The sequence below is a fragment of the Capra hircus genome, chromosome 5, assembly GCF_001704415.2.
Source record: "Capra hircus breed San Clemente chromosome 5, ASM170441v1, whole genome shotgun sequence".
NCBI lineage: Eukaryota > Metazoa > Chordata > Mammalia > Artiodactyla > Bovidae > Capra > Capra hircus.
The window spans coordinates 91,442,567-91,514,655 of record NC_030812.1 but is presented as its reverse complement, the minus strand read 5'-3'; positions in this window follow the sequence as shown (position 1 = coordinate 91,514,655).

Here is a 72,089-nt window from a genome sequence, read left to right as displayed (position 1 = left end):
TGGACAAAGGAGCCTGGCAGGCTACAGTCCTTCAGGTCACAAGGAGTCAGACATGACTTAGCGACTGAGCACAAGGGGACTAAAAATTGCAAATGAGAGCAATTGCGAAGATAAGAGTATCAGCAGTGCATGATGTTGCAGAAATGCAAGCAAAAGGATTGCAAGAAGGAAAATTTGAACAGTATTGATAAATGCTTGAGATACAATCTCCAGAATCAATATATTTGGCAATATATATCCTTACTTATTTAATGAGTTGACATTTTGGACTATGTACTAGGTATTTAATGAGGCATTTGGCTAGAGACTGGTGCTATAATGTTATACAAGACAGACATGATTCCTGCCCCCGAAGATTTTACAATCTAGTGAAAAAGAGATAAAACAAGTACAGAAATGTGTGAATGACATTGTTTTATCAAAAAAAAACCTTATTATGATATAATATATTTTCTTTAGAAAAGATAGGAGATTATAATAGAGTTATGAAGGAATTAAGAGGTCATGTATATCATATAGAGTAAAAAAATTTTCTCCAGGGAGGTAGCCTTCAAGCTGGGAGCTAAAGCATAAGAAAGAGCCAGCCATGCAAAGATCAGATAGAAGAATGTTCTGAGTTGAGGGAAAATCAGCACAAATACTCCAAGGCAAGAGTGTGCTTGGTGAGTTCTAGAAAATGAAAATTCGATGTTGCTGGAGCATTGTAGGCAAGGGAGCAAGTGCAGGGAGATGAGGTCAGAGACAGGTGGGGGTTTTGCCCTGTAAGGATTGATATGTCAGGTTAAAATGTGTTTTGTTCCAAGTGCAAGAAGACCCCATCATTTTATAACATTTAAAAAACAATCACTAGGCTGCTGTGAGGAAGAAGGCTTAAAAAGAGACAAGATTGGAAGTGGGAAGAGTGTTTAGAAAATGGTGGCCATTGTCTACATGAAATCATGGTAACTTGGACTAAAGTGGTCCTGGTGAGGAAAGAAAGGATAGATTTGAGTTCTGCTGTGGAGTAGACCTCAAAAGATGGATAAACACTGACAGAGAGCTAGACTCAGTTAAAGCAATTGGCCAGGTTTTGCAAATGCCTGATTTAAAAAACCTTAGAACAGTCAATAAATACAGAGTGAATGACTGTACTGGACAAGTGGTTCAGGACTGAGACCAGAGCAACTCAATGGAGGCCATCGATGGTGAGAGGTGAACCAACTGCTTCCAAGAGGCAGGCTAAACTGGGTCACCCTCACAAATGACTGAATAGATGACTACCTCCTCACTCCCTTGGAGAAGGAAATGGCAACCCACTCCAGTACTCTTGCTTGGAGAATCCCATGGAGGGAGGAGCCTGGTGGGCTACAGTCCATGGGGTTGCAAAGAGTCGGACACGACTGAGCAACTTCACTTTCACTTTCAATTTCCTCACCTCCTTGGGCAGCAAATTTTAGCATATAATAAGCAATCTAATAGACTTTTCTTGACTTTATTCTCAACTGTGTGAAGTCTTTTGGATAATACTGTATTGCCTACCCACTTATGAATACTGCAAATCTATGCTTTGAAAAATCTGTTTGACCTCCTTGTCTGCTCACCAGTGTTCTACCCTATCAGTTCCTTTTCTCATTTCCTTCAAAGATTACTCCAAACATTTTTCCTCTCTTCCTAATGTCACTACCCAGATTTCTTGCCTCTCTTTGTGGGCGTTCCATACCCAAGGACTTCAGGTATGGTGCTGATCAATTTCTTATCTCATTAACTGTAAAATCATATGTACCACATCTGTTCTCTTATCCTTCCCTATAGTCTTAGAGGCTGATATATTCATCTTCCTACTCAAGACCAACAACATCCCCTTTGCCCTTAAGTCAATTACTTTATGATCCCTTAGAGATCTGGAGAAAGAAATGGCAACCCACTCTAATATTTTTACCTGGACAATTCCATGGACAAATGAGCCTGGCAGGCTACAGTCCATGGGGTCACTAAGAGTAGGACATGACTGAGGATGCACACACACTACATTCTACCCTTAGGCATATTGTTCCAATGGTTATCTCTTCTCTTTTCTATCTTTCAGTGCCATACTCTACCAGGCCCCAAACAATAATCAACTCAAGTCTCTCACCACCGACAACTACCTTCTCTCTTGTGTGTGTGTATGTTAGTCACTCAGTTGTGTCAGACTGTTTGTGATCCAATCAACTGTGGTCTGCCAGGTTCCTCTGTCCATGGGATTCTCCAGGCAAGAATGCTGAAGTGGGTTGCCATTTCCTTCTCCAGGCTTCTTTCTTAATTCCAAGTAAATTATTAATTCCTTCAACATTATACATCCAAAATTTTTGAGAAACATATCTAGGCACGTATTTATATGTATTCTTGCATAGCCTGTTGCTATATACTTCCTGCTGATACCCAGTGCTCACATCCCATCTTCCTGCTGTCAGTAAGGGTTCCCAACTGTCAAATGTAGTAAGTGGTTTGTGACCTTTATTTTATCTGTTTTTTGTTTGTTTGTCTGTTTTGTTTTTGCTATAAATTCTCCACTCTGTAGATTACTTCCTTTCTCTTTGAAACTGTTGCAGTCCTTGTATTCTATTATACCAGTACCAGATTTTTCATTCTCCTCCTTAATCACCTCATTTTTGATATGTCCTTTAAATGATAATGCTCCTAAACTTGAACCATGACCTGTTTTATTTTATACACTCTCTTTAGGTTACTTTATATAGTCTCAGAGTTCCAATTATCACCTACACAATTGACCCCCAAATTATATATAATCTGTTCCTTAAGCTTTAGATTTCCAATAGACCTCACTATCTTAGCATATCTTAATGACATATTTGCCACATCTGAGCTTAATATTGTGTTGACCAAGAAGTTTGTTTGGGTTTTTCCATGAGATGCTATGGGAAAAGCCAAACAACCTTTTGGTCAACCCAGCATCTCCCCTAAACCTGCTTTCTCCTTTATGTAGATATTATACTAGCTGATGGCCTGTCCACTGACCAAGGTTCAAGACTCAAGTGTAACTGGTGATGTCTCTTTCATCCTTATTATTAAATACATGTGGGAATTTCTACTACGTATATCTTGGCTCTATTGCCCCTTACCCTCACCATGGCCACAACTCTAGGCCTGGCCTCCATTACCTCTGAACCTCCATTACCTTCCAACCATGACTCTTGTCTCTAGTCTTTCCCACTTTCTTCCTTTTCCTGGACTGTTCATTCTTCTACCAGCTCCCACCATCACCTAGAGCACACTCACTCCACAGCTCACCAACAGAGCATCTAAGGCTCTCTGTGATTGTACAGGGGCCTTCAACTCTCATCCTTTGCTACTCTCTGCCTTCCTCCTTATGTTGCTATAACCTAAATTGCTTATGTTGCTCAAGAAGATGATCTCCAGCTGTGGCTTATGGTTTCCCTCTGCTTGTAAAAACCACTTCCTACTCTTCATAGAGGTCAGAATGCAGGTATCATATCCAAGGCAATTTTCTAACCCTTTTCATTACATCCTACGTTTCTTTTTTTAAAGTTTTAAAAATATTTGCATTTTTTTAGTGGAGTATAATTGCTTTACAGTGTTGTGTTGGTTTCTGCTACACAAGACGAATCAGCTATGTGTATACGTATATCCCTGCCTCCTTGAACCTCCCTCCCACTCCCTCCATCCCTTCTGTCTAGGTTATCACAGAGCACTGAGCTGGGCTCCCTGTGCTAGACATGGAAAGTTAGCCATGAAACTGGATTATTTGTAGTCATGTGGATGTCCCAGCTTTCTTGGTATTCTTTCTCTGTAGTCCCTGTAACACTTGCTGTAGAACCATATTTCTTTATTCACCACACTAAAATACGCAATATACACACAAACACACATCTTTACCAATTAAAATATAAGGACCTTGAGGGTAAGAGTTGTGCATTTTCCCCAGAAATTTACAAATTGCCTAAGATATGATGAAGTCTCTAAAACATTAATTGATTTTATTTATTTAATTTTTATTTTGTACTGGACTATAGATGATTTTCAATGTTGTGTTAGTTTTAGGTGAACAGCAAAGTGATTCAGTTATATGTATACATGTATCTATTCTTTTTCAAACTCTTTTCCCATTTAGATGATAATAGAATATTGAGCAGCCTTCTCTGTGCTATACAGTAGAAAAAATATTAATTGAATAAACACATGAATAAATGAATCTGTTGTTGCTAAGACTCTGGGAAAATACTTTGCTAAAAATACCAATAAAACAAAAAACTCTCTGAGTACACTCTGATTGATGCCTTTTCACAATTAGAAGCATTCCTTTAGCTTATTCTTTCATTTCATATTAAAAGCCTCATACTGTTTTCATACTGTTCATAGGGTTCTCGAGGCAAGAATACTGAAGTGGTTTGCCATTCCCTTCTCCAGTGGACCACATTCTGTCAGACCTCTCCACCATGACCCATCCATCTTGGGTGGCCCCACATGGCATGGCTTAGTTTCATTGAGTTAGGCAAGGCTGTGGTCCATGTGATCATATTGGCTAGTTGTCTTTGCAGAGTACATCATGAGAAACGCTGGGCTGGAGGAAGCACAAGCTGAGAATCAAGATTGCCAGGAGAAATATCAATAACCTCAGATAGGCAGATGACACCACCCTTATGGCAGAAAGTGAAGAAGAACTAAAGAGCCTCTTGATGAAAGTGAAAGAAGAGAGTGAAAAAGTTGGCTTAAAGCTCAACATTCAGAAAACGAAGATCACGGCATCTGATCCCGTCACTTCATGGCAAATAATGGGGAGACAGTGGAAATAGTGTCAGACTTTACTTTTTTGGGCTCCAAAACCACTGCTGATGGTGATTGCAGCCATGAAATTAAGACGCTTGCTCCTTGGAAGGAAAGTTATGACCAACCTAGATAACATATTAAAAAGCAGAGACATTAGTTTGCCAACAAAGGTCCATCTAGTCAAGGCTATGGTTTTTCCAGTAGTCATGTATGGATGTGAGAGTTGGACTATAAAGAAAGCTGAGCACAAATGAATTGCTGCTTTTGAACTGTGGTGTTGGAGAAAACTCTTGAGAGTCCCTTGGACTGCAAGGAGATACAACCAGTCTATCCTAAAGGAGATCAGTCCTAGGTGTTCATTGGAGGGACTGATGCTGAAGCTGAAACTCCAATACTTTGGGAGAGCTGACTCATTTGAAAAGACCCTGATGCTGGGAAAGATTGAGGGCAGGAGGAGAAGGGGATGGCAGAGGATGAGATGATTGGATGGCATCACCGACACAATGAACATGGGTTTGGGTGGACTCCAGGAGTTGGTGATGGACAGGGAGGCCTGGTGTACTGCGGTTCATGGGGTCGCAGCCGGATATGACTGAGCGACTGAACTGAGTCTGACTGAAAAGCCTCATGGGTGTAGGAGGTACTTAAGATTAGAAGGAAGAGCAGCTAGGAAAAAGAGATGTTTGTGTGGAGAGTTCAGACTCTTAAGGAAGTGTGTTAGCTCTCATAGCAGCAGCACTGAAGGAAGGAAATGTTTGTGAAATCCTCATGTATGTGGAAGGGTGTTGTGTGCATGTGTGCTAAGTTGCTTCAGTCATATCTGACTTTTTGCAACCCTATAGGCCATAGCCCACCAGGCTCCTCTGTCCATGGGATTCTACAGGCAAGAATACTGGGTTGGATTGCCATAACTCCTCCAGGGGAATTTTCCCAACCCACTAATTGAACCTGCATCTCCTGCATTGCAGGCAGGTTCTTTACCACTGAGCTACCAGGGAAGCCCAGGAAATGTGTGAGGTAATGCATTTTTAACCAGGTAAATTGAGAGATTGCAGGATCACAATCACACTCCACCTAGACTACAGCCTTCCTATTTATCCAGGCACACAAGTTTCAAGGATATTATTTGTTTCCCCTTGATTGTTAGCCCTGGACATTAAATTTTAAGCAGCCCAAAAGAAATGTAGTGCCCTACTTCTTTTGTCCCTTTTTTGTAGGGCTTTGATTCAAGGATAGGCCAATGAAAAGATGGGTCACAGACAGACACAGACTGGCTTATAGACCAGCTGCCCACAGGACTGACCAGCCTATGTAAGTTTGAAGGGGAGGAGTAAGAAGGTAGGAAATGGAGAAGAATTCAAGAAGCTAAGTGCCTAAGAAATATATGCATATGTATCTGGCATGAGAAAGGTCCTCAGTGCTGAAAATATTTAGTCTTTAGTGTCTACATAAATCAATAAAAAATATGTAGGGCTCTGCTGACGTCTACATGGAGACTCCAGTGCCCCTCCCTTCCTGAGTCTCAGACCCCACCCTCAATGATACTAATGTCTGGTATTCTGTCTATTAAATTTAGAAAAAAAAATTACTCTGTCTACCTGCATGAAAAATTCATTGCTCCCTGAATTGGAAGCAGTTTTGTATTTAATACAGGTATATCTTACTTGTCAAATTGCTTTTTGGGTTAAGAATTTTTTTTTTTAATTCCCCGCTTTTATTTATTATCTTATTACATTTTTAACTGTTGATGTTTATTTTGTATTTGACATTCAGTGGATTTTCTCTGGGCCTGCCTTTTTTAGTACTGGCCGATGTTTTATCACATATTGATTCCCAATATTTTAAACTGACCCACTGTTGATATGAGGATCATACTTGGAAGTAAGATGTTTACATCTCGCTATGAATAGCAGGTAAATGAAATAATAAAGGTTGTCAAAAGCTGAGGAATAAAGTAAGCCAGTTTTTGTTTGCTCTCAAGGATATATTGCTGTGAAGCTTAGAACCAGCTAACTTCATAATACACAGAGTGAAGTCATTCTGGGCAGAAGGCTACTTACTATTTTAGACATTTGAGATCTTGAAGGAAAATTTTGAAAAGAGTAAGTTTCAAAAGATAACGCTTAATATTGGTCTATCATAAAGCACTTTATTGAAAATAAAAACCTTCCCTTATTGAGCTCTGGGGTGAGACTAGTTAAGGTCATATTCTCTCTCTGTCTTCTAATTCTGTGACTTGACCTTGAACAAGACAGGTAGCCTATTAGTGTCTTGAGTTCCTCATATATAAAATGTAAATAGTAAAACAATACATCTATGATTGTTACGAGGAACAATACAGTTCATACAATTAAGCACTTTTAACATTGCTTGGTGCATAATAAGTGTGTAATAAATGTTAGCTCTTGCTGTTATTATTATAATTAGTCATAAGGGAGTTGCCCCAACCAAAATTCCATAAGTATAGGCATATTTTTTAACCTTCTTTCCATACTTTTCTTTTGAAATAGGCACCTTATTTAATCCATAGGATACAATCAATTGTCTATTTCTGATTCAAGAAATAACATAAACAATTTTTTCAAACTAGCCTCCCATTTTCCAGGTAGAGTTGAACTCCCTTCTCTGGTCTTTCAAAGAACTTCCCTTATACTCTATTGTGGCACTAACCATGATGTATTATAGTTATCTGCTCACTTATCTATTTCCCCAAATTAGATGTTGATCCCTTAAGGATCTAGGCAATATATTATTTTTATTTTTACCTCCAGGATTAAGAAGAAGGCTTGGCAAACAGTGGTCATTCATAATACATTAGCTCAATAACAGATAACTGCCCCTAGATGAAATGAGTTCTAATATTATCCTTACTTGGATTGCCCTTTATCCTGACCCCTTATCTCTATTAGGTATTAATTTCAAGCACTCTCTGTTAACAGGTGCTCATTTTTTAACATTTGGTTTAATAAGATAAAATTTAAGATAAAAAAGATGATTGCATAGGTATATTCTGTAACTCAAAACACATGCTGATTGTGACCCAATCTTGGCTTCAACTGTGTAATCTTATTATCAAAGATCTTGTATTCTGTTCTTTACAGTAAATCTATGTTTGTACCCTTCAAAATAGTAGTGAACTTCACAGTAAAAGCAGGGACAAATAATCTAACATGGCTTTTACTTCTCTAGATCCACAGGTGAAAGAGAATTTTTGCTTCTAAATATTCTTCTCATTTTAATATCCGGACAGCGTAGTGGTCAGTGAGAAACTTGTCTGAAGTGCAGGTCATTCCCAAGGTATGGAAGATGTCAAATGAGAGGGCCAGAGAAAACAAGTGACCCTCCTAAGCAAATACTAAAGGACAATTTCAGCTGGAGAACACTGTATGCCATGATGAAACAGAACCACTATGAATATGAGCATAGCTGTTTTTCAGTCGTTCAGTTGTCTCCGACTGTTTGCAACCCCATGGACTGCAGCACACCAGGCTTCCCCATCCATTACCAACTGCTGGAGCTTGCTCAAACTCATGTCCATCGAGTCAGTGATACCAGCCAACCATCTCATCTTCTGTCCTCCCTTTCTCCTCCTACCTTCAATCTTTCCCAGTATCAGGGTCTTTTCCAGTGAGTCAGTTCTTTGTATCAGATAGCCAAAGCATGGAGTTTCAGCTACAGCATCACTCCTTCAATGAATATTCAGGACTGATTTTCCTTAGGATTGACTGGTTTTATCTCCTTGCAGTGCAAGAGACTCTCAAGAGTCTTCTCCAACACCACAGTTCAAAAGCATCAATTCTTCGGCGCTCAGCCTTCTTCATGGTCCAACTCTCACATCCATACGTGACCACAGGAAAAACCATAGCCTTGACTAGACGGACCTCTGTTGGCAAAGTAATGTCTCTGCTTTTTAATACGCTGTCTACATTTGTCATAGCTTTTCTTCCAAGGAGCAAGTGTCTTTTAATTTTGTGGCTGCATTAAGGTTTGAGCATAACCTTAGCAATTAACTAGGTTCAGTGGGTATTTTTTCCTTATGACATTCGCTTAAAGCTCAAATACCCACTTTCTATTTTGAAGGTGTTGGTGGCTCCACATTCCTACATTCAAGGAAAAAAATATCCATTATAGCTCTCCTTAAATTTTTTCTTGGAGCCTGTTTTTGGCAAAGGCATACGTTAAAACTTACCTCACTTTCAAAGTGAAATGCTTCGCCCAGCAGATATACCATTTATCTACATATTTATAATGCCCAGGTTTTAATGAGACTTGATCTTCCAAAAGAGGCAAGCTATGCTTATTATGTTTAGTTGAATTTAATATGCTATAAAGCAATAATAAAAGTATCTTTGAGGTAAAATAGGAAATTCGTACACATACATCAATACCAACAATGTCTTGCTAAGATATATATAGATGTACATAATATGTAAGTATGCTATAAATTGAGGTTGATAGCTAGTTGAATTCATATTTGGCCTTATTCATTGTATGGCTGCCATCAGCTTTTCTTTTGTACATTGTGATTAACTTCATTGTCACTAGATTTTATGTTTCTGAAAGAGTCTTTGAACCTAGTTAGAAAACAGGAAGGAGACTAGGAGTCCAAGTTGTTGGAACAGCATCTATTGTAAGCTAAGCTACTCACTAAAGTTTTATGGTCAGATAAAAAACTTGAAAGAAGAGTAAAAATAATGACAGCATTTTTTTTTTTTTTGCTTTTTAAATGAAACTCTTACAACAGTGTTGCAGTTTTTGAAATATTTTTATTTGTTCTGTTTTAATATACATTTCCAAGCTCTTAAACTTCTGAGGAAGTGAATTAAGAAAGATATGCTTTCTTGATTGGTATGTGAGAAACCCCATGGAATGTGTAATACAAAAAGCTACATAGGCAAAATGTTTTATAAGCATGTTTAAAAGGGGAATCTATCAAGCCATTTCTATATGCTCCTGATTGCTGGCTTGTGTGCTGTGAAGAACAAAACTTCAACTCAAAATGCAAATCATACAGGAATCATAAAAAGGCACAACCCAAGCCTGCTATCACAGTAATTAAGATTTTCAAAGTAAAATTATTTTCTTCTTTTTTCCCCTTCTCTCTCTCTAAAAGAAAAGAGGCAGTTTAATGGGCTTAACAATTTGGGGATGCTTTTAGTTAAGGATGTTACAGGTAAAAATTTATACCACACTTGTCAAAAAAAAAAAATTCCCCTTTTTGGTACATATTAAGTCCCTCCCTTAATTAAGCCTTCTGGGGTTTGGATGTGTTAATCTCATTTTAAACCAAGCTCAGCACAATTAGACACACTGAGGAGATGGGAGATAAGCAGTGTATACAAAAACATTTCAGACACAAATGTTTCATCCTGCAAGGCCCTGATTTTCTCTTCCCATTTAAAAAATCTAGGCTCAAATAAAGAAAAGAAAAATTGATTATTTTCAGCTTGTCATACATCTCATTTGGAGTGGGTCAGACCTCCCCATTCACAATTACCACTAGTTAATCTTATCAGAGAAAAATTCAATTACATTTATCAAGGTTATTCCATAGACTCGAGCTATTGCTTCAAAAAAGAAATGGATTTTAGGACTAAGAATGTTAGTATTGTGTGTTCCCTCAACTTTAAAATAAAAATAAAAAAAATAAATCATTAACACTTGCTTTTATACCCATGTTATTAATGGAATCTTGTAATAAAGGAATATCTGACAGCTTTGTAGAAAGGATTATTAATACATAGATTATGGAAGTTTAGGAGGGAGACTCATAACTGTTAATAGACTTCAATTCTCAGCCTACTCTGACATTTTAAAAAATCTAGTTTCAAATTTGATAACAGATTACCAGCTAGGCTGGAAGCCAACCACCTGATTAAGGCAATTTAAATGCTTGCAAAGTGGTGAGATTAAAATCAAATAAGTGCCGATTTTTTTTCCTGCTTCACTTATCTTTCCCTGGATTCGTTCCTTAACTACCAGGTGGTGGAGGACTCTGGGTAATTTTCCTCTGTGCCAATTACCCCAGGATGGTTTTTAGGGTGAAGCAGAATAATTACTGCACTATCAATCCAAAATGGGCTGCTTAATGTGTTTAAGAGAGATTTTGAGCCTTAGCGGGGAAGCTGCCTGAAGCGTGCTCCGCTCATGGTGCCAAAGCCCGCTCGGCCCACTCGGATAGTTAACCGTTCAGTGAGAAGGCAGCATACACCCAAGGTGGAAAGAAAACAAGGAAAACTCCCGGGAAGCTGTGGGAAAGTTAATGAGCTGCTTCCAACGTGTGGCAGGCTGCAGTCGCAGGTGGCTGACAAAGCCAGGCAGGTTAAGAAAATAATATTTATCATCCAGCTGCCAGGACTGTCTTTATCAAAACTCTTTCTAAAATCTATACAAGAAGAAGAAAAACGGTCTTGAAAAAAATTTTTTTGAAGAGAAACAAAAACAAAAAGCCCAAAGCAGCTGGGATTCAAATGCTTTTTCCTCGCTGATGTGTTAGAAAGAAAGCGGGAGACAGCGATTGAATCTGACAGCAATTTTTAAACATTTTCCTGCAAATAAAATGGAAAAAACAAACACCAGAATCAGATTATTTACTTAAAAATGAAAATTAAGTTGCAACTTTGAAATGACACTCCTCAATTCTATTTTGTAGCAACCTCAAATGAGGTAGCGTCTTCCATCTGTTGAGTGCATTCTTAATTTCCTTAATTATCATTATTTGAATGTAAATTTTGAGTGTTAGCCAGTTTGTCCAAAGAAGCACAGAGCTACTTTCAAAGAAAAATAAAGAAATCTTTATTTGTCAGGGACCTGAGGCTGTTTCGTCCATTTAGTTATTTCTTTAAACTGGTCTTTATATGATCTGTACCTTCTCCATTTTTAGTGTGCTAAGGGTTTTTTTTTTTTATTATTTAATCAAAGACTGATTTATGATTTAGCTTAACAGATGGTTTGTGATAATGTGAGTCAAAGTGTTTTCAGAGAAATTCAGCATCTGAAATTGTGAGTGTGTTTGTCTGTGTGTGTATGTGTGTGTATATATGAGAGGGAGATAGAAAGGGAGAGACAGTGGTTCTGTTTTTATGGATTTGCATTCCTATCTGTGTGTGTATCTGGAAGTCAGAGCTTCATAATGCTAACCCAATAGGGTACTATGCCATAAGAAAATGATTTCTTAGTGCAACCATTCCTGGTTTCTGACTTCAGTAATCAATTTCATCTGAGAAGAAAAAAAGATAAATAAGGATTGAGGGAAATGCAAACTACCCTCTGTTCTAAGTACACGTGTTCTAAGTACACATTGGAAAGAATATCATGAACTTCCTACTGGTAGAAAATGAATTTCCATCCATTCTGACAGATATTCTGTTTTAGACAGAAAAGTGTTTTGTAAGGCTCACACAAAATCCATTTAAGATTATCACATTAAACCATATTTACTTCAGAGGTCTGTAATAATTACATGTGCACTTGAAAATCCCCAGGACTTTGGCTGCTGTGTCACAGATTTATACTCAAACATTTTCATTTGATGTGCAAAGTGAGAAGTACTCTTTAGTGGCAAGACAATTATCTGATTCTACTAATAAATGACTGCACTAGTAGTCATTTTTAATTGAACAATTATAGGATATTGCACTGTCAGTTGATTATAGAAGTCATTTCATAAATGTCAAAAATCTCTTTAAATGAATTATGAAGCTCCAAAATAACTCCGGCAATCAGCCAGCAATAACACAATAATCTGTTTACCCTGTTGTCAGATGAACTCTTACCATTTTGTTGAGGGGAGGATGCTAGGAGGAGAAGCAGAGCACAGTGTGGGGAGCCTTTTCTTAAAGATTAGGCTGAGCTTGAGCTGAAACAACCACCTTGGCTTTGATTTATAGAGATTTGGAGTGTTCTGAAGAGCTTGTCTCTGTATAAAGAGTACCATGAAATTAAAGCTATCCCACCAGTGCAGACATTATAGACATTTATGTATCTTCCTTTCATGAAAAATAATCAAGGTAAGTTGGTCCATGGGCACTGTGTTAGAGACTCTAGGCTTATTGGTCCATCAAGATTCTTCCCCTCATATTCCTTAGCCTTGTTCTTTTGCCACCTCAGTTCTTTCTGCCAATTATACTTGAGTTGAGAACAGGTATTATTCTTGATATCATGTAACAGATAAGATGTTGCCCTGCTGTTTCCGGTTTCTCATGCTTTACTGTTGGCATGGAATGGGCAATCGCATCTGGGTATAACAGCACATCTTTAGCTGGTAAAAGAGAAGCCAGTTGTTGTTTAGTCGCTAAGTAGTGTCCGACTCTTTTGCAGCCCACCAGGCTCCTCTATCCAAGGGATTTCCCAGGCAAGAATACTGGAGTGGGTTGCCATTTCCTGCTCCAAGAATGAAGTCAGAGGTGAATTAATTTTCACTTAAAGAGAAATTGCACTGACAAAAGAATACAAATTTCAAGACTTACTATGTGATTTTATTGTAAAATAAATACTTTTATATTGCATGGAATATATTTCCACAAAAAGTACACTCTAATTTTTTGCAAACCAAATTTTAGCTACTTATTTTTTTCATATGTATGGCTTTTCTATTAACAGCGCTTTTTGATATATTTGTGTGTGCATGGTCAGTCATGTCCATCTCTTTGCAACCCATGGACTGTATCCTGTCAGGCTTCTGTGGTCCATGAAATTTTCCAGGTAAGAATACTCTGTGGGTTGACATTTCCTACTCCAGGGCATCTTCCCAACACAGGGATCGAACCCACGTCTCCTGCATCTCCTGCACTGGCAGGCAGATTTTTACCCCTGTGTCACCTGGAAAGCCTTTTGATATATTAGCAATACATCTCTTTTTCTACAAAATTTTGATAATGTGACTTAGAAGCAAAACTATCAAGGCTTGTTTTCAGATAAAGATATCATTTATAAAGTTCTTCGTGGAACAAAATTTTCCAAAGCAAGAAATAAAACTTTGATTTGTTTTTCATCAGTTTGGGATATTTTCCTTCAAGCTCTTTTGAATGGAATTCCCTCTCAAATTTTAATTTAGAGGCATCTGAGTAATCAGAATTTTCTTTCCTTCATTTGATATATATGGAAGAGACGAGTTAATGCCTCATATGTTCTTTTCAAGTTGCACATTCAACAACAATAACAGACAAATTTCTTGGTCCTTGAAATATTCTTTGGAGCTGCTTTCCCTACCTCCCTTAGCAGGTCTCAAGATTATGCCATGAATATTCCCAAATATCTAATTGAGATCAATTTGATTCTACCAAAAACTAAATTGTAATACCTAGAGAAAACCCTAAGAACACAGAAAGGAAAATTACTCAAAAGCCTAGAAAACTTATCTACACTATGTATTTGTGGGTAGGACTGAATGACATTCTTATTTCTAACAAGACTAGACCAACTACCTGTGCTCTTATATTTTTCTTATCATAGTTACTGCTGGCAGCGTAAGCAGAGAAAAATCAAAGGAGCAAAGAAAAACCTTTATAAAACCCACATGGTATCTAAAGAAAGCTGAAAGAAAAAGAAAAACAAAAATACATGTGGGTGTACGGTGGTTAGGACTGAGTCAAAACTGGCTAAATGGCTTTGCTGGTGACATGGGTCATGATCTTAGAGGACTTGTTATTCACCTGACCTTTTCCTGCATTTTTACCTAATGTTATATGAAATGACTGTTGCCTTGGCAAAATCTTTTGAAATTAATTACTTAAATGCAAGATTCAGACAAACTAATGAAAAGAGTCACACCTAAAGTACAGTCCTATTTACTGATAATGAAAGAGTGATATTCTGTTAACTATTACTATACCATATTGTTTTCCCTATATTCAAAAATATGAAATATACTAATATAGCATTCTTTTTAATTTGATGTCATTTTTAGATACTCTATTATTTTATATATCACTAAGGAAAAAAAATGTTGATAGTTGATTACGTCAATTGTAACACACATCTCCCTATAGATGTTAGAATCTGAATTTTAAAAGTATGCTTTAGCTTCACTAAAATAAAGCAGCATAATTGTAACATGATCTTTAATGGCTTAAAAGAAATTTCAGTTTTCTGGAATGTGTTAAAATTACTATTACCACCAAAAAAATTCTATTGCAAAGTAGAGTGAAAAAAAGCACTGCTTGTATATATTTTTTGCAATAAGTAATAGTTTACCAATAATAAAATTGGATATATCACAATTTATGTTTCTAGTCTGAAATGATAAATTTTATTTTTCTTATTGCCATTGGACAGCTGAACAAACACACACACATATATACATAAATAATGTATGTATATAATACTGATATACATATACAAATATATTCTTTATCACAGATTTTTCATAAATTTTAATGTAGTAAATTAAAAAGACTTCAATAAACTTCTGCTGATAAATAAGCTATAGAAATAAAAATAAAAAGTAATCAAAAAATTGAATTTTTATTCTACTTAATATCTGTCTGCTTTTCTCCTTTATAAGATTTCATTTCTTTGGTGTTCCCCTCTCCACAGAGTAACCTAAAATAAAGGTCAAATATATGCTTATTTATATTAATATAATATTTCTTTCATGCCTATGAAGAAAGCATTTTAAGGCCTGGAGAATAGAAATAATTTTTTTTTTTTACAAGATACAATCACAGAGTATTGTCTTATAATTTGAGTATTAAAATCTCAGTTAGGGACTTAGGAAACAGAAACAGACTGATACAATCAAATAGCTACTCTCTAAGCCTTTCCCTAATTTTAAGGGATAAATAAAATGCATATATAGAAAAAGTTATGAAGAAAATGTCTAGGATGGTTGGGATTTTAAAGCATTTGTAAGGAGCTAAAATACAAAGAATTGTGTATTATGGGCAATGTTTGGAGAGCCTTTTACATTCTTTAAAGCTACCAAGAACATTTGCTTTCTAAAAGTCCATCTTTTAGTATTTTAGTCATAAAATGAAAGAATAATGAAGAGACTTGGGCTTGTTGGTTTTCAATTTCTGAACGTTTAATTGAAACTCATGTTGTCATTCAAAGACTTTTTAAAAGGGCATGCGTACGTGCTCAGTCACTAAGTGGTGTCTGACTTTTTGCCACCCCATGGACTGTAGCCCACCGGGCTCCTCTGTCCGTGGGATTCTCCAGGCAAGGATACTGGAGTGGGCTGACATTTCCTTCCCCAGGGGATCTTCCCAACCCAGTGATCAAACCTGTGTCTCCTATATCTCCTGCTATCACAGACAGATTCTTTACCATTGTGTCACCTGGGAAACCCCTTTAAAAGGAGCAATGATTAAATTGAAAACAAAACATATAACATGAGAATACTTGCTACCTTCAGAGAACTGGTTCAAACTGGGAAATAAGTAGGCTGTTCCTCTTTACTTTTCTCTGACCTTCTTCCTTATTTTCCTGGTCATTTTCCCTTTCCTGACTATCCTCCTCCTCTCTGTTTTGGTGTGCTACCATACTCACATATCCTAATAGTATCTCTTGTTTCTTTTTCTCTTTGTCTGTCATATTGTATTCCCTAGAACTTTTGGTTTTAAAGCCTTCTTTAACTAAAATGTAGCAGTAAAATAATTCAAGATAATATAGTGGTGTGAATCAATGTTTCATATGTTACTCTTCCAACAGCTTAGTATTGAAATTTGTTGTTGTTGTTTCACAATGTATTGGAATATAGTTGATTCATAATGTTGTATTAGTTTCAGGTATATAGATAGCAAAGTGATTCAGTTAAACGTATATGGATTAGAATTTTGACAGAAGATTTGTTAAGAATATTGCTCTATCTCAAAAAATAAATATGTAACTTAGATTATTCAGAAACAGGATAAATCTAGTAGTTGGTTAAGTTTGTCCTCAAGTTCGTTCTATATTTCTCAATTTGTAGATATGTTTCCTTTTTCTTGTTTCTACTTTAAGCTCCACTCTAGTATTTCCAACTATCTCTTGGACATTTTTGTTGGTCATCTTGATTGTCTGGAAGGCGTTTCAAGTTTAATATAGTCCCGAAGAAGTTCTGTCTCTTACCCTCTGAAACCTTTTCTTCCTTTTGTGGAAGGTTAATTTCTTGGTTAATAGCACCATTGCCTTATTGTTAGCTTTGCTAGACCCATCATATTTATCCCCCTACTTTTCTTCCTGTCCTCTGGTCCTGACCCACTTTGAGTCAAGTAGATCACAAGTCCTGTAGATTTATCTCAGAATTAGCTCTTGAGTCTGACCATCTGCTCCTACTGACATGCCGCTGCTGCTGCTAAGTCACTTCAGTCGTGTCTGACCCTGTGTGACCCCATAGACAGCAGCCCATCAGGCTCCCCATAGTTTAAAAAAGAAATTTTTCTTATTAGAATTGTTGTAATAGAATCTTAAAATGTGTCTGTAAGAATGTTTTTTCCCTTGTTTATAATGTGTGTACTCTTTAATCTGCCACTATAAACATCTTTTATAAATGTCAATCATATGTTTCTCTTTTGTTTGAAAATTAGACTCCTCATTATTTTTATTGTAAAATCTAATCACACAACATGGAGTTTAAAAAAAATAGGAACAGACTTCCACATCTAGGCTTAAATTTTCTTTTCTGCCTACGTTTTTGTAAATAGCCCACCTAACCCTTACTCCAACCTAATGAAAGTGAAGTGAAAGTGAAGTCGCTCAGCCGTGTTTGACTCTTTGCGACCCCTTGAACTTCTCCATCCATGGGATTTTCCAGGCAAGAATACTGGAGTGGGTTGCCATTTCCTTCTCCAGGAGATCCCGACCCAGGGGTTGAACCCGGATCTCCCGCTTTGCAGGCAGACGCTTTACCGTCTGAGCCACTAGGGAAGTCCTAATGAAGTGTTTGCCATTTTCCAAAAAATAAATTATCCTTTCTTTCATCCTAGTCTTGAGGTGGGCTACTTCCTTGCCTAGAATGTATCACACTTACTGACAATGATCATTTCTTCCTTATCTCTAAGCTTTATTTCAGATATCACATCCTCTGCAAAGGCTTTCCTTACCCTCCCAAGTGGTTGACTTCTCTAACTTAGGCATTATTTATGATTATATTGGCTAGGGCAGTATGTTTCATTGCAACCAAATCCCAACCACCAGGACAGACACTGGATTTTCCCTTTAAGACTATAATGACACCTCTTGGTACCAAAACCTCAGTCAGTGGTTGGGAGTTATCAGAGTCCTGAATCATTGAAACATTGAGGTTATCCACTCAAAACAGTTTGGATGGGGCTCAGTTGCCTCAAATCTTAGATCATAATAAAGACCATATCTTTTACCTGGAGAAATAATGAGTGACACACAGGCAATTGTTGGTGGAATCTTTACTAACATTCATGAGGAACATGGGCTAAGATCCTGAATTATGACTGCGGACAAAGAGAAGAGGAGAAGACAAATATGAACTTGATAATCAGTATCATGTGAGGGAAGGAAAGAGCAAAATATAGAATTACTTCCAGGTTTCTAGTTTTGCCAAATATAGATTCCCAATAAGAGAAATAGTGGATAAAAGGGGAGGATCAGCTTTGAATATTTGGATTTAGCTGCTTTTATCATAAAAACTTGTATTTCCTTTAAATAATTAGATATGTTAATACTGATATCTTATAGGGTAGATCAGATGTTGACTTTCTTTGGGAAGGGGCCAACCAGTAAGTATTTTTAGCTTTGAGTGCAGCTATTTAAATTTGCCTTTTCAGGGTGAAAGCAGACATAGACAAAATGAATAAACATGGCTGTGTTCCAATAAAACTTTACTTACAAAAACAAGTGGCAAGCCAAATCCAGCCTATAGGAGACAGTTTGCTGACCCTTGATCTAGAAAATTGAGGCTGTCTGTGAATAGGAGGATGAATGCCATCAATAAACATGAGATTACTCAAGAAAGTATCTAAAAAGAGATCAATGTGTCATTGGATCAGAAGTGTAGGACCCAGAAGAAATCAGGATAAAATGATCAGATGCCAGAAATATTGGGAAACAAGAAAGATTGTTACAGAAGTGGGAAAAGGGATTTTTTAAGAAGGTCAACTGTTAGTGCTGCTGAGCTTTGGTTTAATATTGGCAAAAAGAGAAAGAAAAAAAGATCACTGCCTTGATTTTGTAATGAAGCAATCACTAGTGATTTGAGGGACAGATATTTCAAGAGTGTGGGGGCAAATGTCATTTTGCAGCAGGAGAGGTCAATGAAAATATAAAAGGGAAACTGATGAATATCCATTACTATCTCAAGAAGGTTGACTCAAGTAAAAGACTGACAAACTAGTGTAAGGGAGGGAGTTCTTTTTGGTCTCAGTTTTGCATTATCCTCAGGCCGTCTGTATAGATTTAGACAAGGTACGAATTGTATATTAATAATTTTGCATTGTTGCTGTTGTTAAGATCTTTAAAATTTCTGATAGTGTGTAATGCTTGGCATACAGGCAAATTAATGTTTTGGAATTTTAAAAGTATTTCACTCTACAGCCGAAACTGACACAATATTGTAAAGTAACTATACTCCAGTAAAAAAGTGCAGCAACATATTTTTGCTGTTGTTGCTGTTTAGTCACTAAGTTGTGTTTGACTCTTTTGAGTCAATGAACCATAGCTCACCAGGCTTCTCCGTCCGCTGGATTTCCCAGGCAAGAACACTGGAGTGGGTTGCCATTTCCTCCTCCAGGGTATCTTACTGACCCAAGGATAGAACCCGTGTCTCCTGTACTGGCAAGTGGATTCTTTGCCACTGAGCCACCTGGAAAGCCCATAAAAATATTTCAGTAGATAAATAATACAAGAGAATATTAACAATTGTTACATCTAACTGATGGGATACAGTTTTCATCGTTATTTCAACTTTTCTTTGTGTTTGAAATTTTCATATAAAATAGTGGAAAATACTAATTAAAAAACCAAATTTCTAAAAAAATTAAAAAATAAAATTACTCATTAAGCATTATTTGTTCAAGCTTGCTGTCTGCCAGCTTTCATTCTTCTTTCTTGGTTTCCCTGAGCCTGTCAGTATCTCTTTAAGCACACCTGATACTCTTCATTAAAGCTTTCCTTCTGTATTCTCCCAGAATTGACATGACTCCTTTTCTCCATGATATCCTCTGCTAGATCTGCCACTGTCCCTGTATTTGCTTCAGTTATGTTCATGATGGATCATATAGGTTCCATATCTGAAAAGTCAGTCTCTTAAACTTCGATACTTGACAAAAGGACTATTAATATATTTACCTAAGAGACTTAGGCCACATGCACATAATCAAAATAAATGTGAACTTCTATGTATCCTAATCTCAAAAATGGACCAGATTTCTGTGAAAAAAGTTTCAAAACATTAAAATAATCTAGAAGAAAGTGATTATGTATTTAATATTCAAAATATACTAAGTGATTATGTATATAATACTCACAATATACTAATGTTCTCTTTATTTCATCATCCCAATTCTGTCCAAGCATGAATTGAGGTTCAGAGAAGTTGCATGTTGGAGATTATAGTGTGGTACCAACACTTATTCTATGCCCATCCCATAGGGAGATAATATACATTATCATTGAATTATTCATTGTCTATGAATGAAGAAAATTGTGATGAGCATTCTTTGTCGCAGAATTAATTCTGTGCCAGACCCTTTTATAAGCACACAATGGGTGTTGACTTTCTTAATCTTTATAATAGACCTAAGAGGTAGTTAGCTATTTCTGTCTCCATTATGTTAATAGATGGAAAAAACTGAGGTTCAGAGAGGTAATTGGCCCCAGGTTACATGACGGGAAAGTAGTGGCACAAGGATGTGAATTCAGAAAGATGCTTCTAGAGCCTTATCTCTTGATCATGAAGATGATGTGGTTGTGTTAAATTGCAAATGACAGAGGTCAGTTTCCACTGGAATATTAATTCATTTGAGAAAAAGAATCAAATATGATTTTATTTTTCAATAACATAATATTTCCTTTTTAAAAACTTAATTTATTTATTTTAATTGGAGGCTAATTACTTTACAATATTGTAGTGGCTTTTGCCATACATTGGCATGAATCAGCTGTGGGTGTACATGTGTTCCCCATCCTGAACCCCCCTATCACCTCCCCTCGCCCCGTTTCATCCCTCAGGGTCATCCCAGTGCACCAGCCCTGAGCACCCTGTCTCATGCACTGAACCTGGACTGGCAATCTATTTCACATATGATAATATACATGTTTCAATGCCATTCTTTCAAATCATCCCACCCTCGCCTTTTCCCACAGAGTCCAAAAGTCTGTTCTTTACTTCTGTGCCTCTTTTGCTGTCTTGCATATATGTGTTAATATCTGGTATTGGTGTTTTTATTTCTGGCTTACTTCACTCTGTATAATAGGCTCCAGTTTCATCCACTTCATTAGAACTGATTCAAATGTATTCTTTTTAATGGCTTAGTAATACTCCATTGTGTATATGTACCACAGCCTTCTTATCCATTCATCTGCTGATGGACATCTAGGTTGCTTCCATGTCCTGGCTATTATAAACAGTGCTGCGATGAACATTGGGGTACACGTGTCTTTTCCAATTCTGGTTTCTTTGGTGTGTATGCCCAGCAGTGGGATTGCTGGGTCATATGGCAGTTCTATTTCCAGTTTTTAAAGGAATCTTCACACTGTTCTCCATAGTGGCTGTACTAGTTTGCATTCCCACCAACAGTGTAAGAGGGTTCCCCTTTCTCTACACCCTCTCCAGCATTTATTGCTTGTAAACTTTTGGATAGCAGCCATTCTGACTGGCATGAGAATGTACCTCATTGTGGTTTTGATTTGCATTTCTCTGATAATGAGTGATGTTGAACATCTTTTCATGTGTTTGGGAGCCATCTGTATGTCTTCTTTGGAGAAATGTCTGTTTAGTTCTTTGGCCCATTTTTTGATTGGGTTGTTATTTTTCTGGAATTGAGCTAATATTTTCTTATAGTAATAAAGATCCAAACCATTCCTTTCATCTCCTCCTGAGTCTCTAAGACAATATCCCTATAAGCCTATTCAGTATTGTTATCATATTGATGAAACAAGAGGCTTTCAAGGTTTCTCAATCACACTTGAATCAGAATTCTTGTTAGAAAGCACCACCAACAATGCTCCAGGGCATTGAAACCCCAGTGAGAATTTTCTGGCTCCCCAAACCTCAGAATAAATAGATTCCATTTGAGAATTATAGAGAAAGTGTGAAAAAGTGATCTCATCACAGTCCCCACTCTTTTAGTCTTTTTCTTGCTAACCCACTTCAGTTTCTGCTTTTTCCATAAATAATTCTAAAACATTGTCTCACCTATAGTACAGGAAATTGTGAAGAAGTTTAAAGGAAGCATTAACTGAAAGAGCTCAAGAATGTAGAAGAATGGACCAAGTGTCAAGGTGATTCTGGTGAGATGTCCGTTAAAGGGAATATGGGGTAAATGCTGTTCCCCCAGAGCCTGAAAGGTACATCTTCTAGGCTTCATCTTGCTGTCTCTTGTTCATTGATGCAAATGAGAAAATAACAACACTTCATGTCTCCCCCATGTTTTTCTCTTTCTCATCAGCAAGTATATACTCATAGGTACATACACTATGTTACATTCTGTTGAGATTTCACATAGATGACAGCCTCCGAGCTATGACCGATTAATTCATTCACCGAAAAATTTTATGATACGTTTGTCAGAGTACATCTAAACTACGACTCATATAATGTCATTCTAGTGTAAATACACTCAGTTCAGTTCAGTCACTCAGTCGTGTCCGACTCTTTGCTACCCCGTGATTTGCAGCACTCCAGGCCTCCCTGTCTATCACCAAATCCTGGAGTTCACCCAAACTTATGTCTATCGAATCAGTGATGCCATCCAGCCATCTCATCCTCTGTCATCCCCTTCTCCTCCTGCCCTCAATCCCTCCCAGCATCAGAGTCTTTTCCAATGAGTCAACTCTTTTCATGAGGTGGCCAGAGTACTGGAGATTCAGCTTCAGCATCAGTCCTTCAAAAGAACACCCAGGACTGATCTCCTTTAGGATGGACTTGTTGGATGTACTTGCAGTCCAAGGGACTTTCAAGAGTCTTCTCCAACATCACATTTCAAAAGCATCAATTCTTTGGTGTTCAGTTTTCTTCACAGTCCAACTCTCACATCCATACATGACCACAGGCAAAACCATAGCCTTGACTAGACGGACTTTAGTTGGCAAACTAATGTCTCTGCTTTTAAATACGCTATCTAGGTTGGTCATAACTTTCCTTCCAAAGAGTAAGTGTCTTTTAATTTCATGGCTGCAATCACCATCTGCAGTGATTTTGGAGCCCCCAAAAATAAAGCCTGACACTGTTTCCACTGTTTCCCCATCAATTTCCCATGAAATGATGGGACCAGATGCCATGATCTTAGTTTTCTGAATGTTGAGCTTTAAGTCAACTTTTTCATTCTCCTCTTTCACTTTCATCAAGAGGCTTTTTAGTTCCTCTTCTCTTTCTGCCATAAGGGTGTTGTCATCTGCATATCTGAGGTTATTGATATTTCTCCCAGCAATCTTGCTTCCAGCTTGCGCTTCTTACAGCCCCGCATTTCTCATAATGTACTCTGCATAGAAGTTAAATAAGCAGGGTGACAATATACAGCCTTGACACACTCCTTTTCCTATTTGGAACCAGTCTGTTGTTCCATGTCCAGTTCTAACTGTTGCTTCCTGACCTGCCTACAGGTTTCTCAAGAGGCAGGCCAGGTGGTCTGGTATTCCCATCTCTTTCAGAATTTTCCACAGTTTATTGTGATCCACACAGTCAAAGGCTTTGGCATAGTCAATAAAGCAGAAATAGAAGCTTTTTCTGGAACTCTCTTGCTTTTTCCATGATCCAGCAGATGTTGGCAATTTGATCTCTGGTTCCACCGCTTTTTCTAAAACCAGCTTGAACTTCTGGAAGTTCGTGGTTCACATATTGCTGAAGCCTGACTAGGAGAATTTTGAGCATTACTTTACTAGCATGTGAGATGAGTGCAATTGTGCAGTAGTTTGAGCATTCTTTGGCATTGCCTTTCTTTGGAATTGAAATGAAAACTGACCTTTTCCAGTCCTGTGGCTACTGCTGAGTTTTCCAAATTTGCTGGCATATTGAGTGCAGCACTTTTACAGCATCATCTTTCAGGATTTGAAATAACTCAACTGGAATTCCATCACCTCCACTAGCTTTGTTCATAGTGATGCTTTCTAAGGCCCACTTGACTTCACATTCCAGGATGTCTGGCTCTAGGTGAGTGATCACACCATCGTGATTATCTTGGTCATGAAGATTTTTTTGTATAGTTCTTCTGTGTATTCCTGCCACCTCTTCTTAATATCTTCTGCTTCTGTTAGGTCCATACCATTTCTGTCCTTTATCGAGCCAATCTTTGCATGAAATATTCCCTTGGTAGCTCTAACTTTCTTGAGGAGATCTTTAGTCTTTCCCATTCTGTTGTTTTCCTCTATTTCTTTGCATTGATCGCTGAGGAAGGCTTTCATATCTCTCCTTGCTATTCTTTGAAACTCTACATTCAGATGCTTGTATCTTTCCTTTCCTCCTTTGCTTTTCACGTCTCTTCTTTTCACAGCTATTTGTCAGGCCTCCCCGGACAGCCATTTTGCCTTTTTGCTTTTCTTTTCCATGGAGTTGGTCTTGATCCGTGTCTCCTGTACAATGTCATGAACCTCCGTCCATATTTCATCAGGCACTCTATCTATCAGATCTAGTCCCTTAAATCTGTATCTCACTTTCAGTGTATAATCATAAGGGATTTGATTTAGGTCATACCTGGATGGTCTAGTGGTTTTCCCTACTTTCTTCAATTCCTGTCTGAATTTGGCAATAAGGAGTTCCTGATCTGAGCCACAGTCAGCTCTCGGTCTTGTTTCTGCTGACTGTATAGAGCTTCTCCATCTTTGGCTGCAAAGAATATAATCAGTCTGATTTCAGTGTTGACCATCTGGTGATGTTCACATGTAGAGTCTTTTCTTGTGTTGTTGGAAGAGGGTGTTTGCTATGACCAGTGTGTTCTCTTGGCAAAACTCTATTAGCCTTTGCCCAGCTTCATTCGATACTCCACGGCCAAATTTGCCTGTTACTCCAGGTGTTTCTTGATTTCCTACTTTTGCATTCCAGTCCCCTAATGGAAAGGACATCTCTTTTGGGAGTTAGTTCTAAAAGGTCTTGTAGGTCTTCATAGAACCATTCAACTTCAGCTTCTTCAGCATTACTTGTTGGGGCATATTCTTGGATTACCAGATATTGAATGGTTTGTCTTGGAAACAAACAAAGATCATTCTGTCGTTTTGAGATTGCATCCGAGCACTACATTTCGGACTCCTTTGTTGACCATGATAGCTACTCCATTTCTTCTAAGGAATTCTTGCCCACAGTAGTAGATATAATGGTCATCTGAGTTAAATTCACCAATTCCAGTCCGTTTTAGTTCGCTGATTCCTAGAATGTCGACGTTCACTCTTGCCATCTCCTGTTTGACCACTTCCAATTTGCCTTGATTCATGGAGCTAACATTCCAGATTCCTATGCAATATTGCTCTTTACATCATTGGACCTTGCTTCTATCACCAGTCACATTCACAATTGGATATTGTTTTTGCTTTGGCTCCATCCCTTCATTCTTTCTGGAGCTATTTCTTCACTGATCTCCAGTAGCATATTGGGCACCTGGGGAGTTCTTTCACTAGTCATTTGCAATACTGACTTTCCAGGACATTTTTCCTTCTGTCATTCAAGGGAATAGCTGTTATATGAAACAAGGCCCTATACTCATAATGTTATAGAAAGAAATTGAATAATGAAAAATATCAAAATAGCATATTAGAATTAAGCTACAAATATATATATATATTAACATATAATATCAAAGCTATACACACACACACATGCATGGGTTTCCCTGGTAGCTCAGCTGGTAAATAATCCACCTTCAATGAGGCAGACCTGCCTGGGTTCAATCCCTGGGTTGGGAAGACCCACTGGAGGAGGGCATGGCAACCCACTCCAGTATTCTTGCCTGGAGAATCCCCATGAACAGAGGAGCCTGGTGGGCTACAGTCCATGGGATTGCAAAGAGTGGGACACAACTGAGCAACTAAGCACAACACAGCACATACAAATATATGTACACACATACACGTATATGTACATATGTAAACACATACACAGGCTTCCCCAGTGGTGCCGTGGTAAAGAATCTGCCTGCCAATACAGAAGGCATAAGAGATGCAGGTTTGATATCTGGGTCAGGAAGATCCCTTGGAGTAGGAAATGGGAACCCACTCCAATAATCTTGCCTGAAAAACCATGGACAGAGAAACCTGGTGGGCTACAGTCTTTGGGGGTCGCAAAGAGTCGGACATGACTGAGCACGCACACATATACACACAATTACATACATATATACACACATATCACTTCCTTGTAAGAGTCTTTACATACTGAGGAGGAAAAATACATTCTGGACATCACTCTCCCCAAGAAAATACCTGGCAATTAATCTGCAGTTCTTATGCAATATCAGAAAGAGTAATATAGGTTAATAGCCTCTATATTCTAATATAAGCTTACATTTCAACTGAAGATTGCTGGAATTGGGAGAGAAGCAGAATAATATGTTCAAAGGGATTGACAAAAAGAACTAAAGCATCATTTGGTGAATGTAAGATCAACAAGAAATGTAGAAGAAACCAGAATTTGTTGGTTAGGTGGCTGTTATAATGAGAATGGAAATCAAATTTATTGGAAACAGAGACCACACCACCATCTTGAAATTAATGGGTACAAACCAAAGCAAATGACAATACTGGGATATTTTTGCATATTGATATTAAAACAAAATAGCAGAATGAATAACACTATTTTCTATAAGTGTTTACAATTCATAAATCTTAAAAAGTAATGAAACTAAATTGTTATATAAATTTTGATTTTAAAATATGTGAATGTATTACAAAGCCTCAGGGAACAATGTAAAGATATAAAAATATGTGGTAAAGATACACTACTATTTCAATACAAACTTTGGCACATACTGAACATGCTGTCTCATTTTATTTTATTTCTTTTTCAAATTGTTTTTTATTGGAGTATACTTGCTTTACAATGTTGTGTTAGCCTCCACTGTACAGCAAAGTGAATCAGCTATACACACATATTTATCCCCTCTTTTTTGAGTTTCCTTCCCATTTAGGACACCACAGAGCATTGTGCTCTGTGCTGTACAGTAGGTTCTCATTAGTTATCTATTTTATAATCATTGTTGTTGTTGTTTAGTCGCTGAGTCTGACTCTTTTGGGACCCCATGGACTGTAGCCCACCAGGTTCCCCTGTCCATGGGAATTCCTAGGCAGGAATACTGGAGTGGTTTGCCATTTCCTTCTCCAGGGGATCTTTCCAACCAAGGGATCGAACCCACATCTCCTGCATTGCAGGCAGATTCTTTACCACTGAGCCACTTGGGAAGCCTTATCTAAATTACACATAGTATCAATAGTGTATACATGTCAATCCCAGTGTCCCAATTCATCCCCCATCCTCACCCCCAGCAGAACAGCTGCTTCTTTTGCCTTCACTCTCCTCCATTGAGTGATGTTCTCAGAATGACCTCACTGATGTTGCTGGTCAGGGTTGACTTCAACCATGTCCAAGTCCTGTAGAGCATTTTTAATGAAACATTCAGGTCCATTGTCTCTGGTTTTAAGCTGGGGTAGTGTATATTTCACAACAATCAGTCCAGAAAGGGGATGTCACTGTCCTGCACCTAATTTCTGGTGTGATTCCCTCTTTATCTCTAAGAGCACCTTGGTATTTTCTTTCCAGTTCTGAGCTTAACCTTTGGTTGAATGAGAGAAGAGGAGCAACATGGGGATGTGGAGGATGGTAGTAACAGGAACTGAATAGTAACAAGGGATGAGGAGGGTATGTAGATAGGAGCTTGGGAATGGAATGGGTGACATTCAGCAAAGGGGAAGGGTGTAGGGACACAAAGCTGAAGGAAGAAGGATGAACAGAGATGTTGCTTGATGGCTAGATGTCTGAGATAACATTGCAAATGCACACACAAACTTATACATATTGGTATTTTGATACTTTAAAAGGGCAAGTTATACCAGGATATTGAGAGCTCACAGTGCAATCACTGGCTGTAATATATTGGGGCAGAAAACTTGAAAATGCCAAAGAGTACCTGCAGTTTTAGATCTCAAGAATGCACATGAGAATGTAATACTCAATGAACTTGAGCCTAGCTGTTATTGCTTTGGGCTTGCATGCATCTGACAATTTTCCTTCCAATCAAAGGATAGCTTCAAATAATGCAGAAAACAAATCTTTCCATGCGATAATGATTTTTAAAACAATTTCTTTCTGACAACAAATGAAAGGAGAGAATGCAAATGGAGCACACAGTTAATTGACAGCCATATTCCCCAGCAAACTTGTAAATAGTACCATTCTCATAGGAATTAAATCAGTTGCACTGTGGGTAACTCTAGAATTCAAAAGGTGCCACAGTTCTTCACTTTGTGTTGATGGAACTGAACGACATTAACCTTTTCACTTGCACTAACAAAGACAAGTGAAGACACTGTGTGCTATGACTCCTGCACATTTATGTTTTGTTTTTTGCCCAGGGCTTTCTACAATTATCCCACACTTCAGAACTAATTTCTCTGCACGTTTACCTACATTGTTTCGGCACTACTCCTGCAACACCACAATCTCATTAACTCTTTTTTTTCTTCCACAAGGAAGATTTATAAGGACATAGAAGAAATAATTATTTGGTGATATAATATTGAGTAAATTTTTGTAGCTTTTGCAAATAGGTTAGCCCTCATCTAAAGTAATTTTTTTTAAAAATCTCTTAGGTCTTATAAATAACACTCTACAGTTTCCATCGACAGCTCTGACTATTCTAGTAGTGAATGAAAATTCAGACCTCTTTTAGCTGGGGGCAGGAGAGAAAGGGAAAATCAAATTGAAATTTAGAACTTGAGTCCTGTTTTAACAATAGGAACCTCTTTATTTAAATATTTATTTCTTTATTTTCTTTTTGAATTCAAAATATGTATACATATATATATGTACAAACATATATATACACAATTATATACCTATGCATATGTAAAATATATACTTTTTGTTTTACAAACACAAAGTTGGCAAATAATTTAGCACCAAAAATCAGCTTTTAAATTTTGTATTTATTTATTTTTGTTACTTTTCCTATGTAATTTTAAAGTTGATATTATGTTCTATTTTCATTTTTATTCCGATCAAGACATTTCCCTTTTTTTTTTTTTTTTTTTTTTTTTTTTGCCAAATAGCATGCTTGATATTATTTACCCAACCAAGGATTGAACATGTGCCCCGATCCCCCCTGCTGCCCCTGCAGTGGAAGCATGGAGTCTTAACCACTGTACTTCCAGGGAAGTCTCCAGCATTTTAAGATATACATATATACACATGTATGTGCCTGTCTTTTTGCAACTCATAAATAATTAAGTCATTGCAGAGGGATGGAAAGTTGCATTTTAAGGCAATTTATAAAATGGGATTCCCCTGACTACAATGAGAAAGGATTACCAACAAACCAGCAGAAATTTCACTGTGTAAGCACAGATAGGAAAATCTTTTACTTTTCCTTAACCAAAAGCAAGTTTGATAGCAGCAAACAAAATACTTATATGAAAATAAACTCAGCCTGGATAAGAATTAACACTGAAGAATGTCCAAACTTCAGTAGGAAGAGCTGAACAATTGTGTTCAGTTCAGTTCTAGTGCACACAGGGAAGGGCTGCGGATACAAGGAGGAGTCTGATTATGTCTTCATGGTAGATTTGTAAGAATGAGATCTACTTACCAAGTAGGGAAAGAGAGGGTAGGATGAATTTGGAGACTGGGATTGACATATATACATGATTCATACTATGTATAAAATAGATGACTAATGAGAGCTTACTGTTTAGCTCAGGGAACTCTACTCAGTGCTGACCTAGATGGGAAGGAAATCCAAAGAAGAGGGGATTACATATTCATATAGCTGATTTACTTTGCTGTACAGTAAAAACTAATACAATATTGCAACATAACTACGCTCGAATAAAAATTAACTTTGAAAAGAACCAGGTCTACTTACCTAGAAGAGAGGATGTAGTAGAGGACAGGTAAGCTGTCTTCAGATATTTGAGGAATTGTCATGAAGAGAAGGGAGCAAACAGAGTGGGGACCAATGAGTTATATATGGGCTTAAAAATGGAAGAATTTATGAAGAATAGGTAGGACAGACAGAATGTAGTATCATGGAATAAAGATTTAAAATAAGACCTGGATGTCCACCTGCCAGGAGTGCTATTGAGATGATCTTGGCCTGGAGGTTGTAATAAGTGGCCTCTAGGATTCCCTAATGATGGGGAAGATCGAGGGCAAGAGGAGAAGGGGGCAACAGAGCAGAAGATGGTTGGATGGCATCACCGACTCAATGGACATGAATTTGAGCAAACTGCCAGAGATAGTGAAGAACAGGGAAGCCTGACGTGCTGCAGTTCATGGGGTCACAGAGTCTGACATGACTGAAACTGAACAACAACTAGGATTATTTCCCTCTCTAAATCTTATGAGTTCTCTCTCTGTTGAGTATCATGCTAGTCACAGGAATTCTACCAAAGAATGTGCAGGGTCTTCCAAGCCATGCTTTGAGGAATACCAGTTCTGGTGAATGCTGGCCATTGTATAATGGAAAAATGAAAGAGGATCCTGTGGTCCAATTAGTTTAGGGAACATTGTTTAATATACCCTTTCTTGAAGAATATAAACACATATTTGCATAGTGAAAGTCCTGAGCAGCCTTGCATTTAAAAAAATCCTTGTTAGCTGGGAATAACCCAACACTCTCTCAATTTAATTGAAAATAAAGCACTTTTACAGTAGATCTATTTGTAAACTGAAGGAACAATTGTTCCTTGGAATATTACTTTTGGAAACAGCAATTAATATACAATAAAAGCAGTTCCTTAAGTCGATGCCAAATGCATTCTGAATACATTTACAGACATTTAATATACAAGGGAGAAAATTTACATGTAGAGGAAAGATTCTTTTTCCAGAAAATTAAAAAGTCATTATAAAGTTCCCTAAACACCTGCCTTTTAAATATTAACCAATCATGCATTTCAGATATTATGCATACACTTTAAAATGTTGTCTTCATTCTTCATAATTAAATATCCAATTAATGAACCTTATTTTGGAGAGTTTCTAATTGAGGTTAGAAATTGTCCCCATTTTTTCCGTCTGTTGACTTTTATCTCTATTAATCAATGTTCTTAATTTTGTAAGAAATACTTGCTTTATACTTGCATCACTACCTTCACTTCTCTATTGAAAACTCATCTTTATAAAAGAATAGAAATAAAATGCATACACTTTTCAAATAATGACACAAGCACTGTTGTAGAGATGAAAATGGTGACACTATTGACACTAAACTGTTGTCTGGGAGACAGTGCCCCCATGTGATAGCTCAAAATTCCCCATTTATTAAAAAGGTTAAAATTCCAAATTTGGTATCTAAACTGTTGTTCAGAGCTTTGACTACACAATAAGTAAATCATAAATATATTGTTTCATTAGTATATCTTTAGAATCACATTTTAATAATTATTTCAATTATAAACATTTAAATTCAAAGCTGATCATATCAGTCTCTGATAATTCATATTAAAGAATTAATTACTTCACTTATAACTTTAATTCTTTTGGGTCTCTGTTGTGTCCTCTGGATCTATTCTCAGAACTTACAATTGTGCTTAGGTCACTTCATCTTATGGAGAAGGAAATGGCAACCCACTCCAATACTCTTGCCTGGAAAATCCCATATATGGAGGAGGCTGGTAGGCTACAGTCCATGGGGTCGTGAAGAGTCAGACAGGACTGAACGACTTCACTTTCACTTTTCACTTTCATGCATTGAAGAAGGAAACTCAACCCACTCCAATGTCCTTGCCTGGAGAATCCCAGGAATGGGGGAGCCTGGTGGGCTGGTGTCTATGGGGTCACACAGAGTCGGACACGACTGAAGCGACTTAGCAGCAGCAGCATTTCATCTTATAAACAAACACACCAACAAAAAGTCTTTTAATACTTCATTTCTCATGATTCCATAATTTTATATTCTTTTTCATCATGCTTGAACTCCAAACAGAATTTTTTAAACTTATCATCCTTTGAAAAATAAAATTAATTCCCCTATTATGCCTCATAACATGTCCTGTGTGTTATAATTGGAGCATTGTATAGAATCTTAATTGTTTTTATCCACTTGGCTGCTTCATTTTGAGAATGTAACTTCACTGAGATAAGGATCTTGTTTTATTTGTCTCTCATATCTTCTAGGACACCATAATGTTTTCGAATCGATGAATATGTGACTGAAAAAAACTATGTTCTCCTATGAATCCCCAATGCCTAGCTCAGGCCTTAACAGTGTTGGACATTCACATTTTTTGATACATATTGATGTCAGGATTCATCTATGGTTCATCTTTATATGCCATTCTATCATCCTTTATATTCTATCATGTGCTTCATATATATGTTCAATAACTCTCGTTGAATGAAAGAATAAAAATTAATGTAAGCTATATCTGCTCCTTTGGGACAGGAGGAGAAGGGGATGATAAAGGATGAGATGGCTGGATGACACCATTGACTCGATGGACGTGAGTCTGAGTGAACTCTGTGAGTTAGTGATGGACAGGGAGGCCTGGTGTGCTGCGATTCATGGGGTCGCAAAGAGTCAGACACGACTGAGTGACTGAACTGAACTGAACTGATACCTGCTCCCTCCACTTTTTAATCTATTCATGTTGGAACCCTGGAAATGTGGGTCTCGTCATACCTTTTCTAAACATCACAATAATCTCTTAGTTTTCAAAACCATTGATATGCAGCATGTAACAATGCTTATGAAACCATTCTTCTTACAACTGTGCATGACTTCCAGGAGAACATACCTTTCTTGTTCTTTTATGCTTCTGATCACACCTCTTCTTCTTTGAAGCTAACCTTCTTTATTCTTTTGGGTTTATTTATTTGTCTTGCTTTCTACATATCTTTGGAAATTGTAAATTCCATATTTTAAAAAAGTATTTATTTATTTTGGCTGTGTCAGGTCTTAGTTTGGTGTGCAGGCATTAGTTGAGTTGCTGAAGGCTCAAAGACCAGATCAGAACAGCTGGATTTCAAAAGGATTAATATGGATTCCTTATAGGTGCAGGAGCAGGGGCATGGCCTGAAGAAGGTAGGAATTAAGATGGATCATTTTAGCATCATATTTATGGTGATTATCATGTTGACTTGAAAGGTAATTTTCTTGCCATATTTTATATCTAAATTATTGCCAGGCACTATATTACTACTGTGTGTGTGTTAGTCACTGAGTAGTGTCCAATTCTTTGTGATCCCACAGACTGTAGCCCATGAGGCGCCTCTGTCCATGGGGTTTCCCAGGCAAGAATAGTGGAGTGAGTTGCCATTTTTTTCTGTATATTATTCTAGGCACACACACACATATATACATGTATACATTAATGTGTTTGTGTGTAATATATACAATGGCTATACATACATATGAATTTTTATTTATTATATAGAGACCCAAGATATTATTTTACTTTTCTGGATTACTTTTCCTACAACTGAAACACAATCATCAGCCAGAAGAAAAAAAGAAAAAAAAGCTGGTTTGCAAAAGAGCATCTTGATCATATAAAAATTATGAAAAACTCTATGGAAACCAAATCCTTGTGGGAGGAGATACACCCCCAAATAAGGACATTTTAGGAAACTGGATTTTCTGGTGTTGGATTCCTTTTCCCAGAAGCACCCATCTGAGGAACACCATGCTTCTTGAAAGACTCAAAATATGTATTTTAAAGATACTGGGTAACTGAGGACATGTGTGCATGCTAAATCGCTTTTAGTCATTTCAACTATTTACAACCCTATGGACTGCAGCCCACCAAGCTACTCTGTCTATGGAATTCTCCAGCAAGAATACTGGAGTGGATTGACACACTTTCCTCCAAAGGAGCTTCCCAACTCAGGGAGGGAACCCACTGTCTCTTAGGTCTCCTGCATTGGCAGGGCAGGTTTACCACTAAGGCCACCTGGAAAGACCAGCCAACACTTGTTCCTCAGCTTCTGTCAACTTGTGAAATGAATCTAAAAGATTGGACATGTCTTAATACCTGACATCTTGCACCCACACAGGGTTGTAGGCAGGATTAATGAGATACTGTTTTTAAAGAGATTGACCTCCTTGGCAGAAAGAGGCTAAATATAGATCAGAGGTTTTGTTATGATAAACTGTGTCAAATTGTGTTTGGAAAAGATTTTTCAATTTAACCCATTTTGAAGAAACATCAGTAGAGCTTGACTCCTTTTGGAGAAGTTATATAAAAGTGTGAATGAATCCAAAAATATCTGGCATTTAATTTCCTTATACCCTGGAACAGGATTTAGTCATCCACCAAAGTAATTTGAAATCAAGTCCATGTAGTATAACATGTTAGCAGAGGCTTAAACTACTGCCTACAGTCCAGGTCTGGCCACTTCTGAAAGATTTGATCTGCTTTAAAAATAAAGCTTTATTGAAACTGACATTTCATTTGTTTACTTATTCTTCTGACCGCTCTTGCAGTGTATTATGAACACTTGTTTGAAAGGTAATATGGCTCACAAAAATTAAAATATTTCTCATCTGGTCCTTCACAAAAAAGTTTGCAAACCCCCACTTTATAACTGGGGGTTTTCACATGACAGATGTGTTAAGCATTCATGTGTTCTGTCAGTAGCAATACAACTTTCTTAGCATTTGTAAGATTTATCTTTTAATTTATTCATCCGTAATAGCAGCCAGTTGTGGATGTGACTAGTGATAGAAGCAAGGTCTGATGCTGTAAAGAGTAATATTGCATAGGAACATGGAATGTTAGGTTCATGAATCAAGGCAAATTGGAAGTGGTCAAATAGGAGATGGCAAGAGTGAACGTCAACATTCTAGGAATCAGCAAACTAAAATGGACTGGAATGGGTGAATTTAACTCAGATGACCATTATATCTACCACTGTGGGCACGAATCCCTTAGAAGAAATGGAATAGCCATCATGGTCAACAAAAGAGTCTGAAATGCAGTACTCGGATGCAATCTCAAAAATGACAGAATGATCTCTGTTCGTTTCCAAGGTAAACCTTTCAATATTACGGTAATCCAAGTCTATGCCCCAACAAGTAATGCTGAAGAAGCTGAAGTTGAATGGTTCTATGAAGACCTACAAGACCTTTTAGAACTAACACCCTAAAAAAGGTGTCCTTTTCATTACAGGGGACTAGAATGCAAAAGTAGGAAATCAAGAAACACCTGGAGTAACAGGCAAATTTGGCCTTGAAGTATGGAATGAAGCCGGGCAAAGGCTAATAGAGTTTTGCCAAGAAAACACACTGGTCATAGCAAACACCCTCTTCCAACAACACAAGAGAAGACTACACATGGACATCACCGGATGGCCAACACCAAAATCAGACTGATTACATCCTTTGCAGCCAAAGATGGAGAAGCTCTATACAGTCAGCAAAAACAAGACCAGGAGCTGACTGTGGCTCAGATCAGGAACTTCCTATTGCCAAATTCAGACAGGAATTGAAGAAACTAGGGAAAACCACTAGACCATCCAGGTATGACCTAAATCAAATCCCTTATGATTATACAGTGGGAGTGAGAAATAGATTTAAGGGGCTAGATCTGATAGACAGAGTGCCTGATGAACTATGAATGAAGGTTTATGACATTGTACAGGAGACAGGGGTCAAGACCATCCCTAAGACAAAGAAATGCAAAAAGCAAAATGGCTGCCTGAGGAGGCTTAAAAATAGCTGTGAAAAGAAGAGAAGTGAAAAGCAAAGGAGAGAAAGAAAGATATACCCATTTGAATGCAGAGTTCCAAAGAATAGCAAGGAGAGATAAGAGCCTTCCTCAGTGATCAGTGCAAAGAAATAGAGGAAAACAACAGAATGGGAAAGACTAGAGATCTCTTCAAGATTATTAGAGATACCAAGGGAACATTTCTTACAAAGATAGGCTCAGTAAAGAACAGAAATGATATGGACCTAAGAGAAGCAGAAGATGTTAAGAAGAGGTGGCAAGAATACACAGAAGAATTGTACCAAAAAGATCTTCATGACTCAGATAATCACAATGATGTGATCACTCACCTAGAGCCAGACATCCTGGAATGTGAAGTCAAGTGGGCCTTAGGAAGCATCACTACAAACAAAGCTAGTGGAGGTGATGGAATTCCAGTTGAACTATTTCAAATCCTAAAATATGATGCTGTGAAAGTGCTGCACTCAATATGACAGCAAATTTGGAAAACTCAGCAGTGGCCACAGGACTGGAAAAGGTCAGTTTTCATTCCAATCCCAAAGAAAGGCAATGCCAAAGAATGCTCAAACTACTGCACAATTACACTCATCTCACACACTAGCAAAGTAGTGCTCAAAATTCTCCTAGCCAGGCTTCAGCAATACGTGAACCATGAACTTTCAGAAGTTCAAGCTGGTTTTAGAAAAGACAGAGGAACCAGAAATCAAATGGCCAATATCCGTTGGACCGTCACAAAAGCAAGAGAGTTCCAGAAAAACACCGATTTCTGCTTTATTGACTATGCCAATGCCTTTGACTGTGTAGATCACAATAAACTGTGGAAAATTCTGAAAGAGATGGGAATACCAGACCACCTGGCCTGCCTCTTGAGAAACCTGTATGCAGGTCAGAAGACAACAGTTAGAACTGGACATGGAAAAACAGACTGGTTCCAAATAGGAAAAGGAATACGTCAAGGCTGTATATTGTCACCTTGCTTATTTAACTTCTATGCAGAGTACATCATGAGAAACGCTGGGTTGGAAGAAGCACAGGCTGAAATCAAAGTTGCTGGGAGAAATACCAATAACCTCAGATATGCAAATGACACCACCCTTATGGCAGAAAGTGAAGAGCAACTAAGAAGCCTCTTGATGAAAATGAAAAAGGAGAGTGAAAAAATTGGCTTAAAACTCAACATTCACACAACTAAGATCATGGCATCCAGTCCCATCACTTCATGGGAAATAGATGGGGAAAAAGTGGCAACAGTGGCTGACTGTTTTTTTCGGGGAGGGGCGGCTCCAAAATCACTGCAGATGGCGACTGCAGCCATGAAATTAAAAGACACTTACTCCTTGGAAAGAAAGTTATGACCAACCTAGTCAGCATACTAGATAGCAGAGACATTACTTTGTCAACAGGGATTCATGCAGTCAAAGCTATGGTTTTTCTAGTAGTCATGTGTGTATATGAGAGTTGGACTATAAAGAAACCTGAGCACTGAAGAATTGCTGCTTTTGAACTGTGATGCTGGAGAAAACTCTTGAGAGTCCTTTGAACTGCAAGGAGATCCAACCAGTCCATCCTAAAGGAGATCAGTCCTGGGTGTTCTTTGAAGGACTGATGCTGAAGCTGAAGCTCCGATACTTTGGCCACCTGACGTGAAGAAGTGACTCTTTAAAAAAGACGCTGACACTCTGAAAGATTGAGGGCAGGAGGAGAAGGGGACGACAGAGGATGAGATGGTTGAATGGCATCACCGACTCGATGGACATGTGTTTGGGTAAACTCTGGGAGTTCGTGATGGACAGGGAGGCGTGGCGTGCTGTGGCCCATGGGGTTGCAAAGAGTCAGACACAACTGAGTCACTGAACTGAACTGAACCGAACTGAATAGCACATGCTTGATAAAATTTGGTAAGGATCAAATTACACAATGGAGTAAAAAGCACTTAGTACAGTTCCTGCCATGTAATAAGACTAAGATTAAATTGTTATTGTCTTTATCCTATAACACAAATTTAGAAAGCAGCTTGAGCTCTGACATTTCTAGGCATGTACTTGAAATAGTTTCTCTCATGCATTTAGGTACCAGTTTCCCTGAGCTCATTATTTAGTGCCCCCAGTGTTCCTATAGGACTCCATGTTCATGTGTGAGCCTTGAGAACTTCCTCTTCCAATTGAGTAAAGATGGTGGCAGACCAGGTTTTGCATGATCTGTGAGTGATAATGGGCTTCCTGTTTATGTGAGGGCAAAGGACAGTTAAACAAAAGAAGGGTACATTTAGATGAAAAAAAATAATAAATCCAGAGATTTTATAGGCAAACCAGATACTGTGACATTGAGATCTCTTCTTCCTACGTGTGAATACTCAGGTGCTCAGTCATGTTGGACTCTTTGTGGCCCCATGGACTGTAGCCTGCTAGGTTCCTCTATCCATGGAATTTTTCAGGCAAATGGGATGTCATTTCCTCTTCCAGGGGATCTTCCTGACCCAAGAATCAAACACACATCTCCTGCATCTCTGATATTGGCAGGCAGATTCTTTACCACTGAGCCACCTGGGGACCCTATACAAAAACATGGTGGGCCAAATCTGGCCCATAACCGTAGTTGACTAACTCCAGTTATAGGCCAAAATAATCACAGGGAAATTAAAATAACATTTTTCTATATGTGAAAGTAATATGAAATTTAAATTTTACTTCTCATAAATAAAGCCTTCTTGGAACACAGCCATGCTCATTCATGTTCATATTGTATCTGTCTACACAGGCAACAGCAGTGATGAACTGTTATGACAAATCAATGGTCTCCAAAGCCTGAAGTATTTACTCTCTGACCCTTCAGAGAAAAAAAAAATTGCTGCCCTCCAATCTATATCCTTCAAGACTTTTTCCTGTGCATTTGTGTGAATATTTGTGTATACGTAGGTTTTAGACAATGCAGTCATTTTGTGTGCTTTCTAAATCTACTATTCTGAGATAATATTATGTTGACCAGTAACTTCTGTTGAGTTCTTTTTTTTTTTAATTTCACTGAAGTAAAATCTTAGAACTACTGAAAAAAAGAGCAAATATTTTGATACAAGTAGTTAAAATGAAAATGTAAGTCAATTCTGAGACTTCCTGTAGACACCACCAAGAGTATGCAGATTACTGGGGTGTATATGGAATGTATAAGACTGGAGCCTTGATGGATTAGCACTGAGGAAGTGAGCATGGCACATGCAGTGAACTACCAAGATGCCAAGAATACAGATTTTTGAGTCTGCCTACCAGACTTCTGACAGCCAGGAAGCAGAGTTGTTTCTGGGGCTTTTGTTAGGCATTAGGAAATGGGATTCGCTTCAAAACAACTGCATGAAGTCTACTCAAAGAAGCATGACAATGCTTGGGTATCCCTGAAGCATTATGATTTAAAGGAAGAACAAACTGAGTTGCTATAGGACTTTGGATTCTTAGAGTTTTTGTTTTGTTTATGAAATAACTAATAGCTATTGCTTAAAACACAAATAACTGGTTCTCTTTAACATATTGAATCCATACTATTTAAAGGTGAGAAAGATGGCATCACTGTGTTGGATCATTTTATACAAAGTTTCATCTATATTCATGTTGAGTTTATAGTCAGTAGAACCTCTTCTTGTTTCCTTTTATTTCTCACTAAGATCAGATACAAGGCAAGGATGACCCCTCTCATCACTCCTGCTTGACATCATACTGGAATTCCTTAGCAATGCAGTAAGGTAAGAAAAAAATAAATAAAAGGTATGAAGAATAGGAAGGTCTATATGAAGAAAATTACAAAATGTCAATGAATGAAATCAAAGAAGAACTAAATAAATGGAAAGATATTCCATTTTCATGGATAGGAAATTCAGTATTGTCAAGATATTAGTTCTTTCCAACTTGGGTCTATATTCAATGCAATCCCAACCAATCAGCAGGTTATTGTATAAATATTCACAAACTCTTCTAAAGTTTAAAAGGAGTGGGAGAAAGACCCAAAATATCCAACACAATATTGATGAAGAACAAAGTTGAAGGTCTGATGCTATTGGACTTCAATACTTAATGTAAAGCAACAGTAATCTAGACTGGCAAAAGAAAAGACAAATAGATCAATGGAACAGAATAGAGATCCCATTAATAGATTCTCATAAATATAGTCAGTTAACCTTTGACAGAACAGCAAAAGCAGTATAGTTGAGCAAAAGCAATCTCTTCAGCAAATGATACTGGAACAAATGGATGTCCACATGCAAAACAACAAAGGTAGACATGGTTGTTACACCCTGCTTAGGAAAAAAGTCATAATAAATAGCAAATAAGCATATGAAAAGATGCTCCACATCATCTACTGTCAGGGAAATGAACATTTTTTAAAAAATGAGCTTCTGCTACGTACCTATAATAGTGGTCAAATTCTGAAACACTGACAATACCAAATGCTATGAGGCTATGAAGCAACAAACAAGAACTCTCATTCATTGTTGATGGGAATTCATAGCGCTACAAAAGGTTATGGACATAGTTTGGCAGTTTTTTAAAAAAACTAAACATACTTTCACCATATGATCCAGCAGTCACATTCCTTGTTATTTACCAAAAGAAGTTAAAAATCTATGTTCACACAAAGACTTGCATATGAATTGCCAAGACTCAGAAGTATTGAATATATCTTTCAGTAGATGAATGGCTTAATAAACTGGCTACTAGGACAATGGAACATTAGTTAGTACTAAGTAGAGAAAACCTATCAAGCCATGAAAAGACAGATCTTATTGGGAAAAAAAAATGAGGGAAATTGTTTCATATATCTATAAAATGAAAGGGAATGCTTACATCATTCTGAAAATAGAAGTGTTCCCTAGTTAACGGGTATGCATTAAATGTTGATAGAAAATAATTGAATAGCTTAACTGCAGTTGGAAGCAGGCAGCAAATAGCATGAATGGATGCTTATTTAAAATATTCCAAAACATTGTTCGTTAATTTATTTCTTCTTAGTTCACATAAGCTTTCATGAGTAAGTTAGATTCCCTGTGTGTGTGTGTGTGTGTGTGTGTGTGTGTGTGTGTGTGTGTATGTGTATGTTAGTCACTCAATCAAGTCTGACTGTCTGCAACCCCATGGACTGTAGCCTACCAGGCTCATCTATCTACAGAATTCTCCAGGCAAGAATACTGGAGTGGGTTGCTGTTCCCTTCTCCAGGGAATCCTCCCGACACAGGGATTGAACCCATGCAGATTTTTTACCATCTGGGCAACCAGGGAAGCCCTATATCCCCTGAGTACTCTCTAAAAGCTAGATCTCTATTTACAATCCTTCCTCCTTGCCCACATTTATTGAGACCGCTTTTGACACTTCTAAGAAGTACACTTCTCTAACCAAGGAATTCTGAAGTATAACTATGAGTGTTTTCTTTTTTTTTTAAATTAATTAGTTAATTTTTCAGCTGTGGTGGGTCTTAGTTGATCTGTGGACTTTTCTCTCTATATAGTAGTGTGTACGTATCAATCTCAATCTTCTGATTTATCCCTCCCCCACCCTAAACCCCTGGAAACCATAAGTGGTTATGCCAAGAGTTCATTGCAGGCTCCACCAAGGAACCGCTGTCCGTGACCTCTCAGGCATAAGAAACACTTCAATGGAGAATGAAAACTTTCCTTTCAGTCAATAGCTTAACTTCCTTGCTGTGACTAGACAATTTCATCACAGAGCTTTTATGGTCCTTTGCAGATTGTTATTTTACAATTTGAAGATTTGTGGAAATACTGCATTAAGCAAGTCTATCAGCATCACTTTTACAACAGCATTTGCTCACGTCACATCTCTGTATCACTTTTTACTAATTTTAGAAATGTTTCAAACTTTTTCATTATTATTATTATATCTGTTATGATGATGTTGTTATAGCTCCCATGTAAGATAAAATTTAATTGATAAGTGTGTATGTTCTGACTACTGCATTGCTGGACTGTTTCCCCCATCTCTGTCTTCCTCCTTTGGTCTCCCTATTCCCTGAGACACAACAATATTGAAATCAGGCCTACTGGTAACCCTACAATTGCCTTGAACTGTTTAATAAAGGAAGAGTCACATGTCTCTCACTTTATATCAAAAGCTAGAAAAGATTAAGCTTTGTGAAGAAGGCATGTTAAAAGCCAAGATAGGACAAGAGAAGAAAATGTGCCTCCTTAGGTAATGAAAGAATAAAAGATATTTTAGCGTGATGTACGGGATTAGGATGCTATGAATACTCTAAATCCTCTCAGATAGTTTCTGTCAAATTGTTGGGCTCACCTTCTTTCCCAATCAATGTACTAACTTTCATACACAAGGCAAATCTGTAAATTCTACCGTGATTAGAATTCAGCAATGTCAAAAATCAATCCCTGGCTTTTTTTTTTTTTTTTTTTTTGCCTAGCAATCTGGAAGCTATAAGAAATCTTAAGGTTACACAAAATTTCTTAACATATAAAAATTCCCAAGCTTCACTCTTTGTTTTGATGTGAAAACCTAGAAATTTGACCTTGTTCTGTTACTAACATCATCTGTTGCAACAATACTTCCCTGCCTTCTTGGAATTTCTCATACATTTTGTACTGTTTAATGGATGAAATAGGCCCTCCATCTGTGTCCTAATACTTCATAGGGACAGGATGTCATAAATGAGCTTAATTAGAAATTTTATCTGTTCATTCCACTCAATAGAAATCTCCCTCCTTTCTATCCCATCTTGGCCAGATAACCAATGCTAAATTTCTGCATTTTCCATGTTTTGGTTTCCTGCAGCCCAATTAATATGAGCTGAGAAGAATCAGACATAACTGAGTATGCACACACACATGAGAGGGAAGCACATAGGTAATTTTGAGAGAAGTGAAGAGCTTCTGTTGAAAAAGTATTTTCTTTTCTACTCAGAAGGGTATTTTCCTACCTAAAGATACATAAGTTGAGCATCAGTAAAATCACTGTCAAACAGTAGTGTTGTCTTTTAGATGGACATCTCACTCTCTGGCTAACTATCTGATGAACTGTACAACTATTAAATTTTTCTTCACTTGCCCCAGAAGCAGAGCATAGTGTGAACAATCCTATAAAATTGTTCTTGGAATCTAGGATATTTGCTATTTTCAGTCTTCCATCAGCATTTTGGAGAATGGTTGTGCTCAATACAGGTCTCTTTAGGTTTAAACATATAGTTGACAATGGAGATTGATGTCAACTTTTGTGCTGGAGGTTATGTTAGATAATAAGATCATGATTGATTAGTCAGAGTTCTTCAGAGAAATAAAACCAATAGTAAATATATGCATATGCAATTTATTATAAGGACTTGACTCATACATTTGTGGAGGCTGAGAAGTCTCATGACTTGTGGCCTGTAAGCTGAAGACTCAGGAAAATCAGTGATATATTTCTGAGAGCTGGAGGGACAATGGTGTAAGTCTTGGTGAGAAGAAGATTGAAATCATAGGTCAACAGTCTGGCAGAGAATGAATTTCTCCTACCTCTGCTTTTTTGTTCTATTCAGACTCTCAATAGATTGAATGAAGGCTCCTCATACTGAGGAGGGTAATCTGCTTCACTCAATTTGGCTACTCAAATACTAGTCTCACCTGAAACACCCTTGCAGACACATCCAGAAATAATGCTTAATGCCTTATGTCACAATCAAGTTGACACAAAATTAAACATCATAATCACAATGCCATGTACATGGAAAGAAGATGGAATTAACCTCCATGCAATCTTTTCAATCTTTTGGGCTACAAAGGGATTCTATAGTAGTTACCATGGACACGAACGTGTAGGAGCTTAGATGTTAGAGGGACAGAGCCAACTTTCTGAATGGCTCTTGGTCCAAGCAATATAATCTTAACCCAGAGAGACATTGGGGGAAGAGTGCCAGTGGTAGGGCCAAAGAACAATAGGTGATCTTCTGGAGAGATCCTCAGCTTCAGAGCACAAAGGAGAATCTGACTACTACCTCAAAGAACCCAAGCACAACACATACACCCATCTCTCCATATCAATAGAAAATATAAAGGTCAGACAAGACCAGACTAAACAAAAATGTGCTCATGAAGTACTCAAGAAACCATCTACAGTGTAGTAACATTAGGAGACCTGTACTTTCCTATGTTTCTCCTCCCTTTTGCTTACAGAAAAGAAGATGGTTTCTGAAACAAGAAAAGAGATGTTATTACAGAGTCACACCATGCCTTGTGTTATTTGCTTCAAATAGCCAAGGCCACAGCTCTAGCCTGTACTTGAAGGAAGAGAAGAGAAAATTTTTGAATTGTTTGTGATTAAAGTTTTAAAAGTGAATAAAACTGAGTGTTCAATGTCTAAATACAGTCTGGTTACAAACTTTTTAAAAAAGGGACATATAATCTATTGGGAAAATGGATTGCACACAATGTAATCAGAAGTGGCAGTTATTGTTAAATAAGAAAATTATTCATGTTTATTTTCCAGTGAATTTAAATTCCATACTAAACTAGTTAGTTGAATAATCTATTAAAAAGTTATTGCATATCTCACCAAACTGATGGAAATACTGGGGTATTCAGTATAGGAGTTCCTAATAGGGAACAGAGCAGGGAGACCTCACTCTCAATACACCACCAGAAAATGAATAGTTTTCAATTATTTCTAACATTTCTGTGTCTTTGAAGTCAAGATTCAAGTACTGGTAGAAGTCCATGGGCTAAAGTTAGACCTAAGACCTAGCTATTGACCATATAATAGATCTTCAAGGGTCAATAATAAGTCTTCAAGGGGAAGATTTTAGTAGAATCTTCAAGGGTCATTTGTTTCTGTAGTACAAGAATATTATATTTGAATTTACTGACTTACCAGTACTACTCCCAGTGACACAATTTTCTAAAATAAAATCATTTTGATCTATTAAGGGGGAAAAAGAAAAAGAAAAATAAAGAAAGAAATATCCACTATCTAGAATTAGAATTGGGCACAAAAATAGTCAGGCTCTAGAAATAAGGCAGAAGATTTTTAATATAAGATGATTTGGTTTTATTTTTTTATTTTTATTTTTTAATATAAATTTATTTATTTTAATAGGAGGTTAATTACTTTACAATATTGTATTGGTTTTGCCATACATTAACATGAATCTGCCACAGGTATACATGTGTTCCCCATCCTGAACCCCCTCCCTCCTCCCTCCCCATACCATCCTTCTGTGTCATCCCAGTGCACCAGCCCCAAGCATCCAGTATTATGCATTGAACCTGGACTGGTGATTCGTTTCATATATGATATTATACATGTTTCAATGCCTTTCTCCCAAATCGTCCCACCCTCTCCCTCTCCCACAGAATCCAAAAGACTGTTCTATACATCTGGGTCTCCTTTGCTGTCTTGCATACAGGGTTATCGTTACCATCTTTCTAAATTCCATATATATGCATTAGTATATTGTATTGGTGTTTTTATTTCTGGCTTACCTCACTCTGTATAATAGGCTCCAGTTTCATCCACTTCATTAGAACTGATTCAAATGTATTCTTTTTAATGACTAAGTAATACTCCATTGTGTATATGTACCACAGCTTTCTTATCCATTCATCTGCTGATGGACATCTAGGTTGCTTCCATGTCCTGGCTATTATAAACAGTGCTGCGATGAACGTTGGGTACATGTGTCTCTTTCAACTCTGATTTCCTCGGTGTGTATGCACAGCAGTGGGATTGCTGGGTCATATGGCAGTTCTATTTCCAGTTTTTAAAGGAATCTCCACACTGTTCTCCATAGTAGCTGTACTTGTTTGCATTCCCACAAATAGTATAAGAGGGTTCCCTTTTCTCCACACCCTCTCCAGCATTTATTGTTTGTAGACTTTTGGATAGCAGCCATTCTGACTGGCGTGAAATGGTACCTCAATGTGGCTTTGATTTGCATTTCTCTGATAATTAGTGATGTTGAGCATCTTTTCATTTATTTGTTAGCCTTATGTATGTCTTCTTTGGAGAAATGTCTATTTAGTTCTTTGGCCCATTTTTTGATTGGGTCATTTACTTTTCTGGAATTGAGCTGCATGAGTTGCTTGTATATTTTTGAGATTAGTTGTTTGTCAGTTGCTTCATTTGTTATTATTTTCTCCCATTCTGAAGGCTGTCTTTTCACCTTGCTTATAGTTTCCTTTGTTGTGCAGAAGCATTTAAGTTTAATTAGGTCCCATTTGTTTATTTTTGCTTTTATTTCCAGAATTCTGGGAGGTGGATCATAGAGGATCCTGCTGTGATGTATGTTGGAGAGTGTTTTGCCTATGTTCTCCTCTAGGAGTTTTACAGTTTCTGGTCTTATGTTTAGATCTTTAATCCATTTTGAGTTTATTTTTGTGTATGGTGTTAGGAAGTGTTCTAGTTTCATTTTTTGACAAGTGGTTGACCAGTTTTCCCAGCACCACTTGTTAAAGAGATTGTCTTTAATCCACTGTATATTCTTGCCTCCTTTGTCAAAGATAAGGTGTCCATAGGTATGTGGATTTATCTCTGGGCCTTCTATTTTGTTCCATTTATCTATATTTCTGTCTTTGTGCCAGTACCATACTGTCTTGATGACTGTGGCTTTGTATAGAGCCTGAAGTCAGGCAGGTTGATTTTTCCAGTTCCATTCTTCTTTCTCAAGATTGCTTTGGCTATTTGAGGGTTTTTGTATTTCCATACAAATTGTGAAATTATTTGTTCTAGCTCTGTGAAAAATACCGTTGGTAGCTTGATAGGGATTTCATTGAATCTATAGATTGCTTTGGGTAGTATACTGATTTTCACTATATTGATTCTTCTGATCCATGAACACGGTATATTTCTCCATCTATTAGTGTCCTCTTTGATTTCTTTCACCAGTGTTTTATAGTTTTCTATATATGGGTCTTTAGTTTCTTTAGGTAGATATATTCCTAAATATATCTATTTTCATTGCAATGGTAAATGGAACTGTTTCCTTAGTTTCTCTATTTTCCCATTATTAGTGTATAGGAATGCAAGGGATTTCTGTGTGTTGATTTTATATCCTGCAACTTTACTATATTCATTGATTAGCTCTAGTAATTTTCTGGTGGAGTCTTTAGGGTTTTCTATGTAGAGGATCATGTCATCTGCAAACAGTGAGAGTTTTACTTTTCCTTTTCCAATTTGGATTCCTTTTATTTCTTTTTCTGCTCTGATTGCTGTGGCCAAAACTTCCAAAACTATGTTGAATAGTAGTATAATTGTTATATCTTCTTCTTGGATTAATAATTTGATCATTATGTAGTGTCCATCTTTGTCTCTTTTCACAGACTTTGTTTTAAAGTCTATTTTATCTGATATGAGTATTGCTACTCCTGCTTTCTTTTGGTCTCTATTTGCATGGAATATGTTTTTCCAGCCCTTCGCTTTCAGTCTGTATGTGTCCCTTTTTGAGGTGGGTCTCTTGTAGACAACATATATAGGGGTCTTGTTTTTGTATCCATTCAGCCAGTCTTTGTCTTTTGGTTGGGGCATTCAACCCATTTACGTTTAAGGTAATTATTGATAAGTACGATCCTATTGCCATTTACTTTATTGTTTTGGGTTTGAGTGTATACACCCTTTTTGTGTTTCCTGTCTAGAGAGGACCCTTTAACATTTGTTGGAGAGCTGGTTTGGTGGTGCTGAATTCTCTCAGCTTTTGCTTGTCTGTAAAGCTTTTGATTTCTCCTTCATATTTGAATGAGATCCTTGCTGGGTACAGTAATCTGGGTTGTAGGTTATTTTCTTTCATCACTTTAAGTATGTCTTGCCATTCCCTCCTGGCCTGAAGAGCTTCTATTGAAAGATCAGCTGTTATCCTTATGGGAATCCCCTTATGTGTTATTTGTTGTTTTTCCCTTGCTGCTTTTAATATTTGTTCTTTGTGTTTGATCTTTGTTAATTTGATTAATTTGTGTCTTGAGGTGTTTTGCCTTGGGTTTATCATGGTTTGGGGCTCTCTGGGTTTCTTGGACTTGGGTGATTATTTCCTTCCCCATTTTAGGGACGTTTTCAACTATTATCTCCTCAAGGATTTTCTCATGGTCTTTCTTTTTGTCTTCTTCTTCTGGGACTCCTATGATTCGAATATCGGGGCATTTCATATTGTCCTGGAGGTCTCTGAGATTGTCTTCATTTCTTTTAATTTGTTTTTCTTTTTTCCTCTCTGATTCATTTATTTCTACCATTCTATCTTCTACTTCACTAATCCTATCTTCTGCCTCTGTTATTCTACTATTTGTTGCCTCCAGAGTGTTTTTTATCTCATTTATTGCATTATTCATTATATATTGACTCTTTTTTATTTCTTCTAGGTTCTTGTTAAATCTTTCTTGCATCTTCTCAATCCTTGTCTCCAGGCGATTTATCTGTGATTCCATTTTGATTTCAAGATTTTGGATCATTTTCACTATTATTATTCAGAATTCTTTATCAGGTAGATTCCTTATCTCTTCCTCCTTTGTTTGGTTTGGTGGGCATTTCTCCTGTTCCTTTACCTGCTGGGTATTCCTCTGTCTTTTCATCTTGTTTATATTGCTGAGTTTGGGGTGGCCTTTCTGTACTCTGGCAGTTTGTGGAGTTCTCTTTATTGTGGAGTTTCCTCGCTGTGGGTGGGGTTGTACAGGTGGCTTGTCAAGGTTACTTGGTTAGGTAAGCTTGTGTTGGTGTTCTGGTGGGTGGAGCTGGATTTCTTCTCTCTAGAGTGCAATGAAATGTCCAGTAATGAGTTATGAGATATCAGTAGTTTTGGAGTAACTTTGGGCAGCCTGTATATTGGAGCACAGGGCTGTGTTCCTGTGTTGTTGGAGAATTTGTGTGGTATGTCTTGTTCTGGAACTTGTTGGCCTTTGGGTGGTGTTTGGTTTCAGTGCAGGTATGGAGGCATTTGATGAGCTCCTGTCAATTAATGTTGCCTGGAGTCAGGAGTTCTCTGGTGTTCTCAGGATTTGGACTTAAGCCTCCTGCTTCTGGGTGTCAGTCTTATTTTTATAGTGGTCTCAAGACTTCTCCATCTATGCAGCACTGATAATAAAACATCTAGGTTAAAGATGAAAAGTTTCTCCACAGTGAGGGACACCCAGAGAGATTCACAGAGTTACATGGAGAAGAGAATAGAGAGGAGGGAGTTAGAGGTGACCCAAATGAGATGAGGTGGAATCAATAGAGGAGAGAGCAAGCTAGCCAGTAATCACTTCCTTATGTGCACTCCACAACTGGACCTCTCAGAGATGTTCATGGAGTTATACAGAGAAGAGAAGAGGGAGGAAGGAAGGGAGGGAGGAGGATAAAAGGGGGAAATCAAAAGAAGAGAGACAGATCCAGCCGTTAATCCATTCCCTAAGTGTTCTCCACTGTCTGGAACACACAGAGATTCACAGAGTTGTGTAGAGAAGAGAAGGGGTAGGGAGGAGACAGAGGTGATCTAATGGAGAAAAAGGAGAGTCCAAAAGGGGAGAGAGCAGTCAAGCCAGTAATCTCTCTCCCAAGTAAAAATGAGTACTGAAGATCGGGTTCTTAAAGGTACAAAATTGATAACAAATACAAAAAAGCTAAGATTGAAAATCTAGAGTAGAGTTTGGATTTTCAAAAATACAATATTAAAGAAAAGAAGAAAAGAAAGAAAAAAAGTCACAAAAATTATATAAAAAAATATGAAGTTTGCTTTAAAAAATAGGGTCTCTTTTTTTTTTTTGACAAAGTAATGGTAGGTTATAAAAGTGAAAATTAAAGGAGTAATAGAGGACTTAAAAATTAAAAAAAAAAAAGAATGATCATAAAAATAGTAAAAATACATCTAGGACTTTCTCTGGTGGTGTTGTGGATATTCTGGGGTCAGTTCATTTTCGGATAGTTCCTTGGTCCGGCTTATATTTCTCAAGATCTATAGGCCCCTTCCTATGTAATCAGTACTAACGACAGGGTTTTAATCTATTGCACCTGTCACTTCCAAGGCGGTTCCCTCTGTTTTAGCTTCTTTCATTTGCTGGTCTTTTCAGTGTCTGATTACCGCCCTGACACAAAGGGGGCTGTGGTGGACACTTTTTTTAGTCTCACTTGTTCAGTTGCACTGTGGGGAGGGAGGGACACTGCAAACAAATAATACTGGTGTGTTCTTGCAGTGCCTCAGCCACACTGGGCCTGCCCCCGCTTACGGTGCATGTGCCCTTCCTGCCCGCACTGCTCAGGCTCTAGGTTGCTCCTCCGGGAACCGTCTGAGGCCAGCCCTGGGGTGCATGCACCTCCCAGGTATAAGCCGCACAGGTTCAGGCACTCAGGTGGTCCTCAGAGGCGCAGACTTGGTTAGGCCTGCATTTTGTGCCCTTCCCATGTCTGAGCAGCTCAGGTGATGAGGTGTTTGGCGAGTGTGGTTGCTGCGACTTATTGCCTCCCTCATCCTTGCCGCTCGGTTTTCTGGGTGTACAACCGGCATACCTTCTCAGGCAGATGTTGACTATCCAGAACCCCAAGAAGTCTTAGTTAGCAAAGAAGCCTGCTTGCAGCTTGATAGATAATGTCTCTCACGGGCTGTGATTGCCCGCTTCCGGCTCTGGCTGCCTGTCACCGGAGGGGGATGGTCTGCAGCTGGCTAGTTCTGTTCAGTCCTTTGTTCTGTGCACGGGCCTGGTAGTGTCTTAGGGCTTTTTGCGTGGTAGCTATCCCACAGTCTGGTTTGCTAGCCCAAGTTAGTTCACTCAGATTGCCCTCGGGGCATTCAGACCAGATCTTTAAGCAATGCAGCCCAAGCCTCCCTTCCTAGCTCCTGCTTGCTAGTGGTGGGTGCAGGCATCTGCGCTGCTTCTCTGCTGGGGGAGTTACCATTGGGCATGTAATCTGTGGGTTTTAAATATTTATTTATTTTCCCTCCCTGTTATGTTGTCCTCTGTGCTTCCAAGGCTTGCCACAGACTCAGCAGTGAGTGTTTCCTGGTGTTTGGTAACTTCTCTCTTTTTAAGACTCCCTTCCTGGGACAGAGCTCCATCCCTACCTGTTTTGTCTTTTTTTTTGTCTTTTATATTTTTTCCTACCTCCTTTTGAAGACTACGGGCTTGTTTTCTGGGTGCCTGATGTACTCTGCCAGCTTTCAGATGTTGTTTTGTGGAATTTACTCAGTGTTTAAATATTCTTTTGTTGAGTTTGTAGGGGAGAAAGTGGTCTCCCCGTCCTATTCCTCTGCCATCTTAGGAATGCCCCCCCTCAATTTGGTCTTTAATAGAGAATGTTGTCCAGGGACTGTGTTTACAGGTAGAAGTGTGGTGGCTTTAATGAAGCATAGACAGGGCTGGAAGAGGGATGAAACAGGTTATGTCAAGAATATTGTGTGTGGATATTTTATTTTTTCGTATAGTCTGAACCTCCTATATACCATCAGATTTATATTAAAGCACTTTTTTAATTTCACATTCATACAATTTTACACTCAAGTATAAAATATTATACTTGAGTCAACTTTTATAATGGCATTCAGGTTAGTGAACTCTATCCACTTTGAAAGTTTTATCATATGTACAGAGTCCATGAAATTCTTTTGGAGCTGCAAGTCTGAAGTACCTTCTCATCTAAATATGTATAGCCAGAGAAATATTTATGCATAAATGAAATTTTGCCAAAGAATCACTGGATTAGAATAACTCAAGCAGGTAACTTCATAGGCATTTAAATTTTATATTGACCAAATAATTCTTACGTTTTAAGGGACTTATATAATTTCTGTGCCTTTATACACATCAGTTTCAAAGAGATTTTCAGTAGCTTAATTTTTATATGTGGACTACAGGCAGAATTCTCTCTTTGGGAGCACTGGTCTTTTTTCTCTTAAGGTTTTTAATTGATTGGTCCATTCACATTTTGTGAAGAGTAATCCAATTTACTCAAAGTCTACTGATTTAAATGTTAATCTCATAAAAAAAAAAAAAAACACCTTACAACAATATTGAGACCAGTGTTTGGTCAAATATCTGGGTACCATAGTCTAGACAAGTTGACAGAGAATTATACATCATGAGACACTTTCCCATAAAAGAGAAATGTTCACCCCCCAAAAATGCTCTCTGACACTGCTCTAGGACTTTAGTGTATCATAACTAGGAGAGGTTCATTCAGAATCCCACCTCTCTATGATGATTTTGGTAAATTTCATTTCTAAGTTTCTGTTTTTTATCTTTAAATTTATAAAATTATATTCTTTTAGAAACTACAAAGATTATGCATAACACTTAAAAAGTATATACTACATGAGAGGACTAACTTTGAACACGTTCTTTTCTTTAAATTGCATTAATTTACCAAAATGTTCTGAATAACCAAAACAATGAAAATAATTCATCCTAGCAAATGCATTTTATATAGTTTCCTCCCAATACCACAGAAATCATCACTAAAACATTCTGAAGGACATAAAGTATTTATTAAGAGTGTCTTACTTTGCATTCAAACTCAGTTACAGAAAAGGGCTAGGGAAAGATTTTTTTTTTCCAAGACAAATACATGAACTATACTATATTTTGCAAACCATCTTCCCTTCTTTGCACTATATCGTTATGTAAATATTTTATGGAGTGATTAAGTTTATGATATGTTCTGAATTTGCTGGAAATATTATGTTTCTTCTTTTAAAGGGCACAACTTACCAGTTTTGTATGATATCAATATGTCAATGATAATTAGATAACAATTTGGTTATTCCTGTAAAAAGAGTTTTTTGCCCATATAAATTATCTATCATTTAACACTGTGTTGAAAGACTACTACATGTCTATCATCTATAGCTTGCAATCATGGCTTTTCATTCCCTCAACATCTTGTTTCAGTATTGGTCTTCAATGTGTTTTACACTCCATTTTTTGTTGTCAGTCATTGCTGGGATCCATGATTTTTTAACTTTGAAAATATGTGAGGTAGGTATAATTTGACTGGTGAAAGACTTGTTGCATTTGACAGAAAACTACATATATGCCCCCAGGGATTGCTCTAAATCTGAGGAGTAAGTCTGTGATTTCCCAGGAGATGCTTAGAGATATTTTTTGTAATCTTAGCATTACCTATTCCCAGTTGAATCCTGTTTTGATGAACATAAGAGGCAGTACAACTTTGTTAGAAAAAAAACTGGTAAAAAACCTGTTGGGCTCACTAAACAGTAAGACTCTGTCACACTGTGAAGTAAGTAAGGGAATACATATTTCTAAATTTTCATTTTATAGTCTGTAAAAGGAATGGAGGGAGATAATCTGAGGTTTGGGAAAAAATCCATGGACTTCTCCAATGCTTAGCAGATAAAAAAGCTGCCTGCAATGCAGGAGATGCAAGAGATACAGGTTTAATCCCTGGGTTGGGAAGATCCCCTGGAGAAGGGAATGGTTATCCACCCCAGTAACCTTGCCTGGAGAATTCCATGGACAGAGGAGCCTGGTGGGCTACAATTTGCAATTTGGGTTGCAAATGGACTGGGTCCAAAGAGTCAGACACGAATGAGTAACTAACATTTTCACTTCTTGGAAAGAGTCACATCTAAATGGTCTTCTTATTAATTATTTTTTTTAAATTATTGCATTTAGCTATTTTTGGCCTTGCTTGTCATATGGAGGCTTTGTCCTCAGGGTCAATATTTAGCAAACATTAGATTTCTGAGAGATATTTTATTAATATCAGTGCCATTTTATTATAAATGCGGTGAAGTTGATACTTTAGGAAACTGTTTTTCCCCATATGAAATTTTGCTATTCTGTACTATTTTAGTATTAGAAATTTTGGTCATGATGAAACAAAATTCCCTGTCTCAGCTTCATCTAAGGAAAAATAATTTGCTTGAATCTGTTGATTTGGTCAAAAAAATTGCATTTCTAGTTCTCTCATACACATATTGCACACACATTCCTAAAAAGATATCTTTTTATGTAACTCTAAAGTGTGACCACAACAAAACTACAATATTTTTTGCCTTCTAATTTTGAAGAAATCATTCTTGTGCCTACTCAGTTTATATATCCTCAATTGTCCATTCCTTGTAACGTTCACTTATCCATTCTTTCACTTATTCATCTAACCAGGGCCATACATTTTAAGGAAACATTGAGGTAAACTTGTCTTTTCAAATCCCTTCCATGCCATGTTCTTAATACATCAAATTGATTTCCTCAAAATTTTTAAAAATTTTATTTATCTTTAATTGGACGATAATTGCTTTACAGTGTTGGGTTGGTTTCCTCAAATTTTTAATCAAATTATTTTTAATCTGCTTTATTGAGTTATACTAACATAATATAAATTTACTTACTTTACATGTGTAAGTTAACTAACTGACAAATTCCTGTTTGTTTAAGCAACAAACCTATGATATAGCGCAGTACTATCTCTTCAGAGGGCTTCCCTGGTGGCTCAGAGGGTCAAGAATCTGCCTACAGTGCATGAGGGTCAAGAATCTTCCCTGGGCTGAGAAGATCCCCTGGAGGAGGGCATGGAAACCCACTCCAGTATTCTTGCCTGGAGAATCCCTATGGACAGAGGAGCCTGGCAGACTACAGTCCATGGGGTCTCAAAGAGTCAGACATGACTGAGTGACTAAGCATAGCATAGCATATCTCTCCAGAGGTTCACTCATGCTCCTTTGTCAGTCCTAACCTGCCAACCCTCTTTCCCAACTACTAATATGCTTTCCATAGCTGCAATTGTTCCTTTTCTGGAACTTTATAAAAATGGATTCATATGTCATCTTTATGAGTGTTCTCGTCAATTAGCATGATGTTTTTAGAATGATTCATGATGCCATAAATAAGTAACTGGTAACTAATCTAGGTTCTCTATATTTCCATATAAATTATAGAATTAGCTTGCCAAAATTTTTTGAAAAGCTTTCTGGGAATTAATTAGGTTTGCATTGAATTTATAGATAACCTTGGAGATAACTGACCTCTTAAGATTATTATATCTTCCAATTCATGAATAGGGAATTTCTCCTTGTTTATTTAATTTTATTTAATATCTATTAGCAACGAATTGTAATCTTGGTCATGCGTATGCATTATTAAGATTTACCCCTAAGAATTTCATATTTTAATACTATTTTATATGTATATTTTATTTCAATTTCAGTTGTTTATTGTATATAGTTTGCATATTGACCTCTTTTACTGTGATATTGTTAAATTCAACTATTTCCCACAGCTTTTTTTCTGAAGATTTCTTAGGATTTTGGGGTTGATCCTCATGTTATCTCTCAATTAAGGTGTGGTACTTATTTATTTTCAATATATATCCTTTTATTTTTCTCTTCCTTTACTGATCAGATGAGAATCTCTACCACAAGTTTCTCTACAAATGGTGGCAATGAATATTATTGCTTAGTTAATGATTTTAGTCACCTCTAAGAGAGGTGAAAGTTGTATGTATGTATGCAGAGTTTGCTAAAATTAAAAAAATAATAATAATTGGATGTTGAATTTTGATAAAGGCTATTTCCTTTATTGAATGTTTATAGTTTTTCATGTTTTACTTTTTTAATAGAGGGAATTGCAATGATTGATTTTTGAATGTTAAACTATCCTTGCTTTTCCAGGATAATTCAACTTGGTTATGATGTATGATCCATTTTTGTTCAGTTGCTCAATCATATCTGACTCTTTGTTAGCCCCATGGACTATAGCATGCCAGTTTTCCCTGTCTTTCACCATCTCCTAGAGCTTGCTCAAACTCACATCCATTGCATCAATGATGCCATCCAACCGTCTCATCCTCTGTTGCCCCTTTTTCCTCTTGGCCTCAATCTTTCCCAGCATCAGGGTCTTTTCCAATGAATTGGCTCTTCTTATCAGGTGGCCAAAGTATTTCATGTTCAGCTTCAGCATCAGTCCTTCATTCAGAGCTAATTTCCTTTAGTGTCAACCTGTTTGATCTCCTTACTATTTAAGTGATGCTCAAAAGTCCTCTCCATCACCACAGTTTGAAGGCATCAATTCTTTGGCATTCAGCCTTTGTTATGGTCCAACTTTCACATCCATACATAACTACTGGAAAACCATAATTTTGACTGTACGGACTTTTGTTGGTAATGTCTCTGCTCTTTTAACATGCTGCCTAGGTTTGTCATAGTTTTTCTTCCAAGGAGCAAGCATCTTTTAATTTCATGGCTGCAGTCCCCATCCACAGAGATTTTTTTTTTTTTTTTTGCTTTTAATTTCATGGCTGCAGTCACCGTTTGCAATGATTTTGGAGCCAAAAAATGAAGTCTGTCACTCTTTCCACTGTTTCCCCATCTATTTGCCATGGGGAAGCCAGAATGCCATGATCTTCATTTTTTGAATGTTAAGTTTTTTTCTTGTTTGTTTTTTGTATTTTGTTTGTTTGTTTTGTTTTTTATTTTTAAAATTTTAAAATCTTTAATTCTTACAAGCATTCCCAAACATGAACCCCCCTCCCACCTCCCTCCCCACAACATCTCTCTGGGTCATCCCCATGCACCAGCCCCAAGCCTGCTGCACCCTGCGTCAGACATAGACTGGCGATTCAATTCTTACATGATAGTATACATGTTAGAATGCCCTTCTCCCAAATCATCCCACCCTCTCCCTCTCCCTCTGAGTCCAAAAGTCCGTTATACACATCTGTGTCCTTTTTCCTGTCTTGCATACAGGGTCGTCATTGCCATCTTCCTAAATTCCATATATATGTGTTAGTATACTGTATTGGTGTTTTTCTTTCTGGCTTACTTCACTCTGTATAATCGGCTCCAGTTTCATCCATCTCATCAGAACTGATTCAAATGAATTCTTTTTAACGGCTGAGTAATACTCCATTGTGTATATGTACCACAGCTTTCTTATCCATTCATCTGCTGATGGACATCTAGGTTGTTTCCATGTCCTGGCTATTATAAACAGTGCTGCGATGAACATTGGGGTACACGTGTCTCTTTCAATTCTGGTTTCCTCAGTGTGTATGCCCAGCAATAGGATTGCTGGGTCATAAGGCAGTTCTATTTGCAATTTTTTAAGGAATCTCCACACTGTTCTCCATAGTGGCTGTACTAGTTTGCATTCCCACCAACAGTGTAGGAGGGTTCCCTTTTCTCCACACCCTCTCCAGCATTTATTGCTTGCAGATTTTTGGATCACAGCCATTCTGACTGGTGTGAAGTGGTACCTCATTGTGGTTTTGATTTGCATTTCTCTGATAATGAGTGATGTTGAGCATCTTTTCATGTGTTTGTTAGCCATCCGTATGTCTTCTTTGGAGAAATGTCTATTTAGTTCTTTGGCCCATTTTTTGATTGGGTCGTTTATTTTTCTGGAATTGAGCTGCATAAGTTGCTTGTATATTTTTGAGATTAGTTGTTTGTCAGTTGTTTCATTTGCTATTATTTTCTCCCATTCAGAAGTCTGTCTTTTCACCTTGCTTATAGTTTCCTTTGTTGTGCAGAAGCTTTTAATTTTAAATAGATCCCATTTGTTTATTTTTGCTTTTATTTCCAGAATTCTGGGAGGTGGATCATAGAGGATCCTGCTGTGATTTATGTCTGAGAGTGTTTTGCCTATGTTCTCCTCTAGGAGTTTTATAGTTTCTGATCTTACATTTAGATCTTTAATCCATTTTGAGGTTATTTTTGTGTATGGTGTTAGAAAGTGTTCTAGTTTCATTCTTTTACAAGTGGTTGGCCAGTTTTCCCAGCACCACTTGTTAAAGAGATTGTCTTTACTCCATTGTATATTCTTGCCTCCTTTGTCAAAGATAAGGTGTCCATATGTGTGTGGATTTATCTCTGGGCTTTCTATTTTGTTCCATTTATCTATATGTCTGTCTTTGTGTCAGTACCATACTGTCTTGATGACTGAGGCTTTGTAGTAGAGCCTGAAGTCAGGCAAGTTGATTCCTCCAGTTCCATTCTTCTTTCTCAAGATTGCTTTGGCTATTCGAGGTTTTCTGTATTTCCATACAAATCTTGAAATTATTTGTTCTAGTTCTGTGAGAAATGTGGCTGGTAGCTTGATAGGGATTGCATTGAATTTGTAAATTGCTTTGGGTAGTATTCTCATTTTCACTATATTGATTCTTCCGATCCATGAACATGGTATATTTCTCCATCTCTTAGTCTCCTCTTTGATTTCTTTCATCAGTGTTTTATAGTTTTCTATATATAGGTCTTTAGTTTCTTTAGGTAGATATATTCCTAAGTATTTTATTCTTTTCGTTGCAATGGTGAATGGATTTGTTTCCTTAATTTCTTTTTCTACTTTCTCATTATTAGTGTATAGGAATGCAAGGGATTTCTGTGTGTTGATTTTATATCCTGCAACTTTACTATATTCATTGATTAGCTCTAGTAATTTTCCGGTGGAGTCTTTAGGGTTTTCCATGTAGAGGATCATGTCATCTGCAAATAGTGAGAGTTTTACTTCTTCTTTTCCAATTTGGATTCCTTTTATTTCTTTTTCTGCTCTGATTGCTGTGGCCAAAACTTCCAGAACTATGTTGAATAGTAGCGGTGAAAGTGGACACCCTTGTCTTGTTCCTGACTTTAGGGGAAATGCTTTCAATTTTTCACCATTGAGGATAATGTTTGCTGTGGGTTTGTCATATACAGCTTTTATTATGTTGAGGTATGTTCTTTCTATTCCTGCTTTCTGGAGAGTTTTTATCTTAAATGGATGTTGAATTTTGTCAAAGGCCTTCTCTGCATCTATTGAGATAATCATATGGTTTTCATTTTTCAATTTGTTAATGTGGTGAATTACATTGATTGATTTGCGGATATTGAAGAATCCTTGCATCCCTGGGATAAAGCCCACTTGGTCATGGTGTATGATCTTTTTAATGTGTTGTTGGATTCTGATTGCTAGAATTTTGTTGAGGATTTTTGCATCTATGTTCATCAGTGATATTGGCCTGTAGTTTTCTTTTTTTGTGACATCTTTGTCAGGTTTTGGTATTAGGGTGATGGTGGCCTCATAGAATGAGTTTGGAAGTTTACCTTCCTCTGCAATTTTCTGGAAGAGTTTGAGGAGGATAGGTGTTAGCTCTTCTCGAAATTTTTGGTAGAATTCAGCTGTGAAGCCGTCTGGACCTGGGCTTTTGTTTGCTGGAAGATTTCTGATTACAGTTTCAATTTCCGTGCTTGTGATGGGTCTGTTAAGATTTTCTATTTCTTCCTGGTTCAGTTTTGGAAAATTGTACTTTTCTAAGAATTTGTCCATTTCTTCCACGTTGTCCATTTTATTGGCATACAACTGCTGATAGTAGTCTCTTATGATCCTTTGTATTTCTGTGTTGTCTGTTGTGATCTCTCCATTTTCATTTCTAATTTTATTGATTTGATTTTTCTCTCTTTGCTTCTTGATGCGTCTGGCTAATGGTTTGTCAATTTTATTTATCCTTTCAAAGAACCAGCTTTTGGCTTTGTTGATTTTTGCTATGGTCTCTTTTGTTTCTTTTGCATTTATTTCTGCCCTAATTTTTAAGATTTCTTTCCTTCTGCTAACTCTGGGGTTCTCCAATTCTTCCTCTTCTAGTTGCTTTAGTTGTAGAGTTAGGTTATTTATTTGACTTTTTTCTTGTTTCTTGAGGTATGCCTGTATTGCTATGAACTTTCCTCTTAACACTGCTTTTATAGTGTCCCACAGGTTTTGGGTTGTTGTGTTTTCATTTTCATTAGTTTCTATGCATATTTTGATTTCTTTTTTGATTTCTTCTGTGATTTGTTGGTTATTCAGAAGTGTGTTGTTCAACCTCCATATGTTGGAATTTTTAATAGTTTTTCTCCTGTAATTGAGATCTAATCTTAATGCATTATGGTCAGAAAAGATGCTTGGAATGATTTCGATTTTTTTGAATTTATAAAGTTTAGATTTATGGCCCAGGATGTGATCTATCCTGGAGAAGGTTCCATGAGCACTTGAAAAAAAGCTGAAATACATTGTTTTGGGGTGAAATGTCCTATAGATATCAATTAGGTCTAACTGATCTAATGTAACATTTAAAGTTTGCGTTTCTTTGTTAATTTTCTGTTTAGTTGATCTGTCCATAGGTGTGAGTGGGGTATTAAAGTCTCCCACTATTATTGTGTTATTATTGATTTCCCCTTTCATACTTGTTAGCATTTGTCTTACATATTGCGGTGCTCCTATATTGGGTGCATATATATTTATAATTGTTATATCTTCTTCTTGGATTGTTCCTTTGATCATTATGTAGTGGCCTTCTTTGTCTCTTTTCACAGCCTTTGTTTTAAAGTCTATTTTATCGGATATGAGTATTGCCACTCCTGCTTTCTTTTGGTCTCTATTTGCGTGGTATATCTTTTTCCAGCCCTTCACTTTCAGTCTGTATGTGTCCCTTGTTTTGAGGTGGGTCTCTTGTAAGCAGCATATAGAGGGGTCTTGTTTTTGTATCCATTCGGCCAGTCTTTGTCTTTTGGTTGGGGCGTTCAACCCATTTACGTTTAAGGTAATTATTGATAAGTATGATCCCGTTACCATTTACTTTATTGTCTTGGGTTCGGGTTTATACACCCTTTTCGTGTTTCCTGTCTAGAGAATATCCTTTAGAATTTGTTGGAGAGCTGGTTTGGTGGTGCTGAATTCTCTCAGCTTTTGCTTGTCTGTAAAGCTTTTGATTTCTTCTTCGTATTTGATTGAGATCCTTGCTGGGTACAGTAATCTGGGCTGTAGGTTATTGTCTTTCATCACTTTAAGTATGTCTTGCCATTCCCTCCTGGCCTGAAGAGTTTCTATTGAAAGATCAGCTGTTATCCTTATGGGAATCCCCTTATGTGTTATTTGTTGTTTTTCCCTTGCTGCTTTTAATATTTGTTCTTTGTGTTTGATCTTTGTTAATTTGATTTATATGTGTCTTGGGGTGTTTTGCCTTGGGTTTATCCTACTTGGAACTCTCTGTGTTTCTTGGACTTGGGTGATTATTTCCTTCCCCATTTTAGGGAAGTTTTCAACTATTATCTCCTCAAGGATTTTCTCATGATCTTTCTTTCTGTCTTCTTCTTCTGGGACTCCTATAATTCGAATGTTGGAGCATTTCATATTGTCCTGGAGGTCTCTGAGATTGTCCTCATTTCTTTTAATTCATTTTTCTTGTTTCCTCTCTGATTCATTTATTTCTACCATTCTATCTTCTATTTCACTAATCCTATCTTCTGCCTCCGTTATTCTACTATTTGTTGCCTCCAGAGTGTTTCTGATCTCATTTATCGCATTATTCATTATATTTTGACTCTTTTTTATTTCTTCTAGGTCCTTGTTAAACCTTTCTTGCATCTTCTCAATCCTTGTCTCTAGGCTGTTTATCTGTGATTCCATTTTGATTTCAAGATTTTGGATCATTTTCACTATCAATATTCGGAATTCCTTCTCCGGTAGATTCCCTACTTCTTCCTCTTTTGTTTGGTTTGGTGGGCAACTCTCCTGTTCCTTTACCTGCTGAGTATTCCTCTGTCTCTTCATCTTGGTTATATTGCTGCGTTTGGGGTGGCTTTTTTATAATCTGGAAATTTGTGGAGTTCTCTTTATTATGGAGCTTCCTCACTTTGGGTGGGGTTCTACCAGTGGCTTGTCAAGGTTTCCTGGTTAGGGAGGCTTGTGTTGGAGTTTTGGTGGGTGGAGCTGGGTTTCTTCTCTCTGGAGTGCAGTGGAGTGACCCGTAATGGGTTATGACACATCAAAGGTTTTGGGATAATTTTGAGCTGCCTGTATATTGAAGCTCAGGGGAGTGTTCCTGTGTTGCTGGAGAATTTGCGTGGTATGTCTTGTTTTGGAACTTGTTGGCCCTTGGGTGGAGCTTGGTTTCGGTGTAGGTATGAAGGCATTTGATGAGCTCCTATTGCTTAATGTTCCCTGAATTCAAGAGTTCTCTAATGTTTTCAGGCTTTGGATTTAAGCCTCCTGCTTCTGGTTTTCAGTTTTATTTTTACAGTAGCCTCTAGACTTCTCCATCTATACAGCACCGATGATAAAACATCTAGGTTAAAGATGAAAAGTTTCTCCACATTGAGGGACACTCAGAGAGGTTCACTAAGTTACAAGGAGAAGAGAAGAGGGAGGGTGTAGTTAGAGGTAACTGGAATGAGATGCGGTGAGATCAAAAGAGGAGAGAGCAAGCTGGCCAGTAGTCACTTCCTTATGTGCGCTCTATAGTCTGGACCGCTCAGAGGTATTTACAGAGTTATACAGGGAAGAGGAGAGGGAGGAAGTAGACAGAGGTGACCAGGAGGATAAGAGAGAGGAATGAGTAGGAGAGAGAAAAATCCTGCCAGTAACCAGTTCCTTAGGTGTTCACCGTCTGGAACACACAGAGATTCACAGAGTTGGATAGAGAAGAGATGGGGGAGAAAAGAGACAGAGGCCACCTGGTGGAGAAAAAGGAGAGTCCAGAGGAGGAGAGAGTGGTCAAGCCAGTAATCTCGCTCTCAGGTAAACTTGGGTAGTGAAGTTTGGGTTTTTAAATGTACAAAATTGACAACAAAAACCTAAGAACAAAGATTAAAAATCTAGAGTAGAGGTTGGATTTTCAAAGATACAATATTAAAGAAAAGCAGAAGGAAAAAGGAAGAAAGAAAAAAAAAGAATTATTAAAAAACAAACAAACAAAACAAACAAACAAACAAAAAAACCCAACAACCATCCAAAGACTATATATGGTGTTTGCCTTAAAAAGAAAAAAAAAAGTCTTTTTTTTAAAAAAAATAGTAATAATAGGTTATAGAAATAAAAATTAGGAGAGAAATAGAAGACAACAATTTAAAAAAAGTTAGAAAAAAAAAGAAAAAAGAAAAAAAAACAAAAAACAAAAAAGCAAAAAAAAAAAAAAGGAATGATTTTAAAAATAGTGAAAATATTTCTCGCCCTTCTCTGGTGTTATGGGCCGTGTGGGATCACTTCCAAGGTGGTTCCCTCTGTTTAACTTCTTCTGTTTGCTGGTTTTTTTAGGTTCACTAGTTCAGTCGCGCTGTGGGGAGGGGGGATGCTGCAAACAAATAGCACTGTCGTGTGCACACAGTATCTCAGCCCCACTTGACCTGTCCTTTCTCGCGGTGCACAAACTGCTCCGGCTCTACGATGCTTAGCTGGGAACCATCTGGGGCCGGCCCTAGGCTGCATGCACTTCCCCGGTCCAAGCCGCTCAGGTTCGGCGCTCAGGTAGCCCTCAGAGGCACAAATTCGGCTGGGACTGCACTTTGTGCCCTTCCCAGGTCCAAGTAGCTCAGGAGTTTGGCAAGCGCGATCGCCGCAGCTTGTCACCTTTTCTGCCGCTGCTGCTCAGCTTTCTGGGTGGACCGCTGGCGCACCCCGTGAGGCAGATTGTGACTGTCCAGCACCCCCAGAAGTCTTAGCAAAGGAGCCTGCTTGCAGTTAGGTAAGTAAAGTCTCTCTGGGTCTGCAATTGCCCCTTTCCAGTCCTTACGGCTCTGGCTGCCTGTCCCCGGCAGGGGATGGTCTGCAGCCGGCTTTTTCCGCTCCGTCTGTTCTGTGCTCGGTCCTGGTGGTGTCTTATGTTCGAGCTTTTCGCGTGGTAGCTATCCCACAGTCTGGTTTGCTAGCCCAAGTTAGATCGTTTTAGTTGCACGTGGGGCGTTCCTGCCCGATTCTTACAAAGCTCTGCAGCCCGCGCCTCCCGCGCGTCCCTGCCCTGCCCCCACTTCCCAATGGCAGATGCAGGCGTCTGTGCTGCTTTTCCGCTGGGGGAGTTACTGTTGGGTTTGTAATCTGTTGGTTTTAATTATTTATCTATTTTTCCTTCCTGTTATGTTGCCCTCTGTGTTTCCAAGGCTCGCTACAGACTCGGCAGGGAGAGTGTTTCCTGGTGTTTGGAAACCTCTCTTCTTAAAATTCCCTTCTCGGGACAGGCTTCCCTTCCCGGGACGGAGCTCCCTCCCCACTTCCTTTGTCTCCTTTTTCATCTTTTATATTTTTTCCTACCTGTTTTTGAAGACAATGGTCTGCTTTTCTGGTTGCCTGATGTCCTCTGCCAGCCTACAGAAGTTGTTTTGTGGAGTTTGCTCAGCGTTGAAATGTTCTTTTGAGGAATTTGTGAGGGAGAAAGTGGTCTTCCTGTCCTATTCCTCCGCCATCTTTCCCTAAGGACCCACAGAGATTTTGGAACCCAAGAAAATAAAGTCAGCCACTGTTTCCACTGTTTCCCCATCTACTTGCCATGAAGTGATAAGAACAGATGAGATGGTTTTCTTTTTATGAATGCTGAGTTTTAACCAGCTTTTTCACTCTTCTCTCTCACCTTCATCAAGCGGCTTTTTAGTTCCTCTTCGCTTTCTGCCAAAGTGTGGTGTCATCTGCATATCTGAGGTTATTGATATTACTTCTGGCAATCTTGATTCCAGCCTGTGCTTCATCCAGCCAGACCATTTCCCATGATGTACTCTGTATACAAGTTAAATAAGAAGGGTGACAGTATACAGCTTTGACAGCCTTTCCCAATTTTGAATCAGTTGGTTGTTCCTCGTCTGGTTCTAACTTGCTTCTTGACCTGCATACAGGTTTCTCAGGAGACAGGTAAGGTGGTCTGGTATTCCCATCTTTTTAAGAATTTTCCAGTTTGTTGTGATCCACACTAAGGCTTTAGCGTAGTCAATAAAGCAGAAGTAGATGATTTAGAAATTCCCTTGCTTTTTCTATGATCCAACGGATCATAGAAATGGATCAAAAGGCAGTTCGACCTCTGGTTCCTCTGCCTTTTCTAAATCCAGCTTGAACATCTGGAAGTTCTCAGTTCACATACTGTTGAAGACTTGCTTGGAGAATTATGAGCATTACTTTGCTAACATGTGAAATGAGTCCAGTTATGTGGTAATTTGAACATACTTTGTCATTGTCTTTCTTTGGAATAATGAAGACTGACCTTTTCCAGTCCTGTGGCCACTGCTGAGTCTTCCAAATTTGCTGGTATATTGAGTGTAGCAATATAACAGCATCATCTTTTAGGATTTGAAATAGCTCAGCTGGAATTCCATCACCTCCACTAGCTTTGAGGCCCACTTGACTTTGCATTCCAGATTTCTGGCTGTAGGTGAGTGATCACCCCATTGTGGTTATCCAGGTCAATGGGGTCTTTTTTGTGTAGTTCTTCTGTGTTTTCTTGCCTACTCTTCTGACTGTTAGTCACTCAGTCTTGTCCAGCTATTTGTGACCAGGCAAGAACACTGGAGTGGGTAGCCATTCCCTTCTCCAGGGGATCTTCTGACTCAGGGATTGAACCAGGGTCTCCTGCATTGCAGACAGATTCTTTAGCCTTTGAACCACCAGGGAAGTCTATGATCCATTTTATATATGGTTAAATTTAATTGGCTAAATTTGATTTAAATATTTTAGAATTTATGTTTAAAGATATTTGTTTGCAATTTTGAATAATATTTTTTTCTGATGTTGATATCAGATTAACAATCCTTTATAAAATGAGCTGGGATTGTACATCCTCTTATTTTATTTCCCAGAAAAGATTATGGAATTGTATTACTTTTTAAAATGTTTGCTAGACTTCACCAGTGAAGTTCTATGGTCTTAGAGTTTCTTTGTGCTGCTGCTGCTGCTAAGTCGCTTCAGTCATGTCTGTGCAACCCCAGAGACGGGAGCCCACTAGGCTCCCCCATCCCTGGGATTCTCCAGGCAAGAACACTGGAGTGGGTTGCCATTTCCTTCTCCAATGCATGAAAGTGAAAAGTGAAAGTGAAGTCGCTCAGTCATGTCCGACTCCTAGTGACCCCGTGGACTGGAGTCTTCCAGACTCCTCCGTCCATGGGATTTTCCAGGTAAGAGTACTGGAGTGGGGTGCCATTGCCTTCTCCGAGAATTTCTTTGTAGGAAAACTTTTAACTGCATACCCCATTATTAATACTTTAAAATATGCATGTGTGTTGAGTTGTGTCCGACCCTTGTAACCCCATGGACTGTAACCCTCCAGGCTCCTTTGTCTATGGAATTTTCCAAGCAAGAATTCTGGAGTGGCTTGCCATTTCCTACTCCAGGGGACTTTCCCAACCCAGGGATTGAACTCATAGCTCCTGCACTGAAAAGTGGATTCTTTACCACTGAGCCACCTGAGAGGTTTACTTTAAAATGTAGGCATTATTTAGATTATGTATTTTTAAGAGTAAGCTTTGGTACTTATGTTATATTGAAGTATTTATCTATTTTATGTCAGTTATTAAATTGGTATGCAGTTGTTCAAAATTTTCCCTTATTATTTTAATGTGGTGGAATCTGTAGTGATGTTTCCTTTTAAAATTCTGATATTAGTTATTGGTGTGCTGTGTGCTGCACTTGGTCACTCAGTCGTGTCCAACTCTCTGCAACCCCATACACTGTAGCCCACCAGGCTCCTCTGTCCATGGGATTTTCCAGGAAGAATACTGGAGTGGGTTGCCATTTTCCTTCTCCAGGGTATCTTCCTGACCAAAGGATTCAACCTGGATCTCCCACACTGCAGGCAGACTCTTTACCATCTGAGCCACCAGGGAAGCCAAGTTATTTGTGGTTTACCTTTATTTTTCTCTCTAGCTTACTAATATCTATCTCCTCCATCCATGGGATTTTCCAGGCAAGAGTGCTGGAGTGGATTGCCATTTCCTTCTCCAGGGGATCTTCCCGACCCAGGAATCGAAGCTGGGTCTCCCTCTTTGCAGGCAGACACTGTACCATCTGAGCCACCAGAGAAGCCCTTGTGGCTCAGCTAGTAAAGAATCTGCCTGCAATGAGGGAGGCCTGGGTTTGATCCCTGGGTTGAGAAGATCCTCTGGAGAAGGGAAAGGCTACCCACTCCAGTATTCTGGCCTAGAGAATTCCATGGACTATACAGTCCATGGGGTCACAAAGAATCGGACATCGGACACGACTGAGTGACTTTCGCTTTCACTTTACTAATTGCTATAAATTTTTATTGAACTTAAAATAGGTCAGTTTGGATGTTCTTTAGCTTCCTCCATTGTTTGTGTTTTCTATTTCATTTGCTCTTGTACTTTATTCTTGGTAATTCTTTCCTTCTGATTATTTTTGAGTGAATTTTTCTTATTTTCTAGTCACTAAAAGTAAGATCATTGTTCAAAAAGTTGAGAACTTTATTGTTTTGAATGCTATAATTTTTTCAAAACTGTTTTAGCTTTATTTCACAACATTTAAAAGCACTGGATTCATTTTTATCAAACTAAATGTACTAAGTTCCCTTATGATTTCTTCTTGACCAATGGGTAATAGAGAATGTTTTGTTTAATTTCTAAATATTTGATTTCCAGATATTGCTTATCATTGACTTTAGTTTAATTTTATTGGTGTCAGAGAATATATTTTTTCCAGTATTTTTTCTTTGAAACCTGTAAATTTTATTGCTCAGAATGCAGGTATGGTATGTTTACATTTGAAAATGTTAATGACATGTATGTCTCCTTCTGTTTGGTGGAGTATTCTATATAGTATATATCAATTCATTTGGTCAAGAATATTGTGTCATTGAATTCTATTATACCCTATTGATTTTCTGTCCAATTGTAATCCTCTAAATTACTCAGAAAGTGTTAAGAATCTTTATTTTTGGTTTCTGCTGAGACGATTGAGAGTGTCCATAAGCCATGTGTCTATCCAAAGAACTCTCTGTGTTGCTATAATTTTTGTTTCCTCCAAGGCACTAAAGCAAAAGATTATCTTCCAATACAATTGGCTTTGTATCCAGAATGCACTTTCCTGACAATAGGTCTCTTAATTTTAGCTTTCTCTTTGTTTTTGCAATCTGAATAAGCTGAAGATTTCCTAGTTTCATTTTGCTAAACACTTTCTTCCCTCAGTTTACCTCTTACTCACATTTGACTCCAAGCTCCAAGAAAAAATCGGGTTACACATTCAACACTTTGCTTGGAAGTATTCTCAGAAAAATATGCAAGTTCGTTGCTTACCAGTTTTACTTTACATAGAACCACAGAATGAAATTCAACTAAGTTTCCTGCCATCAGGAGATGAAGGTGCCCTTTTCCTCAATTTCCAATAATATGTTCCTTAGTTCCTCTTGAAATTAAACTAGCAGTGATTTAAATGTCCATATTTCTATGAAAAATTTTTTCATGATGGTATAGATATTCTCTATAATATCATAGGTTTTCTCACCCTGTTTGTGACCTCTTCTGAGTTCTCTCCAGAAGGGATGTTAAGGTTCTTATTTCAACTAGCACTTTGTTCGAGACAATCTAGACTTTTTCTATCATGACCCCTTAACATTGCTGCAGCTTCTACCCATTATCCAATTTTAAAGTGACTTCTACATTGTACAATTTTTGTCACAGGACTCATTGTCCTAATTCCAAAATCTGTACCTGTTTTCTATTGCTGCAGCAGAAAATTATCTCAAGTCTAAATTCAAAAGCAGAGACATTACTTTGCCTACTAAGGTCCGTCTAGTCAAGGCTATGGTTTTTCCTGTGGTCATGTATGGATGTGAGAGTTGAACTGTGAAGAAGGCTGAGCACCAAAGAATTGATGTGTTTGAATTGTGGTGTTGGAGAAGACTCTTGAGGGTCCCTTGGACTGCAAGGAGATCCAATCAGTCCATTCTGAAGGAGATCAACCCTGGGATTTCTTTGGAAGGAGTGATGCTAAAGCTGAAGCTCCAGTACTTTGGACACCTCATGCGAAGAGTTGACTCATTGGAAAAAACTCTGATGCTGGGAGAGATTGGGGGCAGGAGGAGAAGGGGACGGCCCAGGATGAGATGGCTGGATGGCATCACTGACTCGATGGACGTGAGTCTGCGTGAACTGCGGGAGATGGTGATGGACAGGGAGGCCTGGCGTGATGCGATTCATGGGGTCGCAAATAGTCGGACACGACTGAGCAACTGAACTGAACTGAAAAACAGTAAATGGATTATTTTATAATTTTGGAGGTCAGAAGTCTAGAATTGATCTGAAAGGCTGTGTTTTAAATAGAGACTCTAAGGGAGAATTTTATTCCTTTTTATCTACATTCTAGAGGCTTCCTTGTTTCTTTGGTTTGTGCCCTTTTCTCCATCCTCTATTTCTGTCATCTCTCCTCCTTCTTCTTTTGACTCTGTGTTGTAGAGATTCTTGCAATGACATCATGCCAGCTGAATAGTTCAGCATAATCTCCCATTTTAAGACCTTTATTTGCTCACATCTGAATGCTCCTTTTGCATATAAAGTAAGATATTCATAAATTTGGGGGATTAGTAAGTAGACATCTTTTTGTTGTTGTTCAGTCACTAAGTCATGTCTGACTCTGAGATCCTATGGACTGAAGCATACCAGGTTCCTCTGTCCTCTACTATTTAGAGACCTATTGTTTAATTTACTATAATCATCATACACTGTTTTTACTTCACTTTAATCAGTAGATTATCTTTTAAAGAAACTGAAAATAAGAAAAAATGTTTTCTACATTTTGCCACACATTTACCATTCAAAGTTTTTTTTTTTTTTTTTTTTAATAGCTTGTATAGATGCTATTACATCTGGTATCATTTTTGGGTCTCTTTTAACATTTCTATTTGTGCATGTCTATTGGTACTAAATTATCTCCTTGACTGTTTCCTAAAAACTTGTTTATTTCATCATTTTGAAGATTCTTTTGCTTGGTATAGAATTTGGATTGATAGTTTTTTTTTTTTTTCTTCTTCTTCTTCTGTACTTAAAAGATGCTGCTCTGTTTTAATATTATTTGCATAGTTTCTGACAACAAGTCTGCTGGAATCCTTATCTGTGTAATGTGTTTTTCTTTCTAACTGCTTTTAGATTTTTCTCTGGATGTCTGGTTTTTAGCAATCTCTGATGTGCTGTGGTGTTGTTTCCATATTTTTTCCAGTTTTGGTTTTAAAGAGATTTTCAGGTCTATAATTTTAAAATTTCTATAAAATTAGGGAGTTATAATTGGCCATTATTTCTTCAAAAATATTTTCTGCTACTTTTCCTTCCCAGATTTCTATTGTTCATATGTTAGACTGCTTGATACTATTACAAAGTTCACTATATTCTTTTGCTTTATATACTTATTTTTTTTCTCTCTGTGTTTCATTTTTGGATAGATTTTTTTGCTTGTTTTTTTTTTTCTTCCTTAAATTCACTTACTTTTTATTCTGCAGTGATTAGTATGCTAATTATTGCTAATTTATTAGCATACTTTTTTCAGACTTTGCATTTTTAATCTGTAGAAGTACTATTAGTACTTCTTTTTTACATTTTATAATACTCTAATCATCATGACCATATTTTCTTCTAACTTTTAAAAAATATAAACATATTGAAATAGCTGTTTAATAACCTTGTCTGATAATTCCATTGCCTCTGCTGATTTTCAGTCAGTTTGTGTTAACTGATTTTCTCCTGTTATGGCTCACACTTTCCCACTCCTTTACATGTCTGTAATGACTAAGTAACAATGTGGATCTTATACTGTTTGATGCAGAATTTTGTTGTCCTCCCTTAAACAATGTTTGACTTGATTATAGAAAGAGAAATCTATTACATTCTTTTGAGGCTTGTCTTTATAATTTGTTATTCCAAATACAGAGCAGTCTTTAATCTATGACTAATTTAACTGCACTACTTATGCATTGCATTTTTAGGGTCTCTTCTGATGTCTCTTGTATTATCTGCTCTTTCTATTTTGGCTGGTGGGAAAATAAGTTAACCTCAGCCTCATGAGAACTCTGACCATTGTTCAGTCTACTGTTTTCCAGTCTTTCCCCACCCCCCACAACCTCAGGTAAACTCATAAATCATTCTTATAAATACCCAAGAAGTACTAAGCCAAATATTAAAGTGGACCCTTCTACACATTTTCGTAGCTTTCTCTATTTCACCTCGGGTATCTATTCTTCAGTACTATGTTTACAAATTACAGTCACCTTGTGTGTGTGTTTGTGCGTGCTTGCGCATTCTCAGTTGCTCAATCATGTCCGACTCTTTGAAACCCCATGGACTGTAGCCCTCCAGGCTCCTCTGTACATGGGATGTTCCAGGAAAGGATATTGAAGTGTGTTGCCATTTCCATCTTGAGGGGATCTTCTCTATCCAGGGATCAAATTCTTGTCTCTTTATGTCTCCTTCATTGGCAAGCAGATTGTTTATCATTATGCCACCTGGGGTGCCACAGCCACCTTGGGGTTCCCAATTTCCAATTCATCTCTCCAACTCAGAGAGTCCTCTAGGCTGTGTTTGGAATTCCCTTCCTTATCTTGTAGACTAGAAATTGCCTTCAGGCAAGAATCTGGGACAATCAGAAGACTTAGCTTATTTGTTTCCCTTGCCTCAGGGATCTCCATCTTATGCTGCCTATTTCCAATGTTTGTAGATCTTCACTTGATATATTTTGTTTTATTTTGTATTTCTTGAGGATGAGAAAATAAACCCAGTCTCTCATTCTACATGGCTAGAAGCAGACATCACCTGCAAATACTTTTTTTTTTTTAACTTTTTATTTTTACTTTATTTTACTTTATAATACTGTATTGGTTTTGCCATACATTGACATGAATCTACCACGGGTGTACATGCGATCCCAAACATGAACCCCCCTCCCACCTCCCTCCCCACAACATCCCTCCAGGTCATCCCCGTGCACCAGCCCCAAGCATGCTGTATCCTGTATCGGACATAGACTGGTGATTCAATTCTTACATGATAGTATACATGTTTCAATGCCATTCTCCCAAATCATCCCACCCTCTCCCTCTCCCTCTGAGTCCAAAAGTCCACTCTACACATCTGTGTCTTTTTTCCTGTCTTGCATACAGGGTCATCATTGCCATCTTTCTAAATTCCATATATATGTGTTAGTATACTGTATTGGTGTTTTTCTTTCTGGCTTACTTCACTCTGTATAATCGGCTCCAGTTTCATACATCTCATCAGAACTGATTCAAATGTATTCTTTTTAACAGCTGAGTAATACTCCATTGTGTATATGTACCACAGCTTTCTTATCCATTCATCTGCTGATGGACATCTAGGTTGTTTCCATGTCCTGGCTACTATAAACTGTGCTGCAATGAACATTGGGGTACATGTGTCTCTTCCAATTCTGGTTTCCTCGGTGTGTATGCCCAGCAGTGGGATTGCTGGGTCATATGGCAGTTCTATTTGCAATTTTTTAAGGAATCTCAACACTGTTTTCTATAGTGGTTGTACTACTTTGCATTCCCACCAACAGTGTAGGAGGGTTCCCTTTTCTCCACACCCTCTCCAGCATTTATTGCTTGCAGATTTTTGGATCACAGACATTCTGACTGGTGTGAAGTGGTACTTCATTGTGGTCTTGATTTGCATTTCTCTAATAATGAGTGATGTTGAGCATCTTTTCATCTGTTTGTTAGCCATCCATATGTCT